Source organism: Quercus lobata, chromosome 2 (assembly GCF_001633185.2).
Source record: "Quercus lobata isolate SW786 chromosome 2, ValleyOak3.0 Primary Assembly, whole genome shotgun sequence".
Lineage (NCBI taxonomy): Eukaryota > Viridiplantae > Streptophyta > Magnoliopsida > Fagales > Fagaceae > Quercus > Quercus lobata.
In genome coordinates this window covers 40,360,174-40,432,262 of record NC_044905.1, presented here as the reverse complement: position 1 = coordinate 40,432,262, position 72,089 = coordinate 40,360,174, and the positions used below count along the sequence as shown (strand labels likewise).

Below are 72,089 nucleotides of genomic sequence, written 5' to 3'. Positions count from 1 at the left end.
TACAACTGAAAAGCAAATAGCATGCCCATGGTTAAATATATAACACTCTCATGCCCATAAGCTGTCAAAAAAAAAAAAAAATCCATCATAACACAATAATAATATCGAGAACCATATGGTTTTTTGCAATCAATTTTGCCAGTTTTTGGCTAATCATTATAACCGATTTGGTGTCCTACCATTTAAAATCCCAGACTTGGGCTCAAAGCTGAAATGGGAAGATAATTAAAATTTTGAGACTTGGGGATTGCTAAAATCTGGTGACTTTGGTGAGGTCAGGCTTGAGCAAAACTAAAAATCACTTGAAATTCCAAACTAAAACTATGATTCCAAGATCAATTTCTTCTCTCTTAAGCTCAAAAGCGTACTCACTGGTTCAACCAAAAACTTTAGGGCCAAATTAGAGAACAAATTTTCTTATGTTTAATAGATCAATGTTTGTGCTGTCTTATGAAGCCAAACCTGTTACAGTGAAAACCTGGGTGTGGGTTCTCATGTATTATAGTCAAATTCCAAAAGAAAAGAGAAAAAAATCTTAAAAGCCCACAACATATTAGAAGACAAAACATTTCTTCCTTGGTTGTAATCTGTTTAAGATAAAGGATTTGTGACAAACCGAAAACTAAGAAAAAATAGAATAACCCCAGTTGAGGGAATAGAAGACACTGACTTGTAATGGCTATAAATGCAACAAGGAACCACAGAGATCTCCTCCAAATCTTGTTCTTGTTGTTGTCCTTGGCCAACACATCATTGCTCAGAAGTGGAGCTTCCATGTCTTGCTGCAACAGAGAGAGACACAGAGAGAGAGAGAGGCGGTAGGTAAACGTAAAACTTTAGAACGGTTGGTGGAGAGTTTGTGTTTGGTTAGGACTGAGGTTAAAATTCATACTCCAATATATTTGGCCAGTAAAAAACAACGGGTGTACTATTACATTGAAGATAGAAGTTAGTTAGAATTAACTCTCTAACTTGGTCAGGTTCCTGGGACATATTCAGAGCCTGATTCAGTGATTGGTGCTTTTTGCCTTTGCCTTTCTTTTTGCCAGTTTCAGCGTTCCTTTTTAACTACGGAGCAAATTAATTGCAGCCACGTTAGATTTTTAAGAGCCTTTTACGGATTTAATACGAGTCGCACGATATGTGCTTAATCCTAATAATATATTATTTACAACGTGATGCATGCATCTTTACTATATATTTTAGAATGTCCAATTTGGATTTCTACATGTGTCTTTTAAGTGTCTGACTCGGCTTCTTTAGATTCTCCAAAAAATAAAAAAAAGAGACTTGGCTTCTTTTTTATTAATTTTATTTTTAAGTAAAAAATTGACGTGATAAGTTTTACACCCCTTTTTAATCAAATTTGGAATCTTTTTAATTTGTACTCAATTTAATTTTTAATTTTATGCCAAGTGATTTATTGTGTGTAAAAATTAAAGAATCTAAATCCAAATAGATTCTAAATTGTATTTCAATTGGAGTCCAATTTTTCACTACGTGTTCATTTATTTATTTTTTTTAATTTTTGTAACAAATGAATTATTGAATGAAAAAACCGAAGAGTTTAAATCCAATTAAATTCTAAATCATATATATATATATATATATATATATAATGAGAAACCATTACATATTTTACAAATGTATGATTTAAAAAAAGTATAAGCTAATACTATATATAATTTGAATCTCTTCTATAAAATAAAAAGTATAATTATTAATGTTTTTAATTGTATTCGTGCATAAGCGTAAGGCTACACAATATTTTAACTAACATGTAACCCATGCAAACACATGATGCATTTAAAATTAAACACAAATTTATTATAAAATATAAATAATTAGTCAAATTATTAAAAAAAAATAGCATGTAACACATGCATATGTATAGATACATTTAAAATTAAACACAATTTTTATCATAAAAATATAAATAATTAGTCAATTTTTTTAAAGTAAACGTAATTAGTCATATATTAAAATTCTTACATAAATTTAATGCTACTTATGATCATTTTTTTTTTAATTTTTAATAAAATAGAACGTGTGGTAATTTTTGCTGTGTGGTAATTTTTATTTTCCATTTTTATTAAGTATATATGATTTTTTTAAAAAATTTTATAGTTCATTAATATTAGATTTTTAGTATTTTGCACTCGTTAACTCACTTAACACAAAGATTAAAAAATTTAAGAGGACACATGGCACAAACTTTAATGGATAATTATGGTGTGGTTTCCACATAAATTTAGACACATGACGTAAAATTAAATTCTAATTTCAAATTCTAATTAAATTGTCTCTTAGCTTTGCCTATTAATATTATACATAGATAAGTATTACCATGTATTTCCTTCTCTCACGCTCATAATGAATTTTATTAATTAAATTCAAAATATCACATCCTAACAATAACTTTCCCCATTTTATCCCCTCTTTTTTGAAATACTTGCAGACTCTTTGTTTCTTTTTAGTCGGCGGAATTTGATAAATTACCTATGTTGGCAATGAGGTCATTTTTTAGTAGGCGGAATTTGATGCATTGCTTATGCTGGCAATGACGTTAGTACCTAAGTTGCAACTTGCATTCTACAAGAGCTGGGAATGGATCAATGAAGGTAAAACTAGACTTTGGGATGTTTTTTTCTTTGATACATTAGATGGATTTGTCTATCTCATTTATTCCATAATGATTATTCTTTAACAAGTCATTAATATGAATTTTGATGGAGAATAAAAATGGACAATCGTCTTAAACAGTTGTCTAGGAGGAATAGCAAGACTCATCTACATAAGGCCTAGGCCATCATCCACATTTTCAGAGGTTCAACATTAGCAATTTTTAGCCACTTTCACCAGGCTCGTGATTTGTCACATGAATCCATTACTCCAGAGATGTGGAATTAAACGCCTCAAAATTCGTTCCCACTCACATCATTAAGCCCACACGTCTCGCATGATAGTAGTGGCACCAAACAAGTACACCTATTCAAGATTCCCTATATAAAGGTTAGACTTCACCAAAACAAAAGTACATTAACAAAAAAAAAAAAAAAAAAAAAAAAAAAAAACACTTCTTAATCTTATACATTTGAGAGTTCATGGAGATCTTGAGAGAAGTTTTGACTTAGGCATCGGAGGGTCATTGATCGGCACTACACCAGTGCATTCCAATAACAACATGATCTTTCTTTTTCAAGTCCTCAATTTTACACTAAGCACACAACTTACTGATTTCATACTTCATCAGCTGGCGCCGTTTATGGGGACTCTGTACAAAAAGTTCAACAGTTTTAAGACAAAAGGGTTGTATGATTAAGACTCAATCAATGGCTACAAACCCAGAAAACGTTGAAGTAGGAGTGTGTTTAGTCCACAACCTGTTCCCATAAGAAAGGATCCTCCATAGATGGATCCTATCCAACAACAGTTGCAGTCCATGGCAACTTCAGTTGAAGAGTTGAAAAGACAAAATTAGGATCTGGCACAACAGATCCACCGACAATGGAAACATCTTCGACATCGTCAGCCAAAAGGGGAAACACCTAGATGAGTCCAAACTAGAATGAACCAGGGAGAGGAAGGTGCAAAGACTAATGCAGATGGAGAAAATCAACCGAGGGTTCCAATAGCTAGGGGAACATCACATCTAGAAGCAAAAGTGAACCAAATGAAGGCGATTGATAGTCCCGATTATATACTTGTCCGCGGAGAGGATAGTGGACGAGGGTACCCATCTTTGTCCATATCACGACACCCGCCAGACAAAGATGATTCCATTCACTCACAATCAATGATGAAGCATTATATGATAATAATGAGCTTCCATGTCGTTGAATAGACATCATATCATTAACACCCCATAAGGGCGTTACAAATACCACATTGAAGCCACCATTAAAGCACCGCCAACGGTTGGAAGGGAGGAACAAGTGCATATATATACACCAGCACCCCAAGACCTAAGGGGGTACTTACACTCTATCTAGCTATCATATTCTAGTATTGAATTTTCTCTCTTTTAGCCATTTTGACTTTATCATCAGAGGATTTGTGGCAGGCACCACACCGGTGACCCACTTTCTCTTCTGTTTCTTATTTACCCTTTCAGGATCTTGTTGGCTGTGGATGGCTTCCTTCTAGACAATCACTTTAACTGACGACTTCAATGTCATCAGTTTGGCGCCGTTTGTGGGGAACGACTTTCTTCGCACCTAGGTTCAGAAGTATAGTTCCACTCAACTCATCAATCTAGATGGAGTCCAACGTTAACCAAGATCCTACAGCATTAGCTCTACAAAGTCAGACTCTCGCAGCCATTGTGGAAGAGCTTACCAAGTAGAACTAAGAGATGAGGCAAGGACTACAACAAGAAGACAATCGCTCAGAGACCAATCGAGACGGTGAGGTAGGTAGCCAGAAAAAACGACTAGGCACTCCAGAAAGGGCAAGCTCCGATCTTCTCAAAGAAATAAGGAATGAGATGGACAAGCTGAGGAATGCGATCAAGGAGAAAACAGTCCGGAGCCTGGATAGGATGGTCAGGTGGACAAACTCACCCTTCACCATAGTGGTCCTAGAATGCCCGGTACCCTCAAAGTTTCATTTACCATAGCTTGAGCCATTTGACGGATTAAAAAGATCCTTTGGATCACCTTAACACCTTTAAGACAACTTGGGTCTCCAACAGCCCCCTGACGAGATACTATGTCGTTCCTTCCCTACCATACTCAAAGGAGCAGCCAAGGAGTGGTTCACTAAGCTACCGACATCGTCCATCGATAACTTCGAGCAGCTACATAGCTCCTTCCTCCTTCACTTTGTTGGCGAGCAGTGCCCAAAAAGACCAGCAAACCATTTGCTCAGCATCAGGCAAGGGGAGAAAGAGACCTTAAGGTCGTTTGTGACGCATTTCACTCGAGAAACTTTGGAAATAGATGAAGCAGATGATAAGGTGCAGCTGACAACCTTCAAGGCTGGATTGAAGTCCAGAGAGTTCGTAGTTTCCTTAGCAAAGAATCCCCCTAAGACAATGGGCGAAATGCTCCTGAAAGCGCCGAAGTATATGAATGCCGAGGACGCCTTAGCAGCAGTAGAAGGGGTGGAGAAGCCGAAGGAGAAGAAGAAAGAGAAGGAAGATGACAGAAGAAGACGAAAAAAGGGATTGAGCAGACCACCAGAACGTTGAAGGGAATAGATGAAGAAATGACAGAAACCCTCGCCCGGTGAAGTTCACTCCTTTCCTGTTGACCAGATTTTGCCACAAATTAAAGACTAGCACTACCTTAAATGGCCTAGGCCCTTACACTCGTCATCCAATATACGTGACAAGAGAAAGTACTGCCGTTTCCCCAAAGATCACGGACATTACACAGAGGACTGCAGGGACCTAAAGGAACTGATAGAAGAGCTTATACAAAAAGGTAAGTTGCAGAAGTTTTTGAAAACAGGAGATTCCAGCAGACCCAGGGATGATAACAAAGGGCAACACGAAGTCCTTTAGAGGGATGAAGATCATATGCCCCTTCATCCACAAAGTGCCATAGGGGAGATAAAGACCATCACAGGAGGGCCGTCTATAGGGGGGTCATTCAAGTCACTCAAGAAGTCATACTAGAGGCAGGTAAACAACGTTCATGGCATGCCACCTCTAAAGCACAAGTAGACGAAACAAAATATGTTGTTCTCAAAAGAAGATGCCAGGGGGGTGAAACAACCCCACGACGACCCGTTGGTCATTATGCTCATGATTGAAGAATTCAATATTAGAAGGGTCTTAGTAGACAATGGGAGCTCTATAGATATCATTTACCTCTCTGCGTTCCAACAGTTAAAAGTAGACCCAAAGAGACTTCGTCCATTCAAATCTCCCTCGTTAGTTTCAGTGGAGACAAGGTGTACCCTCGGGGAATAGTAACGCTAACAGTCACGGCTGGCTCATACCCCCTCCAAGTAACCAATAAACAAAACTTCTTGGTAGTAGACTCACCTTCGTCCTACAATGTGATCATAGGAAGGCTTACACTCAATCGTTAGAAAGCAACCACATCCATGTATTGCCTGAAGGTGAAGTTTCTAATGGAACAGGGAGTTGGGGAGATAAAAGGAGATCAATTGCTAGCACGAGAATGTTACCAGGCCATCTTGGCGTCAAAAGAAAACTATACGTAGATGATTAAAGAAAAGACGCCGGAAATTGCAGAGAAACTAGAGACAATTGAGTTGGTCGAGGGAGATCCCACAAAGACGACTCAAGTAGGGATGAGTCTAAACCTCCAAACAAAGAAAGAAATCATCAACTTTCTGAGGAGTAACCTAGATGTATTTGCTTGGAGTCATGAAGATATGCCTGGCATACTAGTGGACATCATTCAACACAGTATGAATATGGATCCTAAGAAGAAACTTGTCCAGTAGAGAAGAAGAGTTTTTGCTCTGGAATGGAACAAGGTAGTCATGGACGAAGTGAATAAGCTACTCACTGCTAACTTCATTAGAGAAGTATATTATCCTGAGTGGTTGGCCAACGTCGTCAAGGTCAAAAAGGGAAAAGGGAAACGGGAAACGGGAAACGGGAAATGGAGAATGTGTGTTGACTTCACGGATCTGAATAGCGCCTACCCAAAGGACAGCTTCCCTCTACCCAAGATTGACTAGCTTGTGGACTCGACGACAGGGCACATGCTTCTCACCTTTATTGACGCTTTCTCTGGATACAACCAAATACAGATGGCAGAGGAGGATCAAGAAAAGACCGCCTTCGTCACTGGCTAGGGACTCTATTGCTACAAGGTTATGCCTTACAATTTGAAGAATGTGGGGGCTACGTACCAGAGACTAGTAAACTAGATGTTTAACAAGCAGATTGGGAGGAATGTAGAGGTCTATGTGGACGATCATCTAGACGATCTCAAGGAGACGTTCAACACACTCAGGCAATATAGTATGAAGCTGAACCCTGCCAAATGTGCGTTTGGAGTCTCCTCTGGAAAGTTCCTTGGCTTCATGGTATCACAAAGAGGAATAAAAGCAAATCCAAAAAAGGTAAGAGCCAGATGTCATCTTCGAAGACAGTCAAATAAGTACAATCTCCAATGGGAGGAGTGATTGCCCTCAACAGGTTCGTCTCTAAAGCAACAGACAAATGCCTTCCCTTTTTCAAGGTCTTGAAACAGGCTTTCGTCTAGACGGAAAAGTGCGAAGTAGCATTCCAGGAGCTAAAGTGTTACCTAAGCAACCCCCCACTCCTGAGTCCATCCAAGGAAGGAAAAGACTTGTTCCTATACTTAGTCATGTCCACAACTACGGTGAGTGCAGCCTTGATTAGGGAAGAAGATAGGATACAACGTCCAGTGTATTACGTTAGCCAAGCCTTCCAAGGAGCTGAAGCCCAATACCCAAAAATGGAGAAAATCACCTTTGCCCTAATAGTGGCCTCTAGAAAGCTTCGTCCATACTTTCAGGCCAACCCAATCATAATGATGACAGACCAACCCATTAAGAAAGCAATGAACAAACCCGAGGCAGCTGGACAAATGATACAGTGGGTCATCGAGCTTAGCCAGTTCGATATAGAATATCGACCTCAAACAGCCATAAAAGCCTAGGCGTTGGTAGATTTCATAGCAGAATTCACCTCCCCCGAGCAAGAAGACAACCAAGGTGAACTTTGGACGATCCATACGGACGAGTCATCCACATAGAAGAGAGGCGGAGCAGGCATTGTCATCGCTTCCCCTGACGGGGTTATTTTGAAATATGGAGTTCAACTTAATTTTCCTGTAACCAAAAACAAAGCAGAGTACGAGGCTATACTGACAAGACTAAGAATAGCCCAAGCACTTGGAGCTAAGAATACTTTGATAAGGAGTGATTCACAACTCGTCATAGGGCAAGTCAAGGGAGATTTCGAAGTGAAGGAGACAAGGATGCAGAGATACCTCAAACTAATGAACCAATTGGTAAGCAATTTTGATCGGGTAGAATTTACTTAAGTCCCACGAGATCAAAATGCCGAAGCTAACAAAATGGCCAGGAGTGCGTCAGCAGACGATAAGGCAAAGGTGACTGATTGGAAACTGAAAAAACAAAACTCTCCTAGCATTGAAGAATTTCAAACCTTCCCGGTGCACACCCGCACAGGATGGACAAGCCCAATCCTATCATATCTAAAGGATGGAAGATTGCCACCAAATCCTGACGAAGCCAAGAAGGTCCAAAAACCGATTCACAATGCTGAATGATAAGCTTTTCAAGAGAGGCTTTTCACAACCTTACTTGAGGTATGTTGAAGAAGAAGAATCCAAATATGTCCTGGAGGAGGTCCACAGGGGCATTTGCGGCGATTACATGGGAGCAAAGTCCCTTGTAAGAAAGATCATGAGGGCAGGCTACTTTTGGCCCACAATGCAGCAGGACGCAGCGAATTTTATCAAGAAATGCGACAGCTGCCAAAGGAATGGGAACGTCCAACGAGTCCCAGGTGAGAAGATGACGACCATATCCTTACCTTGGCCATCTGCATAATGGGGAATCGACATTATGGGACCTCTACCACAAGGAAAGAAGCAAGGTTCTTACTCATCACTATCAACTACTTCACAAAGTGGGTGGAGGCAGAAGTACTAGCCATGATCACAGAAGCAAAGGTATGAAGTTTTGTATGGAAAAATATTGTGTGCAGGTTTGGGATCCCAAAGACGATCATCTCAGATAATGGTTGTCAGTTCCACAGTCAAGGATTCAGATCGTACTATTCAAGCCTTGGCATAAAAAACAAGTACTCATCCCCAGGACATTCTCAAGCCAATGGATAGACGGAAGTAATAAATCGAACATTGCTAAAGATCATCAAAGCCCGATTAATGGGGGCAAAGGGAGCATGGCCCAAGGAGTTACTAAGCATCTTATAGGCTTACAGAACCACAACAAGAACCCCAATAGGAGAGACGCCCTTCAACCTGACGATTGGCACAGAAGCAATCATCCCTATAGAGATAGGGCTCACTAGCCTTAGGAAGGAGTTCTTTGAGGAATGCAGCAACGATGACAAATTGAAGCTAAACCTAGATTGTTTGGACGAAGTCAGAGATCAAGCCTCTCAAAGAATGGCCAAGTATCAGCAAAAGATGGCCGAGTACTACAATCAAAGGGTAAAGCTCAAAAGATTCAACATCGAAGACCTCGTCCTGCAAAAAGTAACGCTTGAAATGAAGGACCCAGCACAAGGCAAATTAGGGCCAACATGGGAAGGACCATATAAAGTAATCCACTACTCCCGACATGGAAGTTATCACCTAGAAGACCTGGATGGGAACAAGTTGCCCCGTCCATGGAATGTTGAACATCTGAAAAGGTATTAAAAGTAGAAACTGTAGCCCGTTTGTAAGTAATTAGTAATATTTAATGTTTCCTTTCTTTCAAGAAGATCAATAAACCCATTATTCAGCATCTAATTACTAATGTTTTTGCCTAAATTTTCCCCTTATGTCTGAAATAAATCGCCAACAGGATACAAAAACCCTCTACCAAGTTAAGACGATTGGATTTCTTAAATGGATGTACATCGTCCACACATTAAAATAAAATAATAATAAAAAAAACGATAAGATTCCTTAAATGGATGTATATTGTCCACATAAAAGAGAGGATAAGATTCCTTAAATGAATGTACATTTTCCATGTAAAAGAAACGACAAGATTCCCTAAATGGACGTATGGACCAAATTATTTCCAAGTCCCAAGAAGGATGAAGAGCTGGTTCCAACCAAATTATTTCCAAGTCCCATGAAGGACGAAGAGCTGGTTCCAACCAAACTTTTTCCAAGTCCCAAGAAGGACGAGGAGCATGTTCCAACAAATTTTTATTTTCTAAGTCCCAAGAAGGACAAAGAACATGCCCCAGTAGAGAAAAGCAAGACAAAAAAAAAAAAATGCAAACCATTCACAAATCACACAAAGGAAATAAACACATACATATATATATGGAGAAAGGTTATAAATTGTTCAACAACCCCAAAACATATAGGGCATCTAAAAAGGTGTAAAGTGTTCAACAGCCCCAAAACATGCAAAAAAAAAAAAAAAAAAACCCTAAGACAGAGAGGCGTCGTCCTCTTTTTCAGCAACAGCAGCTTACACAGCTTCGTCCGCTTCAATCTCTTTGTTTATGGCCTTAAAGTCCAAATCCTCTAGATTAGTCTGAGGACCGTGCTTCACTAAATACCTCCTCAACAATTCAAAGTCTTTAAAATACCAGCCAAATAAAACTACATTATACTCATTTGTGAGTTAGAAAGCGTGGACGGCCTTGGCAACAGCATTTTTCATCTTCTGGTTGGTAGCGGTGATCTGCTCATCCTTCTACTTCACCAATAGTTTCTCAGCATTCAGCTGCTTAGTTAAGGCTTGGATCTTTTCTTTGAACAAGTTGTTAGCATCCATAGCCTCTATTAGATCCTTCCTAAGGCCAGAAGCTTCTGCCTCCAGCGCCTCAGCCTTGGAAGTGGCCACCACGGCTTTCTCCTCACTCATCAGGTACTGGGAGGTAATGTGCATCATCTCCCCCAACACCTGGCAATCATAGTCACACAAGGAATCAAGATTAGCAAGGAAAAAAAAAAAAAAGGAAACAAAATTAAGAGAAACGATAAAATACCTGGACGAGCTGATGCACGTGATGATTCACCATCTCGTGGGAGGGCATGGCATAGATTTCCTTTAAGTCCTTAGGCTTTACTACCTCATTTGCCCGAGCCACGACCATCCCAACATCCGCTCAGATGCTGGCCCCCACTTTCTCTTTCCCTTTATCTCCAACCTTATGCTTCTTACGAGGGACGATACTTTTTCTGTTGCCTTTTTCTCCTTTTGCCCCTCTACAACCCTCAACCTTCAAGTGCCAATGCTGGAGAGGGGCTCATTCTTCTTTGCCTTAATTTTGGCATACAACTCTTAGTTGAACTTGTTCGTCATTTTTGCGGAAAAGAAAAACAAAGTTAAGATCAGGAAAGGAAGGCAAGAGAAGGAAAAGACGATCTATTTTCCAAGTATCAAGGTGACTCATGCTTCCTTTCTTCCCGATCATTGGCACTGAGGACGTAGAGAGAAGGCTCTAGCCCCAAGCAATGACGACCCAAAGTTCATGGATCAACCAAGTCGTCAAAGTCTTAAATAGTGCTTGCATACTTGACAACCTCACGAACACGCTCCTCGAACCTACTCTCAAGATCAGGATGCTCCTTCACTACAAAGTAGAAGGGTACATAAGGTTAGAATGGACAATTAAATAGTAGATTGAAAAAAAAAAAAATCTCATGGGAGGCAAATGCACCAAGCTGAGGGGTCTCCCACCGACGTAGCAGCCTAGGGATGTCCCCCCAAAAGTCATCAAATAAGGTCTCCCAACCATCACCTGAGACAAAGAAATACCTAGACTTCCAATAACAAAAGGACGACGGGAGGTTGGCAACAAGACGAGACTTTCTGTCCCAGAGCACAAGTTCATAATACCCAAACTCTTTGGACTCCTTTAAGTGGTAAAGATGGACGAACTCATTAAGCGTGATCATATCCCCGTCAGCTATGATCAACCAAATCACCATACAGCTTATGACGATTCTCCAAGAATTTAGCATAAGTTGCCCCGGAGCTATGTTTAGGTGGTGGAGAAGCTCCATTATGAATGGGTGGATGGGGAATCTGAGGCCACACATGAACGCAACCTCATAAAAGCAAACCTTACCATGGGTGAAGGCACAAGCCTTTTCGCCCTTCCTAAGGAGGCGAACTCTAGTTTCTTTAAGGAACTAGAACCTATCCCTGAATCTACTAAAGGTATCCACTTTCAAAGAACACTTTTCTTTTAGGGTGTGAAAGGTTTGAGAAGTAGTAGAGACGGAAGGATTAAAGGATGAAGGTATGGAAGATGGCACGGAGGTAGTTGTATCTATCTCAACCCCACCCATGACAGCACCAAATGACGAACCAATCTCCAAATCGCTTGATCTCACCTCAGACCCCATAATTTCCCTCCTTAAAACCCCATGCATAGACTTAAACCAAGCTAAAGATTGGCACAATAAGGGATATAGATTACTCAACACCAAATCAAGGCTATTATCACCTAGAACAAAATCCCCAATCTGTAGGTGTGGGTCACTAAAACAGTCTGAAAGTTCACCTAATTGGTCACTATAGGAGTCTATTAACCCTTCTAAACAAGTAAACAAGAAGATGATTGAGGGAGAAGCGTGCCTAATTTCAAAATAATCAACCATTCAGGAGAACAATGCAACTCTAAAAAGGAAATAGGAGCACAAAGAAAGGAAAGCAGTGAAACTCCAAAAGAAAAAAAAAAAGGTGTAAATAAGGGGTGTACCTGAAAAAAAAATGGAACTAAGAAGTCAGAGAGCAAAACATGCAAAGGAGGAGAGGACAGCGATGAAGTCAGAAAAACTAAACGCAGAAAAAATGAAGAAGTGAAAGTAGAAAGGCAAAGAGTTAAAAAGGTTTGCCTCAAAAGGAGCAAAAAAGCTGAAAGGTTTCATCGAAATATGGACGACCTCGGAATGGGGGGGCAACTGATAGTCCTGATTATATACTCGTCCATATAGAGGACAGTGGACGAGGGTAGCACCCATCTTCGTCCATATCACGATGCCCACCAAACGAAGATGATTCCATTCACTCACAATCAATGACGAAACATTATATGATAATAATGAGCTTCCATGCCATTGAATAGACATCATATCATTAACACCCCATAGGGGCGTTACAAATACCACATTGAAGCCACCATTAAAGTACCACCAACGGCTAGAAGGGAGGAACAAGCACATATATATACACTAGCACCTCAAGACCTAAAAGGGTACTTACACTCTTTTTGGCTATCATATTCTAGTATTGGATTTTCTCTCTTTTAGCCATTCTAACTTTATCATCGGAGGCTTTGTGGCAGGCACCACACCGATGACCCACTTTCTCTTCCGTTTCTCATTTACCCTTTCAGGATCTTGTTGGCTATGGACGGCTTCCTTTTGGACGATCACTAGTGCCGGCTGAACAGTGGAGCAAGAAATGCGGTCGCCTAAGGCCCCAAGTAAAAAAAAGGCTCCCAAATTTTAACCAATAAGGTTATTTATAATCAATAAATAAAATAATATTTTCTTACCAGATGAAAAAAAAAATAAAAAATAGAGAAAAATGCAACGTCTACAATATTTTTTACAACACTTTTACAATTATGCTAAGTAGTAGGTTGTTACAATCTGTTATTGATGGCAAAAAAATAATTATAGTGATATTTTCAAAGAAGAAAAAAAAATTTAAGATTTGTTGTAAAAAAGTATTGTGAATGTTGTACTTCTAAAAAAAATAAGAATAATAATAAGAGTTTAATTAGCAAACTTTTACTAGTTCTCATCTAAGTCCACCACTAACACCATTTTTTTACTTACTATTATCAATCTACCATACCAATAAGTATGAAAAATTTTGTCAAATTTTTTCTATTTATAAAATTTCTAAAAAAAGAAAAATTTCTATATAGTTTTTGTTAATTAGTAGTAATTTTGCATATAAAATAAGATAATCAATTTTCGCCTTAGGCCCCTAAATATATTAAGCCACCCCTGACGATCACTCTAACTAACGACTTCAATGTCATCAACAACTATAAAGGCAATGATGGACATCATGAAGGGGAAGACTTACCTGGATGACTTAGTCCATTGGACAAACTCCCCATTTATTGTGTCAACCACTTCTCATGCTTTATCTCCCAAGTTTTAGAAAGCCTCAAATAGACTCATGATGGATCACAAGACCCATGTAATCATATTACCTCATTCAAAACCCTAATGCATCTTCAAGGGATTCCTAATGAAATTATATGCATAGCTTTCCTAGCCATGCTGAATGGTTCGGCCAAAATGGCCAAATAGCTATAAAATCCTAAGTACATAGTTAGTAGTTCTAATTATCAAACTACATTATTTACTAGCATCTCGAGTCTAAAAGACTCGATTTTGGTCTATAAATCGAGTCTCAAAGACTCGATTTCCATGGTCTGATGTGGCATTATTTTCCTACTTGGAAATCAAGTCTCTAAGACTCGATTTATAAACCAAAAAAATTTAAAAAAATTTCAACTCTCAAGTCTCTCTCGTACAAGCCAAAATACACAAAAACTTTTTTTAAGAAATTCAGAAACACAACAATCAGATCAAAAGAGAAAGAATCAGATCAGATGAGAGAGGTGACTTGCCCAGAACATATCAAGAACCCAGAAAAAAAAAAAAAAAAAAAAAAAAAAAAAAAAAAAAAAAAAAAAAAAAAAAAAAAAAAAAAAACCAGAAAGAGAAAGAGAGAAGAACCCAAACAAAAGAACCTGGATCAGTCGGAGAAGAACCCAGGCCAGGCAACGCAGTTCGTGGTGCGGCCTGGGTTCTTCTCCATCTGTTTTTTTTTTTTTTTTCTCTCTCTCTCTCTCTCTGGGTTCTTCTGGGTCTGGGTTCTTCTGGGTTATATAAGGTTTGCAAATCGAGTCTTAGAGACTCGATTTTCATGTGACCACGTGGAAAAATATGCCACATCAGAAATGATTAGACCATGAAAATCGAGTCCCTGAGACTCGATTTATAGGTCAAAATCGAGTCTTTTAGACTCGAGATGCTAGTAAATAATATAGTTTAGTAACTAAAACTACTAACTATATACTTAGGATTTTATGGCCATTTTGGCCAGTTAACCTCTAATACCTTCTCATCTTTCCAAGAATTGAATAAGTCTTTCATTAATAATTTTATTGGGGAGCAAGTGCATAAGCATCTATCTTCAAGTTTGTTGAAAATTAGAACAAAGGGATGATGAAAGCCTACAATCCTTCATCAACCGTTTCAACAAGGAAGCACTATTGGTAGACGAAACTGATGATAATTCTCTTCTTTTTCTTTAGAAATATGAATTAATAGTTTTTTTCTTAAAAAAATGAATTAATATTTTTTAACTTTCCATAAATCTAGTTTTTAAATTAAATTATATAAATCATTAAATATAATGATTAAGATAAAAAATAGTTAATTCATTAAAAAAAAAAATACTAATAGATTAAAGATTTGCTAGAAAGCAGACAAATAATCATTCAAAACTCAATATACAAAAGAATCTAATCAAATAATCAATTACATTTACTTTTTTTAAATATCGATCAATTATTTGCTTAGCCAAAAAATAATGCTATATATTATATTATATTATATGTTGTATTATATTTTAATAATTTTAGTTTTTTATATATACATTATAATTTTATTTATACTACTATTTAAGGGGCTTTCAAGCCATTTAAGCTGTGAATTCTAACCTGTGGACTCTAAATAAATCTCATAATTTTAGGTAAATTTAATTTTTTTTTAAATATTTTTTTCACCACTTTTCTCCTTATCCCATAAAATTAGGCACCACATTTCCTTACACTTTCTAACTTTTTTTTGGTTGAAATTTTATAAGTTACCACAAACAACTACCTACAGTTCCTATAAAAAAAACTCTATCCAATTCCCACGTTCTAAAAGCAAATTCCATAAATAAATAAAAATACTAACCATGAAACTTCCCCCCCCCCCCCCAAAAAAAAAAAAAAAAAAACCTACGTAAAAACTTACAACTTCCTGGAAAAAAAAAAAAAAGTTTCTCCTTTCATTTGTTCATCTCTTCCCTTTTCCAATGTTGTTGAATGCATAAGGCAAAATTCTAATTATATTAGATCTCACAAACTCCAAACCCATAATATACTTTTAGTTTCTTTTTCATTCTTTCATTCTATTTCTAATTGACAGTTCTTCCGCACTTACTGTTTCTTATATTGAATTCTTCTCAATATTCAGGCATTTTCCAATCAAAATTGGTAAGCTTTTGAACAAAATTTATATACTGCTTTATCAATTTAATTATGTTGTGTATCGTACTTTCTCAATTACATATGTAGGGGCCGGTCAGTCACTAAAGTTATTAAAGTCAAGTTAATTGGGCCTGTGGCCCATCCGAGGAGGCAAACCTGCCCGAGGAGACCCATATCAGATTGAAGGGCCAAACGAAAGGAAGAGGGAATATCATGAAAGGTGAGTTCAGTATTCGTCCAAGGACAAAACCCTTCTTGGCAATACGAGTCCGAGGATGATCAGGATGCCATTTGGTTACAAACATACCTCGGAGCTACGTCACCACTTAAGGTGGGATAAGGGGCCAAAGGTGGGAGAGAGAGAGAAGGCAAACAAATATCTATGGTAACAGCTGCCTCCGCATTAATTGCCTCTCAACCAACTCTCTAGCCGCATTAATGTGAAAATGATGCCTAAACAGTGATGAAGCAGCCTTACAGCTACTAGATAGAGGTTCCAGAAGGTGTTAGATGGGACAGAAAGAGATCCCCTGAACCCAACTTACACGTGTGTGGTGAAGATAGAATAAAGAGGGCGGTATATAACATGAAAGGAGAGCATGCAGAAAAGGGATCGGAACATAGAGAGAAACAGAGAGAAGATTGAGGAAGAAAACTTAGAAAGAAAAGAATTGTATTGGTTTCAAAGAAAAATCGATTGTTATAGTAGCTCTGATCTATCTATAAACGTGAGGTTGATCTTTTTACTTCTAAAAAGGTTAATATAGTTCTTGAACACCCACGCTTTACAAATTATATTGTTTGGGCCCCTAACGTGCTAAACCAATATCATTTTGGGGTTGTTACTAATTGAGTCGTTACAATTAGCGTCGTTTGTGGGAAGAGCTTGTATTAACTTAAAAGACTTCCGGTGCAACATTTATGATGGAGGAAGCAGGTCCACATCATTACGCGGCGGGACCACATCAGGAGGATTCCAACCCACACTAGGCAAAGTTAAGGGGCTCCTAGCATGGTGATCCCCATAGGAGTCCCGAACGGAGAGAAGGCCGTGAGGGGAGTGTACGCACAACTCATACCACTAAAAGTCACTCTCATGGGAAGAGTCACGTCTCCCACGCAAAGCGTGACGGGAATCTGCAACGTGAGATTGCCGATTTGAAGAGAGAGTTGCGTCATGCCCGACGGGAATGCTCCCCACCTTGCTCTGAATCATCATCCGAGGAGTTGGATGGAGCTAGTTATAGGCGGAGATCGAGAACGCCACCAAGCGAGACTTTCTCCTATGACGAGGAGCACGACCATCGACGTAGGTACAGAAGTCCACCTAGCAGGGGCTTGGGTAACAGTGCCATGAACAAAGCCTTGAGCCAAATTTCCAAATCACCCTTTACGAAGAATATAGACGATGCAGTTCTTCCTCGGTGATTCCATCAGCCTACGTTCTCCCTATATGATGGCCAGTCGGACCCTGTAGAACATGTAAGCTATTTTAGCCAGAAAATGGCTATCTACTCCAGGGACGAGGCTTTGATGTGCAAGGTTTTTCCATCAAGTTTGGGTCCGGTGGCGATGAGATGGTTCAATGGCTTAGGGGCCAATTCTATTGGATCTTTCAAAAAACTGACTCGGGCTTTTGGTGCTCGCTTTATTACATGCAGCAGGGTTCCTCGGCCTTTGGGATCTTTACTGACTATGTCTATGCGAAAGGGCGAGACTCTCAAGACTTACTCGGATAGGTACTAGGAAATTTTTAATGAAATAGAAGGAAAGAACGATGATGTGGCCATAACCACTTTCAAAGCTAGCCTCCCAGCCGATCACGATTTAAGGAAATCCCTGACGGGTAAACCTGTTACCAGTGTACACCAGTTGATGGACAGGATAGATAAGTACAGAAGGGTAGGGGAGGATCAACTTCAGGGAAAAGGGAAGGCCAAGGTAATCCCTCAAGAGAGGAGAGATTTCAAGTCGGACCGTTATAATAATAACCGACCCCGGAAGGACTTTGTCGGGCAGTCGGGCTTTGCGGACACCCAAGTGGTTAATGCAATATTTCGAGAGCCAGTGCAGCAGGTTTTGGAGAAGATAAAGAACGAACCCTTTTTCAAATGGCCAAACAAGATGGCGGGAGAGCCTAGCAAACGCAACCCGAACTTATATTGCCACTATCATCAGGATCATGGGCACACGACGGAAAATTGTAGGAATTTATGGGACCACTTGGAACAGTTGGTCCGAGAAGGGAAATTAAAGCAACTTTTGCATCACTCCAGCAGTAGGGCAAGCCAAGCAGGTTCAGAGATGCATGGGGATGCTTTTTCAAGACTTCCCCTGGGTACGATTAACGTTATCTTTGCGGCCCCAGGGAGGACTGGATCTTGCCCTTCCAGGGTACTGTCGGTGTTCCGACCCCTGGCCGAGGAGCATTCCCAAGTATCGAAGAGAGTCAGGATGGATGTCCCTCTGATTTTGGGCTTTTCGGATGAGGACATGGTTGGAACCATACAGCCCCATGATGATGCTTTGGTGGTCACGCTGAGAATTGGCGGGTACGATGTCAGAAAGGTGATGGTAGATCAAGGTAGCGCTGTGGATATAGTGTATCCAGACTTGTATAAGGGGCTTGGTTTGAAGTCAGAGGATTTAGCAACCTACAACTCCCCTCTAGTAAATTTTGAGGGAAGGATGGTCGCTCTCAAAGGATTGATCAGACTGCCTGTACAAGCAGGTACAGATGTGGTGGAGGTGGACTTTATTGTCGTAGACGTTTTCTCTCCGTACACGGCTATTATGGGCAGACCTTGGCTTCATACCCTTAAAGCGGTCTCCTCTACTTTGCATCAGAAAGTGAAGTATCCATCCGGAGGCCAAGTGTTGGAAATAGTAAGGAGCCAGGCGGCTGCTCGGTAATGCCTAGTAGCGGCCATACAGCCTCGGCCAGAGGCAGAAACCTCGGCTACGGTCGATAATAAATTATAGCAATTAAAACCCCCAACACTACGCTTGGATGTACCAACCGATAAGGTAGAGTGTGAAGATTTGGAGAGGGTAACTGTTGCCGGTGATCCGGAAAAATTCTTCCAGGTTGGGGCTAAGTTGCCTTTGCAAGAGAAGGAGAGGTTGCTGGAATTCCTCCGGGAAAATGTAGACGTGTTTGCATGGAACCCATATGAAGCCCCAGGTGTGGACCCGAATTTCATTTGTCATCGACTTAATGTGAATCCCGTCGTTATTCCCAGGAGACAGCCTCCTCGGTGGCCAACGAAGGAGCACGCCGAGGCTGTTAGGAGTGAGGTGGCCAAGCTCAAACAGGCTGGGGCTATCAAGGAAGTTTTTTATCCTCAATGGTTGGCCAATACGGTGGTGGTAAAAAAGAAGACTGGAAAGTGGCGGGTGTGCGTGGACTTCACGGACCTTAATAAGGCTTGTCCCAAAGATCCATTTCCCATGTCGAAGATAGACCAGTTGGTGGATGCAATCGTGGGTCATCCTAGGATGAGTTTCTTGGATGCCTTCCAAGGATATCACCAAATACCGCTGGTCGCGGACGATCAGGAAAAGATTGCTTTTGTCACCCCAATTGGGAACTTCCATTACAAGGTGATGCCCTTCGGTTTGAAAAACGCCGAATCCACCTACCAACGCATGATGACGAAAATGTTTGAACCACAACTTGGTAGAAGTATTGAAGTTTATATCGATGACATGGTTGTGAAGAGTAAAGTGGTGTCCGAGCATGTAGAAGATCTCACGAGTATTTTTAGGATACTGAGAAAACACAAGTTACGCTTGAATGCTTCGAAGTGCTCCTTCGATGTGGGTTCCAAGAAGTTCTTGGGTTACATGGTGACCCATAGAGGAATTGAAGTGAACCCAGATCAAATTAAGGCCATTAACGATTTACAAGCACCTCGGAATCCAAAAGAAGTACAGAAACTGATGGGAATGATTGCTACTTTAAACCGGTTCATCTCAAGGTCAGCCGAGAGGTGTCACCCTTTTTTCCGTCTATTGCATAAGTGGCGAGGATTTGAATGGACCGAGGAGTGTGCTGTGGCATTCCAACAATTGAAAGAATACCTATTCAGGCCGCCTATCATGTCTAGTCCTGAGATGGATGAGGTATTGTTTGCTTATCTGGCGATTGCCCCTCATGCAGTTAGTTTCGTCTTGATACGAGAGGACAGTGGCGTCCAAAGGCCAGTGTACTATGTAAGCAAATCCCTTCATGAGGCCGAGGTGAGATACTTGTCATTAGAAAAGGTCATCTTGGCTGTGGTCCATGCAACACGCAAACTTCCGCATTACTTTCAGGCCCATACTGTGGTTATTTTGACCCAGCTACCCCTCAAGTCCATACTAAGAAGTGCAGACTACACCGAAAGAATTGCTAAGTGGGGCATGATTCTGGGTGCCTTCGATATCAAGTACATGCCTCGCACCTCTGTGAAAGGTCAAGTCCTTGCCGATCTGGTGGCCAAGTTCGCCGAGTGCCCAGAAGAAGTTAATATGAAGCAAGACCACATGTATGAAAAATCGGTTGGCCTAATATCCACACAAGGCGGGTCCTCTTGGAGGGTGTATGTGGATGGGGCAGCAAACCAACGGGGAGCAGGATTGGGATTAGTATTGATATCCCTCGAAGAGGTCATCATCGAGAAGTCATTGAGGTTAGGGTTCTCGGCTACTAACAACGAAGCGGAATACGAAGCTTTGTTGATGGGAATGAGTATGGTCCAAAAAATGGGCGGAAAGGTAGTGGAATTATTCTCGGACTCGGGATTGGTAGTCGGCCAGGTGAGAGGAGAACTGGAGGCCCGGGATCCAAGGATGCAGGGGTATCTGAGCCAGGTTAGGAGTATGCAAGCGAAGTTTGAGTCTTTCGACTTATCGCATATTCCCCGAGATGAAAATACTGATGCCAACTCCTTGGCAACCCTTGCCACTTCCTCAGTATGGAATTTTCCTTGGTTGATCATCGTTGAAGACTTGCGTACCCCCACCTCACCAGAAAAGGACGTTCACCAAGTCTATCAGACCAGTCTAGCGCCGAGCTGGATGGATCCCATATTGAAATTCCTTGACAGTGACATATTGCCCGAAGAGAAAGTAGAAGCTGAGAAAATACGGAGAAAAGCTCCTCGGTACTGGTTATCTGAGGATAAAAAGTTATACAAACGGTCATTCTCTGGGCCGTACCTGCTCTGTGTGCCTCCTGAGACGTCAGAATCAATCCTAGAAGAATTGCATGAAGGCATTTATGGAAGTCATACAGAGGGAAGGTCTCTATCACTCCAAGCCATCACACAAGGATATTGGTGGCCAAATATGCAGAAGGAAGCGCAAGAGTATGTTAGGAAATGTGATCAGTGCCAAATGGTCGCTCCAAATATCCACCAACCAGGAGGAATTCTTAACCCTCTCTCCAGCCCTTGGCCTTTTGCTCAGTGGGGGTTGGACATTGTCGGCCCTTTTCCTAAAGCCCTAGGAAACAAAAAGTATCTGCTGGTCGGCACAGATTAATTCACTAAATGGGTCGAAGCTGAGCCCTTGGCGAACATCAGAGACGTAGATGTTAAGAAGTTTATTTGGAGGAACATTGTCAGGCGATTTGGAACTCCACGCACTCTTGTCTCGGATAATGGACTTCAATTTGATAGTAATGCCTTTAGGTAATACTATTCGGACCTGGGTATAAGAAACAGATATTCCATTCCGGCTTATCCTCAAAGGAATAGGCAGGCTGAAGCTGTTAACAAAGTAATAGTCAATGGGCTTAAGAAGAGGCTGGATGACGCAAAAGGAAAGTGGGTGGAAGAATTGCCACATGTTCTCTGGACATATCGAACAACACCCGACGTTCAACGGGGGAAACTCCCTTTTCCATGACCTATGGGGCCGAGGCTGTCATCCCCTTGGAAACGGGATTCCCAACGTTAAGGACCAGTACATTCTCTTCGGACAATAATGATGCGATGTTGGAGAAAAGTTTGGACCTGATCGAAGAGTGAAGGGAGTGCGCGATGGTTCAACTAGCTTACTACTGGCATAAACTCAAGCAAGGCTATGATAGCAATGTGAAGCTGAGGCCGTTAGCCGTAGGACATCTGGTGCTGAGAAAAGTTCTGGGAACCACCAAGAATCCAAATTGGGGAAAATTGGGACCTAATTGGGAAGGGCCTTATCGGATCACTTCTGTAGCCGGAATAGGAGCCTATTATCTGGAAGACCTAGATGAAAAAGCTGTACTTCATCCTTGGAATGTAAATAATCTCAAGAGGTATTATTATTAATAAAAGTAGTTCAATTCGAGTTTTTCTTTTAACTTACGTTAACCATACATCCTGTGTTACTACATCCTGTGATATGTACTGAAATGTTAAACAGAAAGTAAGTTATGTCAGGTCCTCGGATCACAAACTTAGTGGAAATTAACGTCCTATGATATGTACTGAAATGTTAAACAGAAACTAAGTTATGTCAGGTCCTCGGATCACAAACTTAGTGGAAATTAACGTCCTATGATATGTACTGAAATGTTAAACAGAAACTAAGTTATGTCAGGTCCTCGGATCACGAACTTAGTGGAAATTAACGTCCTATGATATGTACTGAAATGTTAAACGGAAACTAAGTTGTGTTAGGTCCTTAAACCACAAACTTAGTGGAAATTAACACCCTATGAGGTGTATTGAAGTGTTGAACAGTAACTAAGTTGTGGCAGGTCCTCGGATCACAAACTTAGTAGAAATTAACGCCCTATAATATCTATTGAAGTATTAAAGAGGAATCTATGAACGTCATTTAATGTACAATCGAAATACTAAAGGCATAATTTCATTCAGTTTTTGAACTTTTATAAAAAGCTTCAATTGATTGGAAAGAATACATGCGTATCTAAAACGTCTCCCTAAGACCCCGTTGTATTAATGCTTATCATCTATTTTTAATTGCCAATTGACGATGTTTATAAGTAGAATTGCCCCATGCAAACAAAAGATAGTTGAAATAAACCCGTCCAAATTACAGTAACACAGTGAACAAGTACAAAAATAGCATAAAGCAGCAAGAGCGGTAAGAAAATAAACATGAGAGTCCTTACTAAGTTTCTAATTAGACTACAAAACAATTCCTACTTTTTCAATTTGAATTGGATCTTCGGGGCCTGGTTGGCAGATTTGTCTGCCTCTTAAATAGTGATTCCCTCTTTATCCTTAGTAACGCCCCCAGTTGGCAAGACTGTGGAAGCCAAATCCTGTTGAAAACTTTGGGAGGCCGTCTCTGCCTCCGAAGCAATTGCGGTCTTGTCCGAGGAAGCTCCTGGAGGGACAATCCCCCCTTTAGCTTATTCTGGCTGGCCAGGGGAAGGAAAACTGTGAGGCAAAACCTCCTCATTAGGGTTAACGACTGAAGGAGGAGCTTCAGCTTGATGGGGTAGAAGAGTTGAGGGACGGATCACCCCAGGATAGAATACTTTTTCTGGCTTTCGTAGCTCAGATGAATCCTCCACCCCAGCACGGTTAAGGGCTTCATCCTAAGTTTTTGCGCAGTAAATATGGCACACCACCGGAACCTCGGCTTTCAAAGCCTCCTCAGTCTCAGCTATACCAACCTCATAGCCTCTCTGCTCAGCTTCATTCATTGCCCGTTCGGCCTCGGTTTTTGCTTTCTCAGCTTCCTCCCTGGACTTTTTAGCTCGCTCCCTTAGTTTTTGGGTTTCCTTCGAATGCTTCTTAAGAACTAGGACTTGTTCCTGAGCCTTCTTCAGTTCGGCATTCGCCTCACGCAAGCGGTTCCCCTGATCCTCGGCCTACTTTTGATAGCCTTCTAGTGCCGACTCGGCGCTCTTGCGAGCTTGCTCTTCAGCATGTAACTTTATCTTTACATCGGCCAAGTCCTGTTCAAATTTGGACAAGGTCTGTACAGCCGTTGTCCGTCTCTTCCTTTCATCATCTAGCTGATCGGGGCAGATATTGAGCATCTCGTCCAGCTTGAAAGTATTTTGGATAATCTGTAGAAAAGAGGTTAACACTATAGTCAGTGAAAAGTACATATTGGTGAGTAATGATCGTATGAGGAAAGAGCAAAAAAGTCAGCTTCTTACCATGCCCAAGTATCTTTTATTGTCGAGGGTGAGTTCATTCTTCCTCATATTCTTTATTTCGGCCATATCTTTTGGGAGCAATAAGGCTTCCTCTATGGCCAAGGCTACGTGACACCCTATGCCGCCGTTGAAGTCCCTTATAGATGCATCATCTCGCAGAGGCTCCCCACCGTGCATAGGTGCTGGCAACCATGCTTGTGGCTCAGAAGGTTGGGAATCATATCTCTCTTGGCCCCGCGTAGCTTGGTGCCTGGTTTTTTGCTTCTTTGCAGCTCGTTCGGCATCCTCCTCGCGAGTAGGACGAGACTTGCCAATGTCTGCCACCTCCTTGCCCTTTTGCTCCCTGCACCTTTTTAACTCGGCAGCGTCAGGACGGGCTGGCTAAGGAGGTTGACGAGAAGACTGGCGAGGAACAGGAGGAGGAGATCTAGCGGGAAGAGATGGAGCCTGGGATTGTGTTGATTTTGCCAGCGCACTCTTCCCGGGCTGACCTTCCATCAACTCCAGCAAGCTTCTTTGGGGTTTTCTCTGTATCCCCATCTCGTCGGGATCTTCCCTAGAGTTTATGGATTGATCAAAAATCCCAAAGTCGTCCGAGGTTTCAGAGACCTCTACAACTTCTTCCTCGTCTTTTTCCTCTTCCTTTCTCTCTTCTACTTCCTCTTCTCGGGGGGTAAGCCGGGATGAAGAGGCCCCTGCCGAGACTTTGGCCACGAAAAAAGGCCCGGTACGGGATGTATATTGGGGAAGTGGAATACCTTTTGGGACTATGAACCCTGTATAGGCAACACAGATACGGTGAAGCCGAGGATCACGGGCTCTAATAACGTACTTCGGCGCCTGGAAAGCAGATGATAGGGGGGTATAGCCGAGGATTAAATGTGCTGCCCGGAGCTGGCCGTCAGCTTCGTTCACATATATCTCGGCTTTCAATACCTTATCCAAGCTCGCCTTATTGACTAACCTAAGGTTGGGCTTTGTGTAACGTCTATCTGCAGAACCATTGAATTGAAGCAAAGCGTTGTTAGAGGTAGGAATCACGAGACAAAAAAAAAAAGCGTATACATAAACCAAATGTTATGAATCTCTGACTATACTCTCACCTGGTACTCCTTCCACCGTGGGGCATGGCAGACCATTATGCCATTCCCCGGAGAAGATAAGGAAATCCTCCTTTAGGTTCTTGTTCGAAGTGGGAAGGCACTGGATCAGCCTCACCTCGGGATATCTCGACCTAAGATAATACCCCTGCCCTTTCTGGTGGTGGAGATTGTACACCCAATTCACATCATGGTGGGTCAGTTTTAGGTCCATCCTCTCGTTCAAAGCATTTATACTTCCCAAAACTCTAAACATATTTGGGGCACACTGGGTAGGGGATAGCCTAAAGAAACTAAGGTAGCTCCTAGTAATACTACCCATGGGGATGGTCATCCCGCCTTCTATGAAGGCAATCATGGGAATAACCACTTCCCCTGTTTGCCTAGCATCGACCCATTCCCCTTGGGCTGCGTATCTCATACCCACCGTGGAGGGAATCCCGTACTTAGAGCGGAAATTTCTGATACCTTCCTCGGACTCAACTAGACACCGAAATGGACTCTTCTTTTTCCCTATTTTTCTAAAGGATTTAGTAGAGAACTTAACGAATTTAAGATAAAAGTAGTAAAGATTTTGAGAAGACTTACAGGTTTAAAAGAGGGACCTCGGACAAGATGTGATTATTTGTAGGCGCCAGGAAAATGATGAAAAGGGAGAAAGGCAGGTTCAGTGTATGAGCTCTAGAACTGTGTGGTCACCAAAGGTAAGAAAGAGAATTGATTTGAGAACGCCTTTATAGTCGTGTAGAAATTATGAGCGGTAAAATTCCCGCTCATAAAACGAGATAGACCCTCCACCGTTTGATTTGCATCTCACCATCGAACGTGGGAGACAAGGACGTCACCAAAATTTAATGCTGCTAGAATCGGGATACTGAAGCGTCAGAAGCATGCCTCCAAACATGACTGGGTATGGGCTTATGACGTCAAAATCCATCTTTTCTCCCAAGGAGTCGAAAAGCAAGATTTTGAGGGGCTATTGTGGGGGCCGGTCAGTCACTAAAGTTATTAAAGTCAAGTTAATTGGGCCTGTGGCCCATCCGAGGAGGCAAACCTGCCCGAGAAGGCCCATATCAGATTGAAGGGGTAACCAAACGAAGGGAAGAGGGAATATCACGAAAGGTGAGTTTAGTATTTGTCCGAGGACAAAACCCTTCTCGATAATACGAGTCCGAGGACAATCAGGACACCATCTGGTTACAAACATACCTCGGACCTACGTCACCACTCAAGGTGGGATAAGGGGCCAAAGGTGGGAGAGAGAGAGAGAAGGCAAACAAATATCTATGGTAACAGCTGCCTCCGTATTAATTGCCTCTCAACCAACTCTCTAGCCGCATTAATGTGGAAGTGATGCCTGAACAGTGATGAAGCAGCCTTACAGTTACTAGAAAGAGGTTCCAGAAGGTGTTAGATGAGACAGAAAGAGATCCCCTGAACCCAACCTACACGTGTGTGGTGAAGATGGAATAAAGAGTGTAGTATATAACATGAAAGGAGAGCATGCAGAAAAGGGATCGGAACATAGAGAGAAACAGAGAGAAGACTGAGGAAGAAAACTTAGAAAGAAAAGAATTGTATTGGTTTCAAAGAAAAACCGATTGTTATAGCGGCTCTGATCCATCTATAGACGTGAGGTTGAATCTTTTTACTTCTAGAAAGGTTAATCTAGTTCTTGAACACCCATGCTCTACAAATTATATTGTTTGGGCCCCTAATGTGCTAAACCAATATCATTTTGGGGTTGTTATGAATTGAGTCCTTACAACATATATTGTGAATTGGTAACTCTATGACTTTTTGTGATACATGAATTATATGAAAGTTGTTATAGAAAATTTGGTTATGAATGAAAAATTATGACATTAAAAAAAAAAAGCCTCGTCGCACATGGTAACCACTTCAAATCATACACATGGTGCATGGTCTCTTGGAAATTGGAGCAATGCAAACCAGTTGTTTGCTTCATAAACAACTAAAGATTAAAGAGAAGGGGGAAAAAAGAAAGAGCAAATCAAACTTAACTTTAACAGTGAGTTTAGAGTTGGAACACATTAAGAGGGGGAGAAACTAATAATAGAGTCACAGATGCTGATCTTTCGCAAGAACAACAGTTGCGTGATATTGTAATTTTTTGAGGATAAAAAGTAGAGTTACATTGATTGCTATTCATAGTCTCCTTTTGTAGTTTAGTCCAGAGTAAGCCATAGAAGTTTTTTAAGGATGGAGGAGGAAAAATTAGAAAATGATTATTGTCTCTTTTATTTGTTGAAATGATTGTTAAAATAACTATGTATTTATCTTAAGTTTTTGAAGATCCAATTATTTTAATATAGTGATATATACATTTTTCAATTTATCACTAATCAAATTATAACACAATTTCTTCTTGAAAATAAAAATTTTAATATATATATATATATATAGAAAAATATTTTACTGGGAATTGAGGGGCCAGAAGTAGATATATTCCTTGAAAATTTTAAAAATAATTCTCATAATTCATATATCAATATGTTTTCTAATTTTTTTTTCAAAACTTTTGGGCCCCCCTCAGTCATAACGTGGCTCCGTCACTCAATTGAGAGTACAGACATGCCAAAACATCTTTTAGCTCACAATTTCATTGTGGACGACTAAATTCGAGTTTGAAATAAATCAAACAAACAAAATAGTTTCACAAATGTAAATTTATATTGATCAATATGTGGTACAATTCTCTGAAATTACAATAGAATGGTCCCTTGATTCGATCTCCTTGAAAGATTTGTTAATTGGGAATTGTGAGGAAGTAATCTTGGTTCGAACATAGAATATCCTTCAATTTGGCTGAAGAATAGATCAAAGACCTTTGAAATGGAATTACAACGAATCTCTGGCTATGAGCTTGTTAGAAATTCTTTGTTCTTCGCATTCTTCGGGTGTTCTTCGTCTTCAAAGGTCTGTGGTGGAAGTTCTTTATAGCTTTTAGGGCTTGAATTTGCAGAGCTTCACTAATTTGTGGTTTCTTGAAGTTTTTGAAGGCTTTTGAGGTTGATTCTAGCAAACTTTAAGATCTAGGAAGATGATTTGGATGATTCTTCTTTGAATGTTCTTCATATTCGAGGTTAAAGTTCTTGAAGTTCCTGGAGGTTTTAAGGCTTGATTCTAGAAGAGCTTTTGTACTTTTTGAATCTTCTTTGATGCTGCTTGTGGTGTGCACCTTCTTGGATGTCTCGGTGTGTAGAAATGCCTTAGAAAGGCTTCTATTTATAGGAGTTTGGGGGTGGTTGAGCGACACGTGGTAGAGTCTAATTGGTGACATATGTCATAGCCTGATTGGAGGAGTTTTAAGACTTTTTCTCTTAGACACATGACATCATTTGATTGGCCGAAATGTCTTAATTTTCAAGGTGACACATCGATTGGATAGCTTATATCATTGCTTACACGCGCTGACGTGTGATTGGTTTTTTGCATACTTTTTATGTTTTTATTTCAATGACACTTGGCAAATTTTTGCTGGTTTCTAAATAGTGATAGTAGAACATAGTAGTAGTAGTACGTGGCGCTTTATAATTGGCCATACTTTGTGGCCTTGGTAGTATGATATGTCAGCTTGTGATAGGTTGGGAATTTTCCCTCTCTACATTCATCTATTCCTAATTGAATCCTTTGTCTTAGCCTGGTTCCCCCATTCCTTTATTTCTTTTCTTGACAATGCATTTTTCTCTTATCATAAAAAATGGTAGACGTGAAGTTTTTAGCATGATATACATTTTTTTGGCACTCATTTTCATTTATATCTCTGTAATACATAACGCCCATTTAAATATGCAAATTTATTTAAGCCAAAACAAGATTTTTTATTTATTTAGAGTTTTTAATATGTTCACAAGATGATATTTTAAGGATACTGTATAAACTAGAATTCTTTCGGTTCTTGTCATAGTTCAAAAATAAAAAGTTATAATCATGTCATATCACCACTAAATGGTAGCCCACAAAACCTTTCCACCCTTCTAGTGGTCTAAGACAGGGTGACCCTATCTCCCCTTACCTCTTCTTATTTTGTGCCAATATCCTTTCTATAGCTCTAACCAAAGATGAGAACCAAAAGAAAATTAAAGGTGTTAAGATAGGAAGGAATGGAATTTCATTCACTCACATTCTTTTTGCAGATGATTCCTTCTTTTTCTTCCAAAATGATAAAAGCTCCCTTAATGCCCTCAAAACCACAATCTTGTGGTATTGCTCCTTATTAGGGCAATCTATAAACTTCAACAAGTCTGAATTGTACTGCTCTCCCAATATTTCTCCTAATATACAGGAATCCCCTGCCTCAACACTTTAGTTAAACCTAGTTCAGGAACCTAGTAAGTACTTAGGGATCAAGTTTAAGCTTAGAGGAAAAAGAGTATCTGATTTCCAGGACCTTATAGATAGGGTTCAAGCAAAGCTTCAAGGTTGGAAGGCCAAACTGCTGTCCCAAGCTGGCATAAGTACCTTGATCTCCTCTGTCCTGCAATCCATGCCTCTGTATTCATTTTCTTGTTTTAGAATTCCTGAGGTTGTATGCAACAAACTAAATGCTATCACCAGAGCATTTTGATGGGGTCATGAGCCTGGTGTAAGGAAGTTACACTTATTGAATTGGGACACACTGTCAACCAAAGGACAGGGGAGGATTAGGCCTCAAAAAATTCAACCTAGTGAATCAAGCCATGCTCTCTAAGCAGTATTGGAGAGTTCAAAGATACCCCAATTCCCTGATGGCCAAGACCTTCAAAGCTAAATACTTCCCCAACTCAAACCTACAGAGCTACATTCCCAAACCCCACCATTCTTGGACTTGGAAGAACATTGCTACCCCTCACCACTCTGCCTTACACCAAGGTCGTTGGCTAATAGGTAATGGTCATCATATACCTCTCACCCACCTAGATTGGTACCATTGTTCAGAACAAACCTTAGCTGAGAATAATCTTCTAGATGGCACTATGGCTGATATAATTGAACCAAACTCAAAAACTTGGAGATATGATTTGGTTAGAAAATTCTACCAATATCCCGTGTATGGAAATTCTTCATCTCCCCCTACCTAGAACTGATGGTAACAAGGATGAACTGCTATGGAGACATTCCCCCTCTGGGGACTACAGGGTCAAGAAAGCTTACCAAATGATTCATCAAAATGACCAAACCTCTATAACTCCAAATGAGAGGCCTTTTGGTATCCCCCAATATGTCTGGAAGTTAGTTTGGAAAGTAAAATTGCCCATGAAAATCCTTAATTTTATCTGGAAACTTCTTCATGACAGTCTTCCTGTTTTTTCAATCTTAAATAGTAGGGTAATTACAGCTCCCACCAGATGCCTCTCGTGTGATGATAGTGATTAAACCAATAACCATTTGTTTCTAAACTGCCCTTTTGCTAGAGCTGTATGGCATGGTTCTATTTTGGGAGTCAGAACCTTAGACTTAACAAATGTTTCTGTAAAACAGTGGATAGCGAGTTTCTTTACTCCTACCTACCCTTTGGAGCAATGCAAGATGATGTTCCTCCAATCCTGCTTCACCATCCTTTGGACTCTCTAGAATCACAAAAACATGATACTCCATCAAGGGAAAACACCTAACCCCATGGAAGTGGTTCTAACATCCCAATCTCTCATTTGCAGGTACCAGGATGCCTTTAAGGACAGCCAAATTCAAGTTCGCAAGCCCAATCAACAAACTCGACAGAGGGGAATCCAAATCATGAGTGGCAAATAATCATCAAAGTAGCAGCTCACAAAAACAGAAGATCCAGGAGGAGTGGGTATGAGTATGAAGCAAAGAGCATGGAGGGTAGAGTTCTTTTTATAGGTGGAGTCAGCAAAGGAAGGAAGCCCCCTTATCTAGTGCTACAGGAAGCAGTAGGTGAGGCAATTATCAAGGCGAATGAGCTTGGTTTCAACAAACTTATTATCCTCAGCAACAGCAAAAGGCTAGAACAGATCTGCAATGGATCAAAGAGTCCAATGTGGCAGGAGCATACCTTCATTACAGACCTGAACCAGTTACAACAACAGGGGCTGAACGCTCTCTCCTTTTGTGTCCCTTTTTTTTTTTTTTGAAAGGGAACAGAGATTTCATTGCTTCACGAAATTGGCATACAATAGGAAAGACAAAAAGGAAAACGGACCCAAAGGGCCTAACCTACAGGCGTAGGGCCAGCAAACCAAAACAACCAAAGCACAACTAAGATGAACCAGCTAGCTAAGCAACTTAACAATAAAACAATCCTATTGAACACCCTTTTCAAGAAGACAAAACAAACAAACAGAGAAAAGCCCAAGGTTCCAAAAGCACCAAAGTGTAGACAAGATCAAGCATCAATTGCAGGACCCAAGTTGACTAGTTCGCATAAGCGTTTAGAAGCCCGAATGGTCTCTTCCTCTGAAGCTTCAGTCGCTCTCCAACGCTTTGCTCCAAATTTCAGCATTTGCGCGAGAGTTTGGTCATCACTGGCTTTCCCTTTTGCACAAGCTACTTTTTTCAGATTGCCTTTGCCTAAAATTTGTTTTCCTTTTCCTTGAGCTTTGGCCTGAAAAATAACACCAACAAGGGCAGCCAAGGCCGCATTCAACAGCTCAGTTTTTTCTTTCTCATTTGTTTCTGATGGAGCTTTTGTACTTGGGCTTCCCTACAAGAAAGAGCCTTTTGGGCTTTGTGAAGCAAGGCTTTTTGGCCCATGAGAGAAAGAGTCATCAGTTGGGAGCTGCCTTAGCTGATCACGTGATGTCTCAAGGAAACCCAAGGCGCCCAAAACCTGTCCTGTCACAGCAGACTTCAGCAGCTCAGTTGGTCCCCTGGTAGCTTGTACTTCTCCAGCAAGATTTCCATCCGCACATGTGGAGTTTCCTTTCCCCTAGGAGTCACATTTCTCTAGAGTACTCTTCCCGCCCACAATACCAGAAGGTTGAAGAGAAGCTGATGCAGAAACAAACCCCTGTCCGGTCAAGAGCTGTGCATCATTCTCACCGGAGATCATACGAACCATCTCATTGTTCAGGTTTTTTTCCTTGGCTGCCATTTTTGTATTCCACCCCGCCTTTAGCCAGTCCCCATATTGATGGCAAGCTGTCTGCCAATCCCTTGCTGCTGGGCAATGTTTTTTATCATGCCCAAGCTTCCCACAGAAGAAGCAAACCGTAGGAAGCCTTTTGTACTTGAATGTGAGCCATAGTCGTTCCTCTTCAGAGCTTACAATATAAGCTCCTCTTCTTAGAGGCTTATCAATTTCCAGCTCCACACGAACTCTCATGAACTTTGCTTGGTCAGATTGCCATGAACGCCTATCAACTTCCAAAAAAGTACATAGCTTGCTACCGATTTCTTTCCTAACGTCCAGTGACATATGCTCAAAGGGGAGACCCCAAATTTGTACCCAAAATGGAGAATGGGTGAAGGAAATGTTTGTGGAAGTCAGTCCCTTTTTCCATCTACAGAGCAATAGGAGGTTATTGTCAAAGCACTAAGGCCCACACCTCTCAACCCACTCCATTTGGAATTTTGAGCTAAACTTGAATTGGAGTATATTGTTTCCAACTTCCACAATCCTCATATCTGAACCCATTTTCCATGCTGATCTGAGGGTGTTCTTCAAAGCACGTTGGTTCTGTTGCCGATCAACAAGGAGCCGCCCAAAGAGGCTGAGGGAACATTCTTCCAAAAGGCCCGGGCAGTTTGAGACTGAGATGGGAATAGCTTCTTCTTCTTCTTTTGTGAGTTGTAGGTTCTGCAAACTAGAGAGAATGCTTGGGTCCATGACCAAAATAATTTACACTTGCCTAAAGAGAACAACTAAGAAAAACTATACAACCCAAAAAAGAAAGCTTTGGGAAGGAATAGCTCGTATTCAAAGAAACGAGAGGAAGAAAAACTCCTACTAGGGAGAGAGAAAAAAACTTCTTGTTTATTCTCCAATTCCTTTTGTGTCCCTAGACTAGTTCTTGCTCGGGTGATAGATTTAGCCTACATCACTACCAATTTTCCAGTCCACCTATGTAGGCTAAACCCCATCCCTTTGTGAGCCAAGTGGCTTTTGTACTCTTTCCTTTAATTAATGCATGTTTATTTGGTATCAAAAAAAAATAAATAAAAATAAAGATTTCAAGTACTCAAATTGTTTGTCTAATTAATAATTATTTTTAAAAAACTAAAAATTTACAAATCTTTTATGTCATTCATTTTTTCAGATATTTTTCCTCTCCCAAGTCTAATTCAAACTTAAGTAATGCTAATATTACATAAAATAGCACAACTTGTGCCGCAACTTGCCCACGTGACAAGATGTTAGTGTTAGAGGGATGATGGTAAGAACACCCTTCTATCACTTACAACCAAGGATGTCAATACCGTACCGGAGGCCGTACCGGTTTGGCCACCGGTACGATATATTTCGGATATCGATCAATACCGGTGTACCGTTTCGGGTTTACTGCTATTTTTTATATTTATATATATATATATATATATATTATAATAAATATAAAAGTTTACCATAAAACATTTCCTCAATTAAGAACTAATTATTTATGGTTTTAAACTTTAGTATCAATTAAAAGGAAAAAAAAATAAAAAAATAAAATAAAAAGTTTAAAAGTTACCCTTGCATACTAAGAAAACAAATAATACTAATAAGTTAATGCAAATAAGTTACCATTCTTTCCTAACAAAAATTCAAAAAAAAAAAAAAAAAAAACTTTTTTTCTGTATCGACCGGTATTGCCTGAAATTGGCCTGTACGAGGCCGATACGGCCGGTATTTTTTCCGGTACGAAACAGGGGGGTTGAGCGTACCGGATTACTGACCGGTACAGTATATTCCAACCGTACCAGCTGGTACGGTACAGAATTGACAACATTGCTTACAACTCGTCACGTGGATAAATTACAACACAAATTATGCCACTTCGTTTGTCATCATCGTTACTCTTCAAACTTTCTTCCTTTCTATTTTTTATTATCCAAGTCCTATTCAAAGCTCAAACTTTCTTCTTTTCTACTTTTCCTTTGTCCAAGTCCATTTAAAGCTCAAACTTTCTTCTTTTCTACTTTTCCTTGTCCAATATTAACGTAACAGCAGCAAATACCAACAAATTTGTTTCTTTGTTTTGTTTTTGTTTGTTTTGTTTTTTTCTCAATCTACCTATTGCCCATTGATATCTCAATTATGCTGTCTACCGGGAATTTATAATAATAATAATAATAATTTTCTTATGCCAATTTTATAATATGTCAACTTATTTCTTATATATTTTCTCAAAAAAAAAAAAAAAAAAAAAAAAAAAAAAAAAAAAAAAAAAAAAACCTCCTATAAAAAAATTAATATTATGTAACATGGACATAAAAGTAAATTTATACAAATCACACTTTTTATCCTCTCATTTTTCTTCTTAACCAAACAAAAATATTTTCCATTCCACACTTTTCCACCCCTAACCAAACACAAATGATAAAAACTAAAATCTCTTTTATGTTCCCACTTTTTCTATCATCTCACTTTTCCATTTTTTCTCCATCCTCCAACCAAATGAGGTCTAAATACAAAGGCCCTTATGCAGTCAAAATATTTAAATCCCACACACATAAGCAGGCAAATATCATAAACTAATTTAGAGAGGCAGTGAAGAGGTAACCATTATCATAATCAAATTTAAGAGGCAGTGAAGAGACAACCAAGGTTCGCCTCAGAAAGTATTATTATCCCTAACCGTCAAAAGCCATTAAGGCACCAAGCAGACTACCAAAAATAGAATAGAATTAGAACAAGGAAAAAAAAAAAAAAAAAACCATGGAATCTTTCAAGAAATTAAATTAAGCATGATAATTGGGATTGAACAGGTAATCCAATTCGGGCCAAAGAGAGAGAACAGGTTACCAAGAAATATATGGGAGAAAACTTTCCCAACTTGTTAACAAGGGCAACTGTTGATGTCTCTCTTTCTCCCCTCCCCCCTCCCCCCCCCCCCCTCCCCTCTCTCCTCTCCCGTCTCCCCCCAATGCACCACTTTTCCTCTCAAAAATTAAATTAAATCCTATGTGCGACCTTTGCTGCTATCTCAAAATATGTATAAGAAAAAAATAATCAGGGCCAAAAAAAAAAGGCACCTATCTAACTTAGGCTGTACACAGAATGCCTCATGACTGCCAGAACACTTCAGGGTCACCGCTATACAATGAGAAGTCTTGAATTTCCTGGTTAGCTACATGGCAATCAATGAGTCTTGCTTGGATAATTTTACACAGCACTAAACCACAAGGAAGCATCCACCATTCACTTTCATCCCTGCATTTCCCATCAAACCACAAACAGATGAAAAACATTCCAGATTATGATTATTTGAGTCGTTGCTGCATTCACTATAACTAGTAAGAGTCAAATTCAATTAGTGTCATGTCAGCTAGTACAAGCTACTTACACGCTAAAATTCCAGGACTGAAAGTTGAGATGCTTTTTACTTGAATGGGTAGTATAATGAAGTAATCCACACATGAAGGCAACTACCTGTTACAGGAGAAAGTGTGTTCTGAGACTATTAGAATCAAGCAGGCAACATGTACATGTCTCTTTATGGAAGGATACTAAATAGCCAAAAGCAATCAGAATCATCCTAGGCTGCATTTGGTATTTATAGAAACCGAGACATAAGCAGTTCAGTTGTTTACAACACTGGTGAATGCAAAGTCATTAGTTAGTTATCCAATTTCTTTTTGGAAATTTGTACCTTAGTGAAATGTGGGTGAGTTATAAGCAGCCCCAATGTCATACATAAAAAAACAAATAATATTAAAAAAAAAAATCATAAAAAATAAAACTTCCACAGCAGTCAAAACACAAGTTTGACCAATACAAGTAATCTCATACGATTTTACAGACCATCTTTCCTAAATTAACGCTAGTTTGAAACAATTTCTTTTAATGATCATGTCACAAGCATGGTGAGCAATTAAGAATTGGAAAAAATATATATATTTCTGGAACTTTAAATAAATTTTTTTAATTGACTGGCACATTTCTGGAACAACCTTCCCATCATTGTGTTTACTTTCAAGCATTCATTCTCAACAAAATTAGAAGTATTTTTTTCTCGAATATTGAAGACATAGGGGGTGAGACTACTCACAACATTGATCAAGGATGTGATATTCCACAGAGCATATACACGGGCAAGACCTGCTGACCGCCTAGGTCCATGACTAAACAAAGCACTGATTCCAGCTGGGAACGGAAATAAAACACCAAGAGGAAGGACAAACAGAACTAAAAGGAAGTCCAACAGAGAAATAGAATACATTTGTAGCAAAGTAAGCAGGACTAAGCTAAAATCTCCTAACAGTAGTATGGAGATGACCAAACCAACAAGATCCTGCAAAAATGGGTGATAAAGAGTTAGAACAGAAACCAAATGATACAACCAGATTTTATAATAAGGATGTCTTTTGTAGATTCAATGACACTAGACTACAAGCAATTTAACCACCTGATGACCAACAGGCTTTGTATTATGAACTATGAAAAAGAAAGGATAACATATAGCCTTCCTCTCTTTAAGCATCCATAAGCTCTTGGCATGTAAAATCCCTCCAAAAGTCCTCTTGCATGTCATTGAATGCTCACTGACTCTGGAATGGTCTAGTCGCTCCACCCTATCACTTCTGTGCAAACTGCAAATTATAAAGGAAAGAAAATTGAGCATGACTTTATATGACCAGCAACAAAGAGAATCACAAGAAAATTGTTACCATGACTGTTGCTCAGGTGGCAATGATGTTTCTTGACTTTCAATTGATGGCTGGGCACTTTCATTTTCAATAGCACATACTAGTAGTCCGAAGTGGCAATATCCAGAAGCTGTAGGCTGAAACCAAGCTAGATCAACACGTACACCATATGTACTTAAAGTAGGGTTTGCATGGGTTTCAAGCCAGCTTATAACATGACCTAAAGATAGTTTTAGGTGTCCACGGCGAACTAAGCGTAGTTGAGCATTTAGACCCGCCACAAGTCGATACCATATGGTAGGTGGAATAGACTGAAAGGGGGGTTAAAATTGAAAATCAGCAGATTCATTCCATTAGGTATACTAATACATGATACATGCGGTGCAAGAACACACATAAAGGAGAAGCTTAAAACGTTATACATTTATAGATACCAAACCTGACTCATGAGGCTAGTAAGAATATTATCACTGTGTAGAGAAAAAGGAGCCATGTAACTTCCCTCTCCTCCAAAAACTAGAGACATTGGAAATCTCTGATGAAGACGAGGAGGAAGATCAGCTCTCTTTTCATCCCCTCCAAGGAAAAAGTCCACATAAGCAAGCATCAGATCAGAAGTTGCAGACACCTGAAACATAAGAGGATAACCATTAACATGGCAATTGTTGAATCCATTATAATCCAATAAAATGCTTGTGCAAACAGATGATGTGAGCAAAAGCACATCAGAACAATAAGGATTTACATTGTAGTCAATTAGAGATATAACACATCTATAAGTTGTTGAGCTTGTTAGAATTCATCATGTATTATAAAGACAGGCTATTCCTTTCACACCGCTGGCAAATTCAACCATTTCCCCAGCTTGAATCTCGTTCAATCCATAAACACATGCAATCTGCCATGGGCCATGGCAGAAATCTTTGTTCTACCTCATGAAACAGGAAGAGTTCTAAACTGCTGCCTCATGCACTACCAGATGAAGGTTTGGGTGATAGATAATTATGTTCGACAATGTAAATCCTATTGATAGTTTCTGAAAGAAGTCATTGATCTACCAATAAAGAAGGAAGATGGAATTTAAAGAAGATCCATAAGCCTTATATTGACTTTTGAAAGTTTAAAATGCCAACAAAATGATGTCATAATTATAAGGTATGTTTTGTGTATAAGCTACTGGCAAAACAGTAATATCATTGTACTCCTTTATACATAAATAATATTTTTTGTGTTAGGGTTTAGTTAACAAACCCAACACACATTTTCCCCACAACATGATATCAGAGCAAGCCCCTATCTGTCATTAGCCACACAGAACCACAACCCACCACCTTTCTGCAGCCGACAACCACAAACCATCCACTTTCCACTGCCAACAACCACAATCCAACCTCTTCCCACTGACGAACCCAAATACAATGGTTGGAGGCATCGACTAGCTCCATCCACTACTTTGTGGTTCACGCAACACTGTTCTGCCATCTGACCGTCATGCCATCCTGGTTCTTGTTGCCTTCCTCTAGCAACCCACCTGCACACTTTTTCGCCACCAGCCATAGATCCGATCTTAGTGCTGCCACCAGATCTCCAGCATTGGGTATCAATCTTGTTTTCTATGGTTCAGCTTATTGTTGTTTTTCAGTCAGCTATGTTTTGATTTTCTGTTCGGGTGACCTTTACTGTTTCTTCTTTTTGTGGTTTGGTCATTGGACATATTACCTGGTGCTGGTGGTTTGATGTTATTTGTGTTGCTGGTTTGATGTTGTTTGTGTTGCTGAGGAGATATTTATTGGTCCTGTTGGAGTGGCTGTAGTGAATGGCCTTTGGACTTGCTGATTATTGGACTTTGTGGTGTTGAATTTGTCTAGTTGTAGTTAGTTGGTTTCGGATCCACTGGTTTATTTATTGTGGGTGTGTTGATCAGATGGCGGCTATGGAGACCAAAGTTAGTATTCAACCCAATAATTATTTATTGCCTCCAAACATGTTATCTATTACTTTCATTTGTCTTAATGGAAGTAATTAGCTCAGTGGACCCAGACAGTTGAAGTGTTTCTTCTTGGAAGAAAGAAGTTTGATTACATGATTAGTGGACCCCCCACATCTACGAACTCTAAATATGCTGATTGGAGAGCCGAAGATGCAAAGATTAGGAGTTGCTTGTGGAATAACATGGGAGTTTAAGATCAGTTGAAGTTTTGTTTTCTTACCAACTGCTAAACTTCTTTGAGAGCAGGCCAAGGAACTATACTCTGGTGTTAACAGTTTGAAGCGAATTTATGATCTTCATCAAGCTTATCTCTCCATGACTCTTAGTGATTCGTCTTTGGAAGACTATTATAACAAGTTTAAGGGTATATGTCAAGAACTTAATATTTATCAACCCATCTCCTCTAATGTTAAAACTATGAAAAAACAACGAGATTATATGCATGTTGCTCACTTCCTCTCTGGCTTACCTAAAATTTTGGATCTGGTGAAATCAAAAATTTTGGCTAGTAAGGACCTCCCTTCCTTGACCTTGAGTGAAGTTTTTGGTAGACTTAGACAGACCACATTATCTTACTCTAGTACTGCTACATTCCCTTTCTCTAGTACTGATACATTACCTTCTAGTGATATATCTGCTTTTGCCACTTCTATGGGAATTAATAGAGGTGGTCATGGTGATCGAGGCCATGGAGGTCGTGAACAAGGGGGTCATGGAAGAAGACGTGACCTTCGTAAGGGCACTTATTGTCATGGTGAGAATCATATGGTAGACTTATGTTGAGAGTTGTATAGTAAACCCTCAGCTCACCAAGCTAGTTTTCAGGCTGAAGAACTAACTTCACAATCACTTCCACCGACATCTATCCTAGAGGAAGAGTACAATTGCCTCCTGTCTATGCATTCTAATTCTATTTGGCCAGGCTCTACAACTACTTTGGCTCAACAAGGTACTTCCATTGCTTATCTTGACACTCAAGACCCTTGGGTCATTGACTCAGGTGCTACTAATCATATGACAGGTACCTCAAGTTTACTCTCTAACCTTGAGCACTCTAGCAATTTTTCCAATGTTACTTTGTCAGATAGCTTAACCACTATAGTTTTAGGCTTGGGCACTGCCAATCTCAGTCCTAATCTTTGTCTCTCTTCTGTTATATATTCTTGATTTTCCTTTTAATATTATGTCGATTAGTAAGCTTACTAAACTTTTGAATTTCCTTGGCATTTTTTTATCCACTCATTGTATCTTTCAGGATCTCAAGGCGAGGAAGATACTTGGTGGAGGGCATGAAGCTGGTGGACTCTATTACCTAAATCAGCGTGGTTCTTCCAATTAAGTAGCTTCTCACTTGTCTATCTCACCTTTTCAGCATCATTGTCACCTTGGTCATCCATCTCTCTAGAATTTGAAGTTGTTAGTCCCATCGTGTCATCAAATTGAGTCCTTACAATGTGAAGCATGTCTATTGGGTAGACACCTAGGGTGCCTTTTGTCTCTAGGCATGAGAGTTGTGTCAATAGTACTTTTCATTTAGTTCATTTTGATATTTGGGGTCCTTTAAACACTCCTTCATTATTGGGATTTAGATATTTTGTCATTTTAGTTGATGATTATTCTAGGGTCACCTATCTTTATCTTATGAAAGAAAGGTTTGTCTGAATTGTGCTCAATTTTTCAAAAACTTTATTTATGGAAATAAAGACTCAATTTAATGCTTCACTTTGTATTTTTCGATCCGTGAACATTTTCATACATCTTTGTCTCAATTTTTTGATGATCATGACATAATTCACCAATCTTCATGCCCCCATACTCCACAAAAAAATGGCGTTGCTAAACGCAAAATGCATCATTTGTTAGAGGTTAGAGGTCACCCGTGTCCTATTGTTTCATAGGTGTGTTCTCAAATTTTTTATTTTTTATTTTTATTTTTTATTGGTAAGAAAGTACTATTATTAATAGAAAAGAATAAAAGATACACAAAGTTCACGGTAGTGAACGAAGAACAACATAGCAACAAAAAGAAATAAAGGAATCAAAATCCTATTCTAAGAGACAAAAGAAAATCAATAATAGTAGAACAATCTGAAAGACTCCAACACCGAGACCAATAGAAGAGAATCCGCTAGCACAAATCTAACAACTAGGCCATTGATTAACTGCCTGTCACCTGATTTATCGGATGCCATCTACTATTTGGTGGTCAGATCCCTTATATTGTACTCTCCCCTAATGCACCTTTATTTCATCTACCTCCTAAGATCTTTGGCTGTGTGCTATGTTCATATCTTAGGTCAGGGAGTGACAAACATGATCCTCGTTCAATTAAATGTGTTTTTCTTGGGGTACTCTCATGCTTAGAAGGGATGCCAATATTACTCATCAACTCTTCGTCATCATTTCATTAGTGTTGAAGTCACCTTTAATGAGTCTCAATCCTATTTCTCTCATTCGGTTGGTAGTGAAAGTTCTCTTACTTGTCTTCCTCGCTTACCACCTGTGTCTCCTACCAAATCTTTTCCTCATAAATCACTCTAGGTGTACCATCGTCGGCAAAAACCTCCAACTGAGACTTCTTCCCTACTTAGTGATCCGCCTCCTAACCCTAACTCTCTTCCAATTGCTCTACGCATAGGTAAACGTACTTGTACCTCGCATCCTATCTTTCAGTTTGTCTCTTAGGCCAATTGTCTTCATCTCTCCCTGCTTTTACCACGTCCTTGAATTCTATTGTTGTTCCTAAGTTGTCCGTGAGGTTATGTCCATCCCTTGTTGGAAGTCTGCAATGGAAGCAAAAATGTCTGCCTTGTCTCAAAATGTTTCTTGGGATTTAGTTACTAGTCCTCTATGAAAAACTTAAAAACTATTGTTAGTTGTCGTTGGGTGTATATTGTAAAATACTTGCTTGATGGTTCTATTGAGTGTTTGAAGACTCGCTTGGATGCCAAAGGGTATAACCAAACATACAAAGTCAACTATTCAAAGACATTCTCTACTGTTACTAAAATTTCTTCTGCTAGGATTTTGATCTCCTTAGTTGCTAATTTGGGCTGGCCACTACTTCAATTAGACGTTAAAAATGCCTTCTTGAATGGAGATTTGAAGGAAGAGGTGTATATGGAGCAACCACTTGAGTTTGTTGCTTAGGGGGAGTCTAGAAAAGTGTGTAAGTTGCATAAGGCCATCTTTGGTCTTAAACAATCTCCTAGAGCTGGTAAATTCAATGAAGTAGTGTTAAAGTTTGGATTGTGACATTGCCAATTTGATCACTCTGTGTTTTCTCATACCTCTGTAAGAGGAAAGATTTTGTTGATAGTATAGGTTGATATTATAATCACTAGTGATGACAAGGGTATTGATGATTTGAAGAGATACCTTCAAAATTCCTTTCGAACTAAGGATCTAGAAAAATTCATTATTTCTTGGGTATTGACATAGCACGATCTAAAGAAGGCATCAGTTTATCACAAAGAAAGTATGTGTTGGATATTTTGGAAGAAGCTGGCTTGTTAGGATTTAATCTGATGGAGACTCATGTGGATCCTAATGTCAAATAGTATGAACATCAGAGGGAGCTGTTATCTAATCCTAATGGATATCATCGTCTGGTTGATAAACTAAATTATCTAACAATTACTCGCCTAGATATATCATTTGCAGTTAGTAAAGATCCTCGCCTTCCACATTGGGAGGCAGTTATTCGAATTCTAAGGTATCTTAAAGCACATCTAGGTGGTGATCTTTTGAATAAAGCTAATGGTCACCTACGGCTAGAATCCTTTACTGACGCTGATTGAGCAGGATCACTCAGATAGAAAATCCACTACTGGGTATTGCACTTTTATGGGAGGAAGCTTGATTACCTAGAAAAGTAATAAACAAATTGTTGCAGCCAAATCTAGCATAGAGATTGAGTATATAGCCATGACACACACATCATGTGAGCTTATGTGAATTAAGCATTTACTTGAGGAATTAAAATCTGTTGTGAAGGCCTATGACTATGCATTGTGATAATCAAGCAGCAATTCACATTGCCTCCAATCATGTGTTCCATGAGTGAACCAAACATATAGAAGTAGATTGTCATATTACCCGACAAAAAGTAGAAAGTAGAAGATGGTGTAATTGTTACTCCATATGTTTCTACAAGAGTCCAAATTGCCGATATGTTTATCAAAGCTTTATGTAAGGCTCATTTGAGTTTATTATGTAACAAGATAGGATTGTATGATATATACTCTCCAACTTGAGGGGGAGTATTATGGGTATAAGCTAGGGGAAAACAGTAATATCACTGTAATCCTTTATATATAAATAATATTTTATGTGTTAGGGTTTAGTAAACAAACCCAACACATGTTTTCCCCACAAGGTTTTAAAAACCTGAAGACTGGGAATAATGTTGCACGTTACAAGACAATAGATTGCATAAGTTATAGAGCCTCTAGATCTATGTTATTAACATCCTCAAACCCACTAACTCCAAAGAAACCCATAATTTTAAAGATAGGGAAGAAAATTTGGGAATATATTTTGTAAAGATATTAACCTTAAGCCCTTCATAGAGAGCACGTGAACGGCAAGATCGTAGGCAGGCATGATCATATTCTGATCGAACAAATTCACGCAGACGCTGTAATTTCTTCTTTCGACACTGCTGTAGCCATGACCATGCAAGTGGATATGCAAGAAGAGAGAGAATGCTGTAAACTGATCCTTCCCACCACTGATAAGCAGCTAAGCCATTGATCTCATCCACAAATCTATTGAACGCATCCTCATAACTGCCGTGACAATGAAATAAATAGCTTTATTATTATAACAAAATATTAGACAACATTATTAGTGCAGCAGACATCTAACCATCAATTCATACACCAGATAGAGATAAAGAACTTACACAATCTCTTTTACTTGTTCAGGAGGAAAGTGAGGTAGATGCCAAGGTTCCTTGAAAGTATTTGGCCCCATGAAATACATTCTGTGCACATGACCTTGTGATTCCTCTGTTCTATTTGTTTCCAAAACCTGAAATCCAAATGATCAACTTCAGAACAATAAGTAGCAAACCAAAGCAGGCCTTTTAAGTTGGTGCATTACTATCAATATGTCAGATGAGAAAGTATGAATAGCAAAAGGAAGAAATTGGAGATGGACCTCATTTAATGACTCTAGGAAAGGGAAGGAATTGTCAATTCGAGAGCCAGGTCGAGCAGGAACAAGGGCTGGTAATTCATCCCCACCAACAAATTTCATCCGAGCAACACTAAGCACTAGAGCTAACAGGATGAGGATACCCAAGAGAATAAGGCCGAATAACCATGGACCACCAAAAGTGTACACCAACTCTTCAAGTGCTGTATAACAATGCGGCATGTGATATCTGTCAGAGATGCACTTGTATGGACAAGGAGTCTTAGTAACACCACCTGTTAAAGGGATTGGAATGAGATTTAAGAACTAAGTAACCCAGAGAGAGGAGAGGTCTTTATGGTTTATTATTGTCTGACAAGACTTTGACCATCCATGGTAGAATTTAAATTAAATATATAAATAAAGGAGAAGAAGAAAGGAAAACCCACTTTTATCACCACTCAATGAGTCTCCAAATCTCGGAAAAGAAATATTTGGAAAAAGAAAAAGTTCAAAATAAAGCTTGCAGCAATGTAATGTCCTGTTGCCCAGAAGTGAGTAGCAGTTAATTATTAGAGGTACCTCGAACAGTAATATATATGCCACGATGTGGAAGCTCATGTGATGGGCAATCATGACAAAAGGCTCTATCAGACCCGCTGACATTCTTAAACGTGCCAACAGGGCATTCCTGAAGCACAATTATTCATACAGTAAACACAAGCACATATAAATAAATAAAAAATAAGCAACTTCATAAAATTATCATGAAGGTGAACTGGTGAAGTGAACTATCTCACCAACAAACTGATACTTAAGGATCTAGCTACAATTTGAAAAGTATATGCAGTAAATAATTCAAACCAACTAAACTAGGAAGTCAACTACAGTTTTGAAGCTATGCCAACTACACTAAACATCAATTATAAACGCATTTTAACTCCATGTTAAACATTATACATTGCTAATACCACATAGACCTTAAAGAAGTCCAGAAATCAAATGATATGTTGATGAAAAATCTACCTCACAAAAGGTACCATAAAGCCCTTTTGGGCAGGTCTTCCCAGTGACTGTACCGTTTTCCCCAGCACGGCCCTGACCTCTACCAACTCCTCCCCTGCAATTAGGGAGAAAGGGGAAAAAAAGGGTCTCAAAGCCTGCTTGATTTCACAAAGACCAAAATGGTGGTAATACTGAAGAGAAAACCAGATCATCACAATGTCGACAAAGCATTCAGATTTAGTTATGGGAAACCAAGAAATGATTGGCCTTCTCTTCGATAAGTTGTAACCTAATCACTCAATGTTTTGAACCCCCACCCACCCCCTCTGAACAAAATTTATGTTAAGTACTTTTACGTGGAGAAGCAAATTTTTTTCTGATACATTTTAAGTGGGTGAGGGGGATTCCCTGGTCGGCTCCATTGGAAACATCAGGAAGTAACAGAGCTATCACAGAAGACATTAACACTATGTAAGAGACTAATTTAGACCAAGATGACAATAAATTTGGACAACCTGATCATCATAGGTATATTGTATGGTACTGACAAAGATGTACAAACCCGGTATAAATGCTCCCCTTCACACTTGCTATGGGTAGATATGCATCCCCGACTGGTATATCTGACCAATGGAAGTGAATTCGTCCACCACCGCCACCACCGCCACCACTCTTACTACCATGTCCTCCGCCAGTTGAGATAAAAGAACCACCACCAAGTGCCAATGAACGAACAAACAAAAGAATAGTTCCACCTGATCCACCCCCAGGTCCTATGCTTGACATAGTCCTACCATCTTCTCCAAAGGTTTCTCCATCAGCTCTAAGTGAACCATCGAGAGACAAACTTGACAATGAGTGCTCTATTGAACCCATGACTGTTTACAAGACCAAATTTATAAAATTATGAGTATCCATCAGAGAAAAAAATCATAAAAAACATAATATAACTTGGCCAAGACAATCAAGATCAGGGAAAAATAAAAAATAAAAAATAAAAGATCATTGTTCTTAGTAGGTACTGGAAAATTTGATAACAGGACTGTTTATTTAGTATCAGAATGTGGATAACAGGACTGTTTATTTAGTATCAGAATGTGGACACCAGCTAAAAAAAAAACTCAGAAACATGTATTGTCCATTAGTTCTCCTACTAAAGTATCAACCACATAGAATCCCTCTGCCACTTAAAATACAGAGTGTGCATACGTATATAGTCCTTTTTTCTTTCTTTCAAAAAAAAAAAAAAAAACTCTATACTAACATGAATCACCAAATATGCCAAAAGAAATTTGAGTGGAATATGGTGCCAATCTTCACTTTTGGCAGGATTGGTGGCGTGGTGAACGCTTAAAGAGATATTTCCTGGTTTATATACTCTGCTCAAAGAAGGATGTTGCTGCTCATGGTTCATGTCGAAGCATATTAGGAAGGGATGGGATCAATTTTATGGTTTAATCAAATTTGAGGGGAATATGGTGCCAATGTTTGCTTTTGGCAGGATTGGTGAACACTTAAAGAGGTATTTCCTGGTTTATATACTCTTGCTCTGTTGTGGAATTATTAAGCTGGAGGAAAGGTTGGACGCAATGGGATGTTACTTTTAATAGAGAGCTCTACATGATTGGGAGATGGGCATCCTGGCAGATCTTTTTCTGTCAGATTTATACCACAAAGGTACGAAGGGGTGTTGAGGATACAAATTATTGGGTAACTACTAAGAGTAAGTTTTTTGAAGTAAAGTCTTACCATAGAGTGCCACATGTGGGAATGCGCTTCCTTTTCCCTGGAAGAGTATTTGGAAGGTTAAAGTCCCTGCCAAAGTAGCTTCTTCTTTTTTTAGCTTGGACGGCTGCCTTGGGCAAGATCCTAGTGGATTGGTGCTGTATGTGTAAGCAAGCATCAGTGGATCAAAGGGCTATGCCACAAAGGGTTGTGGAGCTACTGGCTTGTTGGAAGGGTCAATATGCTAGACGCTGTAATGGAGAGATTTGGAATGCTATTCCTTTAGGCCTCATGTGGATTCTTTGGAGAGAATGGAATAGATGGACATTCGAAGGCTTGGAACGATCTATGCTGGAAGTGAAGTTTATTTTACTATGCCTTTCGTATGATTGGATGGCTTCTTTGAGTAGTCACTCCTCCAGTTTGCTAGATTTTCTTTATTACTGTAATCTTTGTTGATTGTATTGCACCTTTGATACATTTCCCATGTGCTGGGTGGTGTCTCTTTTTAAGTCAATAAAATTGTCATTCATCTAAAAAAATAAAGCATTTCCTGCATGCATGTTTTGTAGTCTACTTCACTTCATGAGGTGTTTTGGGTACTAGAAACTTATTTAGTTGAGAGAAACAGCATTCTCCTTTACACTAAGCCCACAAGTGGCAAGTTGATCTTCAACATTTTCACTACAAGTATTGTTCCTGTTCACACTATTCAAGACAAGGAGTGGGAGGCTTTCAATAATTGGTAAGGTAGTGCTTGTAGATCTTTTCCGTTTTGTTGATTTCAACAGGCAGTTAACGTAGAACATGTGAGCCTTCAGCTAGTTTCGGATATAAGGAAAGGTTTGCAACATGAAAACTATGCCTCATGAATGAGGCTTAAACGAGTGATCACGTTGGGATTCAAGCTCCTCAGGCAGCCTTATGTGTGAGTAAAGAATGAATAAGACATATTACTCTTTCCCTTCATATTTATATTTATGGGTTTGAAATGGCATGACTACTATTTTTTTTTTGAGAAGTAAAAACATAGTGCTCTTTCTAAAAGTGCCATTTATTTTATATTAGTTATAACATGATTTTTAAAAAATTTTGTTTTCTTTAAAAAAAAAAGTAAGGAAAATACAGGAAATTGAAGAAATTATATATGTGGATTTTGAAATGTCTCAAAAGAGAGAAACCGAGACATTAAAATTGGGATGGAGGGAATAATATGCTTAATGTCTCAGCTTCGTACCTTTAATGGCACCTAAGATCGCATTGCTTTAGTCTCATCTAGAGTACACAACATAATTGAGGGAAAAAAAATACTAACTAAACACATTCAAAGACTTACTGATAATACCACCACCAGCAGTTGCACCAGCAAGGCTATCATTTCCACTACCGCTACCAAGCTCACAAGGTAAATCAGCATCTCCATAGGCACTGCCACCGTCAATAAAACTGCCATTATAATACCCATCACCCCCTCTGCCACCATGTCCACCGCCACCACCAAGACCAATTTCAGTCATTCTTCCTTTGCCCACTCCACCAATGCAGCCTGCATAGAACCAATAAAGCAAAAAGAATCCATACAACAGGATGCAACTTAGAGATGTGTGGTTCAGTTAACTATGAAACATGAATTTAACAATGTAATAAATGGCAGAATGAAAAATATGTTTCCAAAGAAAGATATTCTGTTTATGAATTGAAAACTCCATAAATTGGTTGGTTATTATTGTGTGAATTTTTAACAAAAGAGGCAAAGGTCATACCCAGCCCAGATGCAATAATTGCTCCAGAAGAGTGGACAACCACAGTTCTAACCCAGTGGAAATGAACAACAGATCCTGTTACAATGCCTTCAACAATGATATCTTCGACCCTACAAATCTGCAGCAGAAAGCCAATCCAATCAATTTTGAGATATACAAAGGCCATTCTCCAATTAATAGCTTGAGCCATTCACTAATATGACCAGACTTAGTGCTCAATCTGGCTAATGGAACACCTGAAGAGTGAAGGGCAACGTAGAGTTCACATTACAGTCCTCTGGAGGATGAAGCAGTTCCATGGGGCAATCTGCAAGTTCACAGTAGAGCTTCGGCGTCCTATCAAATCCAGAAGAATGATTTTTAAATCAAAATGGTAAATCCAAAAGAACGAATATTAAACTGAATAAGTAATGGAAGCATTATGGAATATATAATTATCACTTACGAATCATTAATACTTCCATTCTCCAGGGGACCTCGCAAAACAGATCCAGGTCCAACCTTCATGTTATAAAGATAGGATCACCACATGAGCAAATGGTAAAGCTACGCAGTAGATTTAATTGCCATGCAAATATAGTAGCAAAATACTAAAAATTCAGAATTCACAACAAGAAACACCATAAGAGCATATTGGAGAAAGAATCAAATAGAAAAAATAAATATAACAATAAAAAAAAAAGCCTTAGAGCATTCACATCAGTTTGTGTATGATAGAAAAAAGGTGTAGAATTTACACAATTTTGACTAAAAACAACCTACATCAGTCCGTATATAATTGTGTAAATTTACAAGTTTGCTACAATAACCATGTAAATTTACACCGACACTATTCATTTTACATTTAGTTGTTCATTCTTTCTTTACATATCTTGAGGATGACGGAATAGAGTGGATGGTGGTGGTTGTCTGAAGAAAGAGATCCAATTTAAAAATCAAGAAAATTTGATATTTTAACAAAATATAGTGTAAAATAGATAATCTGATGTGAGCTGATTTGAAAAGTATGTAAAATAGAAAAAGTAGGTTCTTGTGCTAAAATTGACAGAAATTTTTGCACGAGTGAATATTCTTAGTTCCAAAATTTGGGTCCGCTATGGATTCTTGACAAATTAGTTAGGGTTGGCCATATGTATTCTTTTCCTTCATTCTACTCTATCTAAAGTCATACTCTTTGTTACTCCTGTAATTGACATATACTTTTTTATTACTTCTACTAATGTGATTTTTGGTCTTCCTCTACCTTTTTTCATTCCCTCAACTTGGAGATGTGAATATATATATATATATATATATATATATATATACACACTTTTTTTAGGCAATACCATGCGCATGTGGGTTTTGAACCCATGACCTCACCATCCACCTTACTCTTACAAAGGGAGCAGGTGTCATTTCAACTAGAGCTCATTGCCTTTTTATATGTTATTGCAATAATTGTTTCCTAAATTAACCTAACCCATGACTTTTTCTCATAAACCTGTAGTACAGTTCCAAAGAAAGTTGTTAATAAAAAATAGATGAAGGAACTAAACCTTACTTTGACACTATAAAATAATGATAAAATCAGCCGTTGTGCTTGAATCAGATTTCCTGGTCCAGACAAATTCAAAAAACCTTGTCCATGAACTCCCAGATTTGCATTAGAATGTATCACAGAGGATTCCTGACAACGAAATATGGAAACATAATCTCGTACGTGAAAGCAACATGAAGGGTGGTTAGGTAATGGGAAAATATTGAAAATTAAGTACCTTGAGAACTACTAAATTGCTGGCCTCAAGTAATGATGTTGCCACGAGTGAATCGCTACCACCATCTATAAGCATTTTGGAATTCCACATCAAATGCATTTTGACAGACATACGAAGAGCTCCATATATCTAAATATAATTGTATGTAACATGAAGATCAGCATATCTAACCAATAATCCACGATAAACATTTAACAAAAGAAGATGGGTGGATGTGAAAAGATTGAAACTATTCCTTATGGCAATAGAGGCAATGTAATAAAAATGAAGTTCAGATAAATATGCCTTACGAAGGTTATATCATTCAGCAGGCAGATAAAATACACCACCACAGCATGTCAAATAATTATTCTAAAGTGGGCTTTTCCTATTGAAAAAAAAATACAAGGGGGCATCTTATCACTAAAAGGAAATTCTTGAATCTAAAATCAAAATTAAAAAAATAAATAAAAAAAATAAAAGCAAAAAAAACAAAATGCTTCTCACTTGCCTTCACAGTAGAGTCACTCATTAAAAGCTCTTCAGCCATTAACTCAAACTCTGATGTAGCAAAATGTGCAAGCCCAAAGGTCAAAACTGCACCACATGATAAATGAATTTGTCCACGAACCTGTAAAATGCATTATTAATTTTAAATAAAATAAACCCATTGACCATGACTACTTAGTTCAAACAGTGACAAACCAATTAACAAAAAACTATCAACTATGGATGACATAGTTTGCTTAAGATATATATATTTAATAAGGAGTTTTTGGCCTACTGACTTCTACTTCATAGTTTGCATAGAAACTCTTTTAAACTTTTCACAATGTTCCTATGGCATTAATCAAAATTAAATTCTCTCTCTATTCCACACACTGACTCCTAAAAAGAGTTCTCTGAAACTATTTGCTTATTGACATGAGCATCTTTCTTTGAGAAGAAGCAAAAAAATAATGTTACAACCCCAACAACTATACCAGCTATAAGGAAGTCATGTGCAGCAACATACTTTGTTGAGTACTCAAATTCGAGTATAACAAAGTGTTATAATCTGGATATATGGAAGATGCATAAACAAGAAAAATTGTTACTGATACTAGAATATATTTATTATCCAATGATAAGTTTTTGACAACCACCTCAAGCTACCATGCTAAGTTTATCATTCAGTATTCTCAAATTGAGCCATTAATGTAATTTGTGTAATGGGTGATGTTGACATGTAAATGCATAGTTAGGATATTGTCTGGTAAAAGAATCATCTTTGTCTCAGCATAAAACAATCATCACCTATAAAGGAATTAAACACAGAATACATTCAAATAGGGCCACTAGATGTTAGTTCTTCAATGACCTGAACACGGCTCCAGAACAAAGGGACCAAAGCCTTTGCATGATTTTCAATGTAAACATTTGTCCAAAGTGGCTGTTTAGGAAACTCTAACAGAAGTGTGTCAGTTGTTGTGGACCTATTGTAATTGCTGACAACGAGACTCCGAGGAACAGCATCATAATATGTCCCTGCAGCACCTGAATTATCAGGACAGCCTAAACTCCTTCCCCCTGCAAACAAAATGACAAGCATGAGATAACATAATTGTGGTTATTTATGAAGTCATGGAAGATTAATATGCTATTTCTTTGCAAATTTGCCTATTCAAGAATTATTTTATTGGGTCCTCATGTGAAGTCCAATTGAATTGAAAGTCATGTCATTTTAATGGTCTAAGTATGAGTCTTTTAGGGTTAAAACAGATTTTAATTTGGGTTTTTATTTTATTAGTTATGGTCAATTTTATATTCAGGGGCAAAGCTGTAATCTCTGCAATTCCTGCGAATTAAGGGTATTTTTGATAATTTAGTTGAGTCTAGGATCTTCTAGAATATTCTAAGTATTTTAGGTTTATTTTCTTTGGGTCCAAGTTTCATTATTAGGTTTTATTAGCAGTCCTAATACTAGTAGGAATCCTATTACTACTAGTAGGCGTCCTTTATATATATTGTGCTCGATGTATTCAAAAGTGATAGAATGAGTTGATTAATAAAATTGAGTGTTTGAGCAATAGGCACATTGGCATTTGTTGGTTCAATACACGCCGGGATATTTCCTAGTTTGTCCTACATTAGTATCGCAACCTATATGGTGACAAAGCTCCTCCTAAATTATTGGGAAAAAAGGCAGCAAGGTCAATATCTCTAAAACTTGCAGCAAAAAGGCAACTTTTTTTTTTTGATAAATAAAATAGTAAACAAAATTTTCCTCTGCCGGGATATGAACACAAAAAGGCAACTAATTAACTGCAAATATTTTTATCAAACTCAATAATATTTGAGTCAACCCTTTTTCATGGGCAAAAACCATGCAAACTGATAGAAAACAAAGTAATCAGCTCTAATTAAAACAAAAATTAGGAAATAGAGGCACTAGAAAGCTAAGAATTTATAATTCAACCACCAACCAACAGACCAAATACTCCAGGCTTAAACCTATTTGCCACTTAATCTGTCAGATCAAACAGTCAGATTAGTCAATAAATGAACCCCTAATTAGAATTAGGAACCAAAAAAGATCAATTAAACAAAGATGTATACCTTCCATCCACCAAGTAGTATTCTCTTGCACAGGCTTGAAAAAAAACTGCATGTTATCTTTCTTTAAAATTTTAAATTTTGAATTAAAGATTTCTCTTTTAGAATTCTCCTTGAGATGTATACCGACCATCTTTTTTGTTCATATGGCGTACTTGATTCATGCATTCTCTGCCCACTATCAGGATTTATCAAACCACCCTTTTGGATATATAGTTAAAGCTTTCTGCTATGCACTGCAGTCAAAGGCAAGCCGGCCACTCAGGTGAGATGCCACTGAAATGCCTCAGAAGCCCTAAGGCAAGGCACCTTCAGTGAAGAGCTTGCTTAAGGGCCTAGGTGAGTGCCTAAAACAACCTATAAGGTGCTGGAGGTGAGAGCCTCAATAAATTCAGCAAAAAAAAAGAGGGTATTTTCTAATTCAGCAAAAAGAGTAGTTTTAAAATATGATTCAAGTCAGTGGGTCTCTCTCCCCTCAAATTTAGAATTGGATTTTATTTTTAAAATTTCAATCATAATCTTTTAGCTTTGATAGTTGCTGTGTGTTTGAACATTATAACAAGCTTATATATGAAAATACACACACACACACACACGGCAACTATCAAAGCTAAAAGATTAATTAATAAAGCCTCCTACCAGTTTGAAAAATTCCAATCATGTCTAATAGGAAACATGTGATTTAAGTTTGTTATATGTATGATAACTAGATTTAGAATTTGGCGGCTCGCATCACTCAGGTGAGTGTCTTTTCATCACCTCAAGCCTAGGGTGATACCAAGTCTTGGTGCCTTAAGGTTGCCTTTTGCCTTTGACTAACTTGATGGTATAAGTTTATCACGACCTAGAAGTTCATTTAAAGAAGAGAAAATTTTCAGGCATACTCTACCTTTCTTCAACCTCTCCCATAAAAAAAAAGTGGGACAAGTAGGAGCTTTATGCACTAGGTATGACTACCTTTCTAGTTGTAAGCCAACACCCACCCCCCCCCCCCCCAAAAAAAAAACTTCATACCACACCATCTCCTCCTCCTCCTCTCTCCCCCACTAATCTCTTCTTCTTCTTTTTTCTTTTCTTGAATCACTTAACATATTTTTTAAAACGATAATGTGCTGAAACAGTATATCGAAGCACATATACCAGTAATAATATACAAAAATTGGAAAGTTCAAAAGCTTGTTTCAAATATAAGTTCTTCACCAAATGACCCAAAATGAAGTTTTATGAGGCATTTATTTAAAGATAAAAATATATAGTGAAATAATAATCTGAGTCTCACCATAAATAAAGATTTGTGTATCATCATGCCTGCTGAAAACATGGATGGAAACTCTTCCACCTCCACCTCCAGCAAATCCATTACCCCCAGTGGCGCTTATCCTGCCACTTCCAGTCCTGTTCTTCACAGAGGGTTATTATTAGTTGAGGATGTTTCTAAGCCAATTATAAATAACTAGAGGCTAGTTTTTAAAATTTATAAAATAAAATAAAATAAAAAATTGCGTTTCTATATACAAAGTGAACAATTGAAATATACACCAGTTCTAGTATAGAAGAGTGTTTCAAGTTTGAAGGCCTAAAGAGAGTTAGAGGAAAATCTTTTTGGAATTATAAACTTGTATAAAATAAAGACACACATACAAACATACTAGCAAGAAAACATTAAAAAAAGAAGAGTATTAAGAAAATTACCTCTGCTTATGTCTCAGTGAAAAAGAAAGGGAGGGAGAGAGGGCATTTATTTATGTTTTTGTTTTGGCAACTGGCTTGACATTCAGGGGGAAAAAAAAAATATATATATATATATATATATGTGGTAGTACCTAAATTTAAGGATATGAATGAGAGGTTATAGTAGTAGTTTTATATTAGGAGTTTTTTTTTTTTTTTTTTTTTAATTTTCAAAAATAAAGAAGAAGAGGTTTGAAAAAAAAAAAAAGTGCAATTAGAGTTAGGAAACAGTGAAATAAAAGGGACAAAAGAAACAGATAAGTCTTGATAATGGAAAATAAAAAAGAAAATGAGGATTATGTGGGAGAGTTGAGTTTGAAAACCAACAAAAAAGTGATCCTATTTTGTAGGCCATGTTTTATGTGGGAGTTTGAGATGTATTTTTACTGGGTTATCCTCCAATTTTGAATTTGTTTAAATGTTGGGTGCAGGGGTATTTTTGAACCACAAAATGAGGATTCCAAGCAAGGGAAGCCCCTTAAATAGTAGTATAGATAGAATATTCACCCTAAACTCATCTCTATACAGTTGCTATAAGGTCCCCCAAAACATGAGAATGTGGGGATCAACTGGGAATCTATCCAATGGTCCTGACATAAGTTTGACTAATGGGAAAAAATACTGATTAAAACTCTAAAACTAGGCATTGAATGTAATACCCCAGACCCAGATTGTATGGATTTTTGTGTGACTTCAAATTGTGGAGTGTTGTGGCATGTGCTAGGTTGATTTGGGCTATATTAGCAATTACGAGAAGGTACAGTTGTTACCAGGTCATGACATCGTAATTAAAACATTTTCATTTAATCTGGTGAAGAATGTAATATCTGATATCTCAAGCTAAAAACCTTGTTCCTTAAATCATGTAGTATTAGAACTGGCTTTTCTTTGGCTTGAGATGTTAGCATTAAGCAGATTATGACATTATGCACTGTTAGAAGCAATGAACCATACAGAAATCATATGGAAATATAAGGAAACATATGACACATGTTAAGTAATAAAAAGGTGACCAATAAAATTTTTTCACAAAAAAAGAAGAATGACAAAAAGAAATCAGACATGATAAACTGGTAGTTTAACGATTCATTATCAATTAGATATAACAATTTGCATAAGCATAAAGCATTATTTGATGATTATTTCTATTTCGAATTAAATTGCAATAGGGAAAGATAATTACATTCTTTGAGCTTTAACAAAAATGCTACCACCAGACCCTCCTCCACCCTTGACACCGCCATCGCCTCCATTCGCGAAAAGATCCCCACTAGCCTCCATCGTAGTATTCACCTCAATCCAAATCTTCCCACCACCTTCACCGCCATAATTTTCTTCTTTAACAGTCGTCCCGCCCTTACTCCCATAACTCGAGGGGGCATCCAAAGATGACCATGAATAGGCATCACCACCCCACACATCATCCGGGAGCTTTGTGTTATCCAATACGCAACTAGCACCCCTCCCACCATGCCCTCCACCAGCACCCTGCACCCCTGATGGCGTGCCACTAGTCTGTGCTGGGGGAATACCCGCCATTGCACTCACATTTATCATTGACCCCTTAAACAAACTCGCATTCCACGAGTACACCCTCACCGACCCGGCGATTATAACCGAATTACTACCTAAACTAAAACCCCCACTCATATTAACCGTAATTGAGCAACCAAACACAGCACAACTCAAATTCAGACCAGAACCTATATGTAAGCTTCCATTTCCTTCTATATAGACATCATCAATGAAAATTAAGCTAGAGTTGAGGACACAGGAGGTGTTAAGGGACCCAATACCGTGAAGATCGTCCTCGCAAATGAGCGAGGGAGGGTGAGGCGGCGGAGGAGGTGGAGGCGGTGACGGTGGAGTGTAATCCCCGTGAAAGGCATCGAGGAGATGGTCATCGAACCCTAGAATCGAGAATTCATCGTTGGTGAAGCAGAGGGTAGGGTTTATGGTGAGGAGGAAGCTAATAAGGAAGAATTTGAAGGTGTATGAGGAAGAGAAAGTGTGGGCCATTGCAGGAGGTGAAAGTCATTACAGAAACGAATAAAACCCTAACCCTAACTCTGAGAGAGAAAGGGTTTTTGGGAAATTTTGAATGTTAAGGAGGAGAAAGAGATTGAATTATTGAAATTGAAACTGAATTGAAGTGTAGGGGTTTGTTTGGATGAAAAGTTTAGGTGGAATTTGAATTTGTATATACGTGAAAGTTGAGGAAATGTATAGTGAGGCTAACAGAAATGGTGAGAGTGAGAGAGAGAGAGAGAGAGAGAGAGAGACAGCAATGGTGAGAACTGAGAAAAGAGAGTAACAGCTAGACAGACAGGGAAGGCCTAGACGAGAACAGACAAAGGGGTTGTTTTTTTCTTTTCAAAATAACACCATTTTGCAAATAATTTCCTTAGTTAACCCAGTTTTCAAACTATTTAGAAATGTAACGTCTTGAGTACAGAAGAGGAGAACAAACAAAGGGGTTGTTTTTCAAAATAACACAATTTTGCAAACAATTTCGTTAATTAACACACTTTTCAAACTATTTAGTCTAACATCTCGAGTTTGTTAGACTCGATTTCACTAGCAAATCATGTCTTAAAAACTCAATTTCCTTCTTAAAAACTCGATTTTCTAAAGAAATGTAACGTCTTGAGTTTAGAAGAGGAAAACAAACAAAGGGGTTGTTTTTCAAAATAACACAATTTTGCAAACAATTTCGTTAATTAACACACTTTTCAAACTATTTAGTCTAACATCTCGAGTTTGTTAGACTCGATTTCACTAGCAAATCATGTCTTAAAAACTCAATTTCCTTCTTAAAAACTCGATTTCCCTTAGAAAATCGAGTTTGTAAATCTCGAGTTCTTGCTCTGAAAAAACAAAGAACTTCCTTCTTCCTTCTTCTTCTCCAACTCAAAAATCACGATCTTAGCACCGACATCGGAGCGACACTTAGAATTTAAAAAAAAAAATTAAAAAAAAAGAAAAGAAAAGAAGGAGAATTGGAGAAAAAGAGAGAGACAGACCTAATTCGCCACTGAGATGAGAACATGTGGGTATGGGCCCCCTCTTCTTCTCCGTGGGTATGAATAGCATTTATTGGGTTTTGGTTTAAGGTTTCGATTGGGATGAGTTGTGGCGCAATTGTTGGTTTTGGGTTTGTGAGTTCCGATCGATGGTGGTGGCGTGTTTGTTGGGTTTAGGTTTGAGTTTGCAGGGTTTGGGTTTTGATCGGAACAATTGTACCTAGGTTTTGCTATTTGGGTTTGAAGAATTTGCTGGAGATGGGTTCTATGTGAAACTTGAAGAATTTGCTAGAGATGGAATTTGTGTGAAACTTGAGTCTCTTGAGCTCGATTTTTCAACAGGGCCAGATCAAGGAACTTGAGTATGTTATGCTCGAGTTACTATAGCAAAATCGACTCCAACAAGCTCGGGATGTTAGTTTCCTAAATAGTTTAGAAATTGTGTTAACTAACGAAATTGTTTGCAAAATATTGTTATTTTGAAAAAAATCCCCAGTCAAAGGGAAAGGATCTTTACATGTGCGTGGCACGTGTGCTTCTTTTAGGCACCTACACACTTCAGTGTTAGTCAGTCGGTCTATACTCTACAAAGAACAGACTCTACATATATTATTCATGTTTTGGAGTTATTGGGTTTGGGACTTTTCAATTGACCACAAAAACAACCCCAACTTGTAAGCAACACACACACCATTGAGGTATGTGTTTGGTTTGGACTTTGGATTTGTTGAAAGCAAACAAAAATACCTTTACATTCTTACCTAGAAAAAATAAATTTTTTAACTACTTAAGTAAATAAGTTAAAAATCTTCAAAGATACAAGCTAATTCCAAAGTCCAAAAATGGAACAAGGATTATTTAACAAAAAAGAAAGTTCCCAATGTCTTGTTCTTTATGAAAACAAGATTTGTAGAGGTGAGAGAGTCCATAAACACAACAAATTTAACAAAAATATTTCACACTTGTTGATGTGACAAATTGTTAATATTAGTAAAAAAAAAAAGTTATATTAGTAGTGTGGCCAAATGAGAAACAATGAAAGGTTTCCAACTCAACTATGTTGGATATGTTTTAAAATTTTTGGGTAGCACCTGTATTCCTTTTGACTAAATTGGTGGATATAGTAAGTGAGAATTAAATTCACTTACGCTACCATTTGATCACCCATACCCCACAATTCTCTCTCATTCTTAATAACATTTAGCCCCTTTCTGAAATAGTTTTTCCATTCCTTAGTACTCACTTCTATCCTGTCAAAAGCTCTACCACTTTATTGGTAAATATTCCTTCAAGTATCTATAGACCTTAAAGGCAATTAAAGTCTAATAAAAGGCAGCTCCAATCATGGGAGATTCTCAAATATTATGTTGGGTCTGCCAACACCTTCCAAAAGGAGAGGTTTCCGGTTGGAGTTATCAACAAATTGAAAGGGAAAACGTTTTCTTCTTAGATACGGGTATGTGTGTTGCCGATGTCACCACTGGTTCAGGTACTTTCACCATTCTCTCGTGCACCTAGTGCATTTCGCGTAGATGCAATGTTTAGTCCCTGCCTCTGTGCAAGGTTTCTTTAGTAGCCTTCCTATGAGGCTTTTCTCTTTTGTGGCTTACCTTCTCATTTTGTTTTTCTTTTCTTGTTTTTGTCTCCTTTTTCCCTTTCGCACCTTCAGTAAATCTCATGTGCGAACTCTCGGATTAGTTTTTTTCCTTCCTTTCTACATAGATAGTTATGGCTATAGAACTAGAAGCGATATGGAACAAGGTCACTACTCAGAAGAAGAAGATGAAGGCATAGTACTAGGGGAAGAGAGTACCAAGGCAGCCAAGGAAATTGACAGCAACTTCCTGGTGATGACGAACCTAACTTAGAAAAGTATAAACATAAAGGCCCTTAGGAAAAACTTAAGAATGCTTTAGAAACCTAATATGGGATTCCAGATATCCGATATTGAAGATGAGTTGTTCCTTGTTGATTTTAGAGATAGAAAAGACAAAAAGAAGGTCTTGGATATGTGCCCATTGAGTTTCAAAAAGAACTCGATCCTGCTTCAAGAATTCAAATGAGAGATGACTCCAAGTGATATTGAACTCAAGATATCATCTTTTTGGGGTCCAAATCCACAATTTCCCTTTGAAAAGTAAAACAAAGGAAACAAGTTTAAAGATTTGTGGTAAGCTGGGAATGGTAACAAACGTTGATGTGCCAGAAACAGGAGTCTAGTGGGGGAGATATCTTCGTGTCAGGGTACAGATTGATGTTTCAAATAGGCTAATAAGGGGAAAGAAGGTTAGAATAGAAGGAGATGACTAAGGGTGGGTCTACTTCAAATATGAACTACATTTGTGGTTTGTTGGGCCATGGTAAAAATGAGTGCCTTGAAACCCTACTGGGAGTAACTGAGCCAGGAAAGAAGGAATACCAGTATAAGCCTTAGCTTCAAGGTGACCCTTAAAGACGTACCCACATAATCCCCAAGCGGCAACCTAGTGTGGCGACTCCTTAAGGGCAATCACAGAATAAGGGACTGCTCTCAAAGTAGGAAATTGGAGGTAATGTGCAAAACAGCAATGCAAAAGAATTGTATATAGTTAGTTAAGTAACGTTTGAAACAATAAAGGAAAGTAGCATCTCGAGTTTCTAACTCGAGATCCATATTACAAAAAGGCCACATAGATCTCGAGTCTTTAAGACTCGAGTTTTATGCGAAAAAAATTTCATCTATAGTGGCGTTTTTAAGCCTTTCAGTAACGTTTTAAAGCCCTATAGCGGCGTTTTCCTGGAAAATTTTTTTATAAGTACAGATTTATAGAGTCCTATAGTGGCGTTTTTAAGTCCTATAGTGACGTTTTATAGACCTATAGCGGCGTTTTTATTCAATTTATGGAGATCAAGTCTTTAAAACTTGATTTTCAACTTAATTTTTTCCTTTAGACTAATCCACTTACAAATCGAGACTTAAAAACTCGATTTTTATCTTGGAACTCGAGTTTTAAACACTCGAGATGCTAGTTTTCAAAATTATTTTGAAACGTGACAATTAACTAAATTTTTTAATATTTATTGTTATTTAGAAAAAAAATTCTAGGAAATTGTGGTTAGTGAATCTCACGTGCCACATGTGCCGCCTAGTGGCAACCCTTACGTGCAACCCACTTCTCAACCCGAATCCCCAAGAAAAGCACTTGAGTTAGAACCAAAAGAAGACCTGTCATACCATCGCCTCCCCATTCAAAAATTGGCTGAGGCATCTGAGTACGATAAAAATCCCTCACAAGTTTTTGCAGGTGAAATTTCCTCGAACGCAAGAATAAGGCAGAAAGTTGAAAAATCAAAAGTCCCATGTCAAATGGTGACAAGTGAGGAGGAGCCGGTTAGCATTGAGAATAGCCACCAGATGATACTTTCAAGAGGTTCAGAAAGTCAACCTCAACATGAAAATGATGAAGGGCCTACCCCTATGATTTATGAAAATGATTTGTGCCGGATCAAAAAGCAATTGAGGCCCAATGCAAGGAATTGGAGGCGCATTGCCAAGGCCAAAGAGACTAAGGGCCTAAGAGAAACTCTTGAGGCTAGTGGGATGAAATTGAAATGGGCTGGCTTGGTGCCTTTCCACGAAATAGATCCAAATATCCTGGACTCAAAGCGTAGGAAGGGTAAAAAACATGCTGGTAATAAGTCCTACGTAAAAATTGAAGGAAGCTATGTAGAAAGAAGTTTTAAGGATGGCAGCGTGGCAAAGGCTACGGTGCAGCCCCACTGAGCCTTATAAGTACTTTTGCTTGGAACTGTCGAGGCAAAAGTACTCATGAAGCTTGGAAACCTTGGGTCAGTTCAAGTCCTTACCAATGAGGTGAAGGCAAAAACTCCCGTGCTAGTTTTTCAGGCAAACACAAAAGTTAGCATTAATAGTAAAGTTACTCCAAAGAGACTTAAACTATACTCAAGGCCTTGTCATTCCAAGTGACGGGAAGAGTGGAGACCTAACTCTATTATGGAAGGAAGGAACTAATGTTGTAGTTAAAACATACTCAAAATTTCACATCAATGCAGTTGTCATTGATCCTAAGCAGGATAAGGCCTGGAAAGTAACAAGTTTCTACGGGCACCCTAATGCAAGTAAGAGGCATACTTCCTAGAGTTTACTAGAAGCCTTTAATACGCGTATGAATCTTCCCTAGCTAGTCTATGGCGACTTCAATGAAATCACCCATAGTAAGAAAAAATATGGATGGGCTAAAAGAGATGTTGATTAGATGATGGCTTTTCATCATGTCCTAGATGTTTGTGGTCTTCAAGACTCGGGATTCACTAGTCCGTTGTAATGGTAGAATGGTAGTCCAATGTACTTTAATCAAATTAGATAGAATGGTGGTAAACTATGGGTGGACGGATATGTTCCCAAAAGCAAGGGACTACCATAGGTCAATGGCAGCATCATACCACTACCTCTCGATCCTGTACCCCAAACAGAGCCCCAAATTGAAGAATGTAAAGTTGTGATTGAGCTTTCAAAGAAGAAGAAGCATCTTTTTCACTTTGAATCTATGTGGACTAAAGAAGGCAAAAAGATTATTTAAATGGCATGGTGCTCCTCGACCAATTCAAGTGGTGACCATCATATCCAAGATAAAATAAAAAGAATGCCAGCAGCAACTTCAATGGTGGAACCGGCATGTCTTTAGCCATGTTAACAAGCAACTGAAGGAGAAGCAAAATAGACTCTAGAATCTTGAAGCTCAAAATACTCTCCATGACCATGCCAAGGAAATAAAAGCCCTTAGAAAGGAAATAACTGCTCACTCGTGAGTCTGAGATGTGGCACCAAAGGTCAAAAACATTATGGCTTCAACAAGGCGATCATAACACCAAGTTTTTTCTTGCAGCGGCAAGCCAATGTAAGTGAAAAAACAAAATCTTGGGTCTGCAGGATGACATGGGGGTTTTGAGGGAGGATGAAAAGGATTTTGAGAAGATAGCTCTTTACTATTTCTCGGCCATTTTCTAGATTGACAAGCCTAGCTGTTTTGAACCAGTGGTAAACGCTATGGAAAGTAAAGTGACTCCATAAATGAATGATGAGCTCCTCCGAGAATTCCACCCTCATGAGGCGTAGGCGGCCCTTAAGCAAATGCACCTATTGAAATCGCTTGGCCCAAATGGTATGCCCCTATCTTTTACCAAAAATATTGGTCTATTGTTGGTCATGATGTTACTCAATTTATACTTTATATTCTGAACTCTAGTACTATGCCTAGGAGTCTCAATGAAACTAACATATACTTGATCCCTAAGATCAAGAACCCCTAGAAAATCACTGTATTCTGCCCAATTAGCCTAACAAACGTCCTCTCCAGAATCATCTCTAAAGTGCTAGACAATGTATTGAAAAAGATCTTGCCAAGCATTATCAGTGGTCCCAAAGCACCTTCATGCTCAATAGGCTAATCACAAACAATGTGCTTGTGGCTTTTGAAACCATGAATCATATAAATCAAAGAAGAAAAGGAAAGGAGGGGCTCATGGTTATAAAGCTTAATATAAGTAAAGCATTTGATAAGGTAAAATGGCCTTACATTGTAGCGGTTATGAGAAAGTTGGGTTTTCATGAGAGATGGATAGCTCTGATAATGATGTGCATTTCATCAGTTTCTTACTCTGTGATCCTAAATGGGGATCCAAAAGGCATGATTCAACCTTCACGGGGGATTCGTTAAGGTGACCCCTTATCCCCATATATCTTCCTTCTTTGTGTAGAGGGACTCATAGCCATGTTAAAAAAAGAACTCTAGCAGAATATCAAGGGAGTCTCAGTTTGCACTTAAGCCCCTAAAATATCCCACATGTTCTTTGCTGACGATAGTATCCTTTGCAGCATAAAGCTGAACCAAGGCAATAATATTTAGAGGGTTTTGTAGGAGTATGGTATTGTGGACTAATGGAGTTGCCACCTAAATTAGGTTTAGGAACCATAATTATAGCACCCTTATGTGGAAGAACTAGTCTTAATACCAAAGTAGGGGTTCCGAGTTTAGGTATGGGAATGGAAAGGTGTTAGGCACCCAATCCCACCTGACCCGTAGGTCAGCTTCCAGTCATTGTGTCTTACGTCTTAATCTCATTAAAGGCTCATTCAATATTGTCATCTATACTCACACACACACTAGCATACATCTAGTAATCAACATGGCATCAATCATTCCAAAAACCCAACATACATCTATAATGCATATCATATCATCTTATCCAAGGTAGCAAACAACAAGATATCACAAGGGCAGAAACATGTGATTGAATTCTAGACATCAAGAACACATCATCCAACCAAGCATGTTCAACTTATCATTAATATATATCCAATGCATGTTCATGTGGATGCATGATTTACCTTATTGCATCTCAGCACCTATGCATCAATGAATGGACATATGAATGCATGTTCATGGTATCAAAGCAAGAAAAGAAAAAGAAAACCCTAATCTAACATGTTAAAGGCAAACAAACAATTAAACAGAGGAACATAGACTCAAAAACATAAAAAGAAGCCAAAATAAAGGCATATGACACAAGGAAATAAAGAAAAAGAAGTAGAAAAACTCGAATTAGGGTTTTTGGGTTGAAGTATGCGTGCCCATAAATAAGCCTACGTACGCGGGCTAGTTATATGCGTACGCATACTTCAAGTCTGTATGTGCATACAGAATTATGCATGCATAAACACGCCCCCAGAAACCCTAACCCAAAAACTCAAAAACACAGAAACAAAGTAGAAATGAAAACTAAGGAAAATAACAACCTAACATGCTTCTAATAAAAAATAAAAAATAAAAAACCTAAACTAACAACAAAAATATCCAAAATAAACAAAATAAAATCTATTCCTAAACATGCATTGAATCTAACAACAAACAAGAACACACTTAACACATTAAAACATGCTCATCAAAATATCCAAATATTCAACTCTCTAATTAAAATATGGGGAGACACAACAAATCAAAACCAAACAGAATCAAATCATATTTCTATAGAATACACAACCTATAAATCCATTAAGAACAACAAGAACAAGTTATAAAATATCCAATTCAAGGAAAAGCCATGAAAGGGGACTCACATTGCTTATGGAAACACACTTGATTGATATTTAACTGATCCTCAGTGTTTACAGCACAAAGATGAGCCAAAGCCCAAAAATCCTAGGTCCTCTGAAAACATGAGCCAGGATCTAGAAATCCTTGGTCCTCTGAAAACATAATCCAAAGCCCAAAAATCCTAGGTCCTCTGAAAACATGAGCTAGGATCCAGAAACCCTTGGTCTTCTGAAAACATGAGCCAAGATCCCCAACCTTTGATCCTTTGAAAACATGAGCCAAAGCCTAAAAATCCTAGATCCTCTGAAAACATGAGCCAGGATTCAGAACCTTTGGTCCTCTAAAAACATGAGCCAAAGCCCAAAAAACCCTTGGTCCTCTGAAAACATGAGCCAAGATCCCAAACTTTTGGTTCTCTGAAACCATGAGCCAAAGTCCAAAAATCCTAGGTCCTCTGAAAACATGAGTCAGGATCAAGAACCTTTGATCCTCAAAAACACATGACTAGAATCTCCATATTTTCTTGACCTTAGGTAAGCATGTCTTGTACTCAATAAAAAAAAAATTGCATGCATGAACTATGTTTGGATCTGATGCCCCCACCAAGAGGTACGTAGGCAATCTCCCTCGAGATTCGGTCCACATTTTGATCCACAACATGACTATCTGCATTTTTATTTACATGCATCATAAATTCAACACAGTTAAATACTGATTGCAAAGTTATGTGTCTTTTTCATACATTGACATTCACTTTTCAAGCTCTGCCAATGAGGGGCATTCTGTTGACATCTCATTTTGCAACCCGCATTTAACCTCACATGGAGGGTAAAAGAGTAATTTCATTTTGAAAATATGCATCTTGATTCTGGTCACTAGATCCTTAGTCTCATTTCACCAAAATGATCTTGATGTTGTAACGATCAAATTGACTGGTCATAAGCCTTAATTGGACTATCAGATTGAAAGTTATCATCAAATCAAGTTCTAGTGGCCGAGATGCACTATTATAAATTGAGTCCAACCATATGTGATTATGAACAATTGATTGCAATTGGTTATAAGTATAATCAATTTGAGAACGATGATGTGTTATAATTTGATTAGTTAGGACTACATTTTATGGTAGGGTTGCACACACCTAATTAATTATCTAGATAGTTAAACATTAATTATTCAATGAGTAATTTGTGCAATTATCTTTTAATTAGGGTAAATTTGGAACCAATTAAGTCTGAAATGGGAGTGATTGGAGTCATTTAATGTTAATTGGGAGCTAATTTGGGACATATTAATGTTAATTGTGCTGAAATCATTTTCTAACAAATGACCTCTGCTCACCATTTCATTGATATCTCTCAAAATATTTTGAATCTGTGAATGAGGTTAATTTTCCCAGAAACTAGACATCCGGGGCTTCAATTTAAGTATAAGAACGAGACAATTCCCAGAATTGAGTCAGATATGATTATTCGAAATTGGCTCTACAGGCTATTACAGCAGTTATGGGAAAACCGAATTTTGGCTTGCTCCTCACTCCCACCAAACTTTCCATTTAATGCACCAGATTTCCCCTAAGACTAAAATGAGGCCTAGGTTTATGATTTTTTATCAACCCTCATTAAATGACCTTCCATTCATATTTCCTCCATCACTACTATATAAACCTCTCATCTCCTTCATTCCAGGACACAAAAACCCCCTCTATTCCCCTCTCTTAAGTTCTAGTAAAGTTGAGTAGTTTTGTCATAACTTGGTCTTCTTGAGACTCAAGATATTGAGTGAGACTCACTCTTCCTCTCCTAACTCTTCTTTTCCTCCACTCTTAGGACCTCTACTAAGAGTCTCATTCTCTACCATATGGATCGTGCATGAAGGTATAATTCATTTCCCTAACTTATTTTTTGTGTTGCCATGATGAGAATTTAAGATTAAAGGATGATAATAATTATTTAAATTCTCTTGAATATGTTTGAATATTCTTAATTGTTTTTATATGTTCTTCACATGTTCTTAGTTGTTTATCACATGTTTATGCATAACACTAATTTTAATCTTAAATCCACATAAAAAAATATGAAAAACATGTTTGTTTAATAATTCTTTCAAATCCTTGAATCTAGGATATCACCATCCACACACATCTACTAGAATTTATTTTTCAATCCAAATGAAATGCTTAATAAATTGAATTAGGGTTTATCACATGCAAATTGATTGATAACATATTGGATGATGTGATATAAATGTTAACCACCATAGTCTAGAAGACCGGTTTCACCAGGCAAGGTGGGTGCCTAACACTTTCCCACCTTGTAACATATCCTCCGAGCTTAGATCAAGGGTTAGTAGATCAAATGCTTATTCATGTAATTTTTCAATTTTTAGATTGTAACTAAAAAATAAAACCATGTACTTTATCTTAGATTGTATCTAGGACCAAAACCATGTAACTTTCCTATGATCAATGTAAATTCAATTACAAATTAATAAAATGAGAAATTTTTCAATTTTGATTTTCTTATTTATTCCAATAATTAAATAAGTGACGACTCCATTGTAAAACCCTTAATCTAAAAGAGAAAATATAACTAATCGAACCTCCATATTGAAAGGCAATAACACGACTCTACCCATTCACGTGGGTTGACTCAACATCCTATAAAACGGGCTAGGGGCGCGGTCTTTCACAGTTTTTTTTTTTTGGTTTTTGTTTTTGTGCTCATATGTTTATTTTCTCATTAATTTTGGTTGGTTTTTTTTTTTCTTTTTTTTTTTTTGGGAAAACATTTTGTTATGCTTTTTTTTTTTAATACTTTAATTAGTGTCTATCTATACATAATTTAAAAAAAAAAGTATAATGTGTTACCTTTTATTTTATTTAATAGGGACATAATGGTCAATTTATACAAACTTTATTTTCAACAAAACAAAAAAGTTTTCCATTCATCTACTTTTCCACCCTCCCAACCAAACACAAATGAGAGAAACTAAAATCTTTTCTATCCTCTCTGCATTTTCTATTTTCCCACTTTTCCATCCTCTCAACCAAACGGACCCTTAATCCTGTGTTGACAAAGGTTGCAGACTATTTAATTGACCATTTAAAAACATTCTTACTTTATTATATTATGAGTCAAAAGCTCCTAAGTCATTTATGCATCTAATGATTTTCAACAAAGCATGTATAGATAGAAGTTTAGCTTAGTACAATACAAACTTGCTGGCTGCCTCTAGTAGTGCCATGACCTTCTATTCTTTTCAATGTAGAAAAACCCTAATTCTCTACTCATAAGCTTTTATGTGTTAAGCATCAACCTCTTTTTATTTACTTATTTGGGTTGGGCTGGAGCACATAGCCCCTATATATTATTTACTTGGTTCCCAAGAAGCCCACAATACTTGTAAGCCTTACATTTAAATCCAAGTAAATAATAATGATATCTCTATAATCAATTTATAATTGGACCATGTCTTTCAAATCAACTATCTCGTGCATCAATCTATTTATTTTATTCATTTTTTCTATAGTGATCATAAAATTAAATAATAACACCTTAAAAACAAATCAAATAATTCTCCAATTTCACTCTATAAGTAATTAAATTAAATTTAAGTGAGGCGGGTGTTATAATATTGTTTAGGCATTGCTGCCCCAAATAATAGTGTAAGTCCCATCTCTATAATATGTCGATTGATGATGTGAAAAATCATCAGTATGAACTCCTCTTTGATATAGATGGACAAAGGTGTTGGTTTCGTCGAAAGACAAATCTGTTAGTGTTGTTCTTATTTGGCTTGTCAATACAAATGGACGAAGCTGTTGGCTTCGTCTAGTGATGAACCTGCAATAAGATATGGGATGGAGAAATATGAACACACCGGTGTGGTGTTTGCCAAACACCATCCAACGATTAAGTTAGAATGAGATTCAATTGAAGTATATTGCAATTTTTTTTATATTGCCAAACACACCGGGGTTTTTATAGCCATTTTTTTCATTGTCTAAATGAATATTTGCATTCATGAGATATGGAGCTATTGGAATTAATGGCTAGCTTTTATTGTCTACCAACGACTATTCGTTCGTTGGTGCCCATACGTTACTCCTTAGCTGTCTTAGGCATTGAATGTCTTTTATAGCTTCGTCGGTCATTGATGCCCATACATTACTCCTTGCATTGAATAGTGTTTAATTCGTCTGTCGAGAGATGGACAATCTTAATCATTCATTGGTAATGAATGCGGAGGCGTAATAGACTTTAATGGTCTTTTGCCTGTTGGTCCGTCGATTACGCTTTTTCCTATCTGGCACATTAACCGTTACTCATGTCATTTATGGGGACCTCATTTAATATGTGTTGTAGTTGTTTGTCACATGGACGATACTAGTTTGATGGACGAACCTGGCTTGATGGACGAAGTTGGCTTTCTTTCCTTTTGGCCGAGGGTGATTTTTCTCCTCATCATCGATGTTTTCATTCAACTGCTCCATATTGTTCTAGTGTATGAGGACAAGAAATCCTACAAATAATGCCAGATTCATCCAGAAAAATTTTAAAGGAACCTTAAGTTAATTCAAGAGCACCATCGCTTTGAAATTGTTTAATAGTTATAGAGAACATATTTTCTGCCATATGCTTAAAGTGTTGAAAGGAAGCCAATGCATCAGATTAAAGCCTCAAAGGATATATCCAAGTAAAACAACTATAATCATCCACAAAAGATAAAATATCGAAAACCGCCAAAAGAAGCAACTGGAGTAGGTCCCCATATATCACAATGGATAATGTTCAAAGCAAACAAAAGATATAAGTTTTGAATGATTAAATGGCAATTTGTGACTTTTAGCTAACTGAAAAGACTCAAAAATTTTATTAATGAGTAGGAAATCTGAAAAATTCAACCTGTCACTGCTTGGGAAATAAATTGAGAGTTATAGTAGAAGGATGTCCCAATTGTCTGTGCCAAACCATGTTGGTTCTTATTGACAAATAAAGCCATGTTGGTTCTTATTGAAGGAAGCTTGTGAATCGTCAGAGTACAGATCACCCTCGAGTGGTCCCTTCACCAATATTGTCCCTGTTTGAAGATCCTTAACTTACAAACCCAAGGTAAAACTTCAACTGAGAACTTGGAAATGGATAACAATCCATTCTCCATCAATGGATTTGGCACTTCATTCGAGCACTTGTATTGACTAAAGATGTGTGTGTCGGAGCAGAGTATTGTGATGTATTGAAGGAAGGTGCATGACGTTGATCATCTCATTGTCAACGATTCTAAAATTTTCCGGGACGAGATTGTTTTCCTTGCTTGTAATTCATGTGAAAGAACTGATTTGGAGCTTGTGAAAAGGAGGTGCCATATTCAGATTTCAGCCTACATTCGACATTGTACCCCAACTTGTTCAAGGTTTTTCACCCAGCGATGCCTATTTAATGCATAAGATGCAAAAAGTACGTGCACGAGTGCAATACTAGGGAGATATGTGAGGGTAAATATTTACAGCTATATTCATTTTAAGGAGTTGCCACCAACTGTGGTGGCTCCAAGAATTTTTTTTAGAATGTTCCTTAAAAAGCATAAATTACACAATTTAATAAAAAGAGAAATTCATATATTGACAACAACAATAAAAAAACATGCAAATACATAAAATTTACAATTACCTTCTATGAGTTTTCGTATTTTGAAATCGTTGCATAATAATTTCATTATCAATGTTACAAGCTACATCTCTTTTAATATACATAACCAAGCAATCATTCATCTACTGTTCTCCCATTCGATAGCACAGCTTATTCTTTATATATTTCATTGTTGAAAAACTTCTTTCTACCATTGCAATAGCGACAGAAAGGGTCAAAACTAACTTTATAAGCAAATAAACTAATGAACTGTGATGACGTCATAATTAATTTAAGAATTTTTTTAAAGATAAATAAATACATTAATTAGTAAAAGTAGAAAAATTGACTAAAATAGTTAAAATAAATATTGAGATTTATCTTTCAAGTGTATTTTTTATATCATAACTTTCATAAGAAAAATAAGAAATACTAAATTATAAGCAAACATAAATTAAATATCAAGTTTCTTAATCAAGGAATTAATAACATCATGGAAATTGTTTTAATTTAGAGAAGAGATGAAATATATATATATATATATATATATATATACACACACCCACATACTTATATAACATTTTTGTGCTAGTTTATATTTAAATTAAGGGGTAATTACACTAAACCCACATGTGGTTTGGGCGAAAATCACTTTGTCTACCTGTGGTTTGAAAAGTATCACTTAACCCACCTATGGTATGTTCCATTTGTTTTTCGTAACTCACCTTTGTTAAAATCAGGGGTAAATAGGTATTTTTGCTCAAATTTTATATCTCTCTCCTCCCAAAACAAAAAATAGCAAAAAAATGAAAGAGAAACAAGATCAAAAAGTGGTATTGGTATACGATCTGGACATCATCTTTAACCACTTTATAGATAGTATAACACCCAATCCAAAAAAAACTTCACAAGATCTCAAATTTCCAAACCAAACCCACAGTTGCTTTTGTCCCAAAATCACTATAACTGACCACGATCTGAAATAGGTATCACCAAAAAATACATCATTACAATTAATTTCACAAAAACGAATATTTTTCAACCAAAAAAAAAAAAAAACCCAGTTCCTAAAAATCAAAGCTTTAACACACTTAGCTATCTGACATCCAAAAATAGCAAAAGATCTATGAACACAACACAGAAGTAGTCTGGATGTTCCTCAGCTTCTCTGTCATCATGTACAACAAGTACATCCTCGACCGCAAGCTCTACAACCGGCCATTCCCGATCTCACTCACCATGATCCACATGTCCTTCTGTTCCTTCCTCGCTTACCTTCTCGTCAAAGTTTTCAAGGTCGTGGAACTCCCATCCACCATGACTAGTGACCTTTACCTCAAATCTATGGTACCCATTGGAGCTCTGTACTCCCTTTCCCTCTGGTTCTCTAACTCCACCTACATCTACCTCTCTGTCTCCTTCATCCAAATGCTCAAGGCTCTTATGCCGGTTGTGGTTTACTCCATCGAGGTTTTGAATACAGGGAGAGGTGAAAACAAAGGGGGTCTTTAGAATATAGGGTCCAAATATAGGAGTTTTGAATACAAGGAGAGGTGAAATTAGAAGTTTTGAATATAGGGTTCAAATATTAATTTTCACAAAACCCTCCATTTTGATCTTGTTTCTCTTTCATTTTTGTGCTATTTTTTGTTTTGACACTTGAACAAAATCTGAAATCCTAAATTGAGAACATACACAAATACCTTGGTTTTCTTTACCGAAACTACCTTCCCTAACTTCGATGTTGCAAAACTTATGTTTTCTCCCCCTTCAGACACTCCAAACCACGA

The 72,089-nt window shown here is 38.2% G+C and overlaps 4 protein-coding genes across 4 annotated transcripts in view; 1 reads left to right on the top strand and 3 right to left on the bottom strand.

The window, feature by feature from the left end:
* LOC115975602 (glutathione hydrolase 3) overlaps nucleotides 1-1,013 on the bottom strand; it is a 4,048-nt gene extending 3,035 nt beyond the window's left edge. Inside the window, exons 1-2 of the mRNA XM_031096454.1 lie at nucleotides 671-1,013; nucleotides 1-5 (exon numbers count right to left, since the gene is read on the bottom strand). The exon at nucleotides 1-5 is cut by the window's left edge and continues 336 nt beyond it. Of these exons, the coding sequence (XP_030952314.1) occupies nucleotides 1-5; nucleotides 671-776 (111 nt within the window). The 5' untranslated portion in view covers nucleotides 777-1,013. The remainder of the gene's footprint in view (nucleotides 6-670) is intronic.
* A 17,468-nt stretch (nucleotides 1,014-18,481) lies between these two features.
* On the top strand, nucleotides 18,482-22,307 carry LOC115964414. The gene is made up of 4 exons (XM_031083732.1): nucleotides 18,482-18,796; nucleotides 18,998-19,207; nucleotides 19,631-21,261; nucleotides 22,301-22,307. Exons 1-4 carry the CDS (start codon nucleotides 18,482-18,484, stop codon nucleotides 22,305-22,307), a joined length of 2,163 nt encoding a protein of 720 aa, XP_030939592.1.
* Nucleotides 22,308-31,466: 9,159 nt separating this feature from the next.
* LOC115964404 lies at nucleotides 31,467-32,909 on the bottom strand. Its single transcript, XM_031083724.1, has 3 exons — nucleotides 32,629-32,909; nucleotides 32,049-32,583; nucleotides 31,467-31,784 (listed from the first exon to the last, which is right to left on the bottom strand). The coding sequence occupies exons 1-3, from the start codon at nucleotides 32,907-32,909 to the stop codon at nucleotides 31,467-31,469; spliced, it is 1,134 nt and encodes a 377-aa protein (XP_030939584.1).
* A 2,219-nt stretch (nucleotides 32,910-35,128) lies between these two features.
* On the bottom strand, nucleotides 35,129-56,894 carry LOC115975601. Its single transcript, XM_031096453.1, has 22 exons — nucleotides 55,736-56,894; nucleotides 54,101-54,216; nucleotides 51,587-51,795; nucleotides 50,738-50,857; nucleotides 50,248-50,376; nucleotides 50,034-50,159; nucleotides 48,936-48,991; nucleotides 48,727-48,826; nucleotides 48,491-48,608; nucleotides 48,064-48,273; nucleotides 45,565-45,880; nucleotides 45,024-45,117; nucleotides 44,580-44,688; nucleotides 44,022-44,293; nucleotides 43,765-43,892; nucleotides 43,414-43,648; nucleotides 37,308-37,496; nucleotides 36,890-37,179; nucleotides 36,628-36,811; nucleotides 36,271-36,513; nucleotides 35,566-35,651; nucleotides 35,129-35,432 (listed from the first exon to the last, which is right to left on the bottom strand). The coding sequence occupies exons 1-22, from the start codon at nucleotides 56,569-56,571 to the stop codon at nucleotides 35,285-35,287; spliced, it is 4,314 nt and encodes a 1,437-aa protein (XP_030952313.1). The 5' UTR covers nucleotides 56,572-56,894; the 3' UTR covers nucleotides 35,129-35,284.
* Nucleotides 56,895-72,089: the final 15,195 nt, after the last annotated feature.

Coding starts and splice junctions, on each gene's coding strand:
- LOC115964414 (XM_031083732.1), top strand. CDS start 18,482: ATGGTAGATCAAGGTAGCGCTGTGGATATAGTGTATCCAGACTTGTAT. Junction 18,797..18,997: donor GAGGCCAAGTGTTGGAAATA/GTAAGGAGCCAG, acceptor AAATTCTTCCAG/GTTGGGGCTAAGTTGCCTTT. Junction 19,208..19,630: donor CCGAGGCTGTTAGGAGTGAG/GTGGCCAAGCTC, acceptor ATGGTTGTGAAG/AGTAAAGTGGTGTCCGAGCA.
- LOC115964404 (XM_031083724.1), bottom strand. CDS start 32,909: ATGGACCCAAGCATTCTCTCTAGTTTGCAGAACCTACAACTCACAAAA. Junction 32,584..32,628: donor CAAATGGAGTGGGTTGAGAG/GTGTGGGCCTTA, acceptor ATTGCTCTGTAG/ATGGAAAAAGGGACTGACTT. Junction 31,785..32,048: donor CTCTTCAACCTTCTGGTATT/GTGGGCGGGAAG, acceptor TCTTTCTTGTAG/GGAAGCCCAAGTACAAAAGC.
- LOC115975601 (XM_031096453.1), bottom strand. CDS start 56,571: ATGGCCCACACTTTCTCTTCCTCATACACCTTCAAATTCTTCCTTATT. Junction 50,858..51,586: donor TGTTCTGGAGCCGTGTTCAG/GTCATTGAAGAA, acceptor TGCATTTTACAG/GTTCGTGGACAAATTCATTT. Junction 36,514..36,627: donor CAAAGCCTGTTGGTCATCAG/GTGGTTAAATTG, acceptor CCATTTTTGCAG/GATCTTGTTGGTTTGGTCAT.